Source organism: Cannabis sativa, chromosome 2 (genome assembly GCF_029168945.1).
Source record: "Cannabis sativa cultivar Pink pepper isolate KNU-18-1 chromosome 2, ASM2916894v1, whole genome shotgun sequence".
NCBI lineage: Eukaryota > Viridiplantae > Streptophyta > Magnoliopsida > Rosales > Cannabaceae > Cannabis > Cannabis sativa.
The window spans coordinates 6437253-6498200 of NC_083602.1; the positions used below are offsets into that span (position 1 = coordinate 6437253).

Here is a 60948-nt window from a genome sequence, read left to right on the forward strand (position 1 = left end):
ATTACACGCATTTTTAGTAGCAGAAGCATGAAAGGACTAGACCTGAGATCTGTATTCTTGTCTAACTCTTTGCTGTGCTTTCTTTTTTTATCTTTGTTTTAACCAGATTATTCAGTCTAAATACTATTATTTATCAAAAGCATTTCAAACACCAACTATACATACATATCAATATTAAATATATATGTTACCATACAAGTCAATAATAAGTTACAATTATTTAATTTTATACAGCGAAGAGAAATTATCTTAATGGAAGAGAATAAGAGAAGTCGCTGGATGCGTACCTTCACTGAACATCTGAGAATTCAGAGAATTTGACATTCTTGATCCATCTCTTTCCCAACGCCACTGCCCCTCTGTTTTTGGCGCTAAATAAGGGTTATCCCTTTCAGGAGTGAAGGCTTCTAGCCGTCCTTCAAACTGAGCAGAATTGTTATCTATCATCTGGCCAGATGCATGATGCATCTGAGGAGCAACATATGAATTGACACCAGAATCAGCATACTGACCCTGCCTTCTCATCATAAACTCAACAAGGCAGCTCGAAAGGTACACCTAACCATCAGAGATAAGTCAAGCACATAAATAAATCATTTATTGAGTAACTTTCCACAGTTCAAAGACACACAAATTATTTTGTCAAGACAATCATCATTAAGACAAACAATGGTTTTGACATTATAAGATTGCAGTTGCAGTGAATATCGTGCCTTTGATGGGGTTGGGTTTGAGTTCCAAATTCATGATAAGGTTTTGTCATTTTCACAATTTTGTGAATTTAATTTCAATTTGTTTTGAAATTGATAGATCTTGACAAGTATTCAGATTCAACATACAGAAAATCCAATTATACAAGCAATAAGCACTAAGCACAGCCTCCATACTTGTAGCACTGGGGTACAGAAAGCAACAACTAGCAAACAAATTTGTCAAATGTTTTTCGTAAGAATAAAGATTTTAATTGAAAGCAAGAAACCAAAATATAAGTTATGGTCTCACTACATAACTACATAAGCATTCTTAAAACTACATTACTGGTCAAAAAATACCCTAAACTGGCGAAAATGAATAATTTAATAGATATGCAACCCTGCAATGTTTCAATGTAAAAAATAACAAAAATAAATAATGACAATCAAAGGAAGCCGTATAGATAGCATTGCCTTAAAGTTCATCCTTCCATTGCTTAAGTTTAAAATATTTTTATCCATAAAAAATAAAAGAAAAAAAATATCGTGAAAAGTTGTCTTCAAATTGGCTTCATAAAAAAATATTCATAATATAGCTATTAAAAAATCTGAGTGAGTTATAAAATTATCACAAATGAAATTTGTTTAAAACTCACTATATCAATTTATTACTTTCACACCTTAATCTAATTGGTTGAGGAATCAATTGGAGACTAATGAAAGAAAAATCACTATTGAGTTAGTTTACTTTAATAGAAAAAGAGAACAAATTTGCTCACCATAATTATTTAAAGAGCATTAAATCAAAGGATATGATAGTGAAAAATCAGGTTGGTGTATTCATGAAGGCAACATGCTATAAAGGATGACCCTTAATAGTATGCATCGGAATATTTCACACGCAATCCATATGGTCAATAAACAGGTGCGCTTGACATCTATATAAAAGCATTAGTAAGATTTCCTTTGAGATATCTAGCTAACAATATGGTCCAGTCTATTGTCTCTTGATAGAAATTTGGAGTCAGTCAAGGTGGCGGATGAGATGTTGACATAAAAAATTTATAAAATCAGCAAAAGTGGTTCTATGGTTGTAGGATGTGATCAGCGTCTCTTAGTGCTGGCCAGAATTTTTAATTGGCTAAGATGGTATTCTACCAAGTTCAAATGATAAAACAGTTGGGTAGCACAAATCATAGAGTAAACTGCTAAAAAAAAACATATTTGAAATTTGTATAGGGTCCAGAAAAAAGATGTACCTAAATTGTGATTCAAACTTATTCCAAATAACAACTATATCATCGCATGAATAAACTTCAAATTACCTGAACTAGAAATGTATTGGTAGTATCTATACACACAACTAGGTGCCAAATCGATATCTCTCAGACATACCATACTTGCAAACAATAGTTGATTAAAAATGTGCCTCATTTACTTATTCTCTTCAACTCTTCAACAGAAGCCTTACATTGATGAATAGACTAAAAAATATTCAAGGTAGGAAAGCCACAAAGAGAGTATTATAAACAACAATAACTTAAAGATTATAGGTCACGATGATTTTCATTCCCTTCGTTCTGCAGCTGGCAGCTCGGCCCACATGCAGTGTGTGCTCCTGGTCTTTGTTGTGAGAAGAATCGCAGTATATTTCTCACTCTAAATCAGTAAGTGAATTCTAAGAGTGCTATCTATATTCTCAGTGAGAAAAACACAAAAGGGTGCATTTAGATTTTAAGCTACACAATTTCGTTAGCTACATTATCCAATTACTGAAAGATGACATCCTCCTATGTGGGTGTAGGAAAAAATTTCCTTAAAACATTTTCTCTTCTTCTATTTTCCGTGGTAATTTAAACCATTGTTTCATTTTGTTCACTATATCACACTTGTTCCTAGTATTGCTAAACAAATTTCCCTTATGCAAAACACACAACTTAAATTTCTAGGACAAATACCAAAAGATTGAAAATCCAAATGCAAATAACCGAAAACTTTCAGAATTGAGCTAATACATAATAAACATATATAATCTGCGCAGAGAAGCACGAACACATACATATCCCACCCATTCTATAAGAAAATCCATCAGTTTCTTGTAGACATTTTATCAAACGAGTAGTATGCATAAGCTAATTTCACAAACAAATATGCAATTCAATTAACAAAGAACACATCTAAGGGTCTCCATAAATGATAACAGAAGTCCATTAAAGTTAAATTCAAGGACCCTAGAGGTACCACGTTCCCAACACTGAACAATCCACATATGAAGAGGACAAAAGATAATAATCGAACATCAATAAAGAAGGGTTTTTCTTACCTAAAATTATCAACTTTTGAAGATATATTGTGTTCCAATTGAGAGAAAGAGCTGAAAATCGAAGTGGGTTGAGTTTTCGAGAATTTTGATGCAGGATTTTATCTACTTCAGCTGATGATTTGGAATTGGACCGACATTTGGTAGTAGGTTTTTCTGTTAATAAGGTAGAACTTGTTTACTCGATAAATAAATAAATTAAACGATTTAAATGGTTAAAAAAAAAAAAAAAAAGGCTAATTTAGATTTTTGCTCCTTAAATTTTGACATATACTAAATCATGTCCTTGAACTTTTCAGGTTGTAAAATATTCTCCTCGAACTATTAAGATTGTTGGATTTGAGTACTTTTGTCTAATTTTATTAAAGAAAGGCTGACGTAGATGAAAATTTAAGGGGCACAATTCTGTACATATTAAAGTTCAAGGGTCATATTATATAAATATTAAAATTTAGGGGCACGATTTAGTATATAAACAATCTACATATTAGCAAAATTGAATGAAATTATAAAAAAGTCTTTAAATCCAACAATCTTAATAGTTCAGGGGAAATTTTTAACGACCTCAAAAGTTCGGGAGTACGATTTAGTACATGTGAAAGTTCAAGGGGTAAAAATCCAAATTAGCCAAAAAAAATACATAAGACACTATTTTTTTTAAAAAAAAAAAAAAGAATTATATTTATACGTTTAAATAATTTTTTTATATTTTTATGATTTTTTATAGAAACAACACGAAAACAATAAGAAAACTATATAAAAGTTAACATGAAAATAACATCAAAACAACAACAAAAAATAACATATAAATAACAAAAAATTAACAAGAGTACAACATAAAATGACCGTGTTTTCTGTAAATAAAATAAAAAAAATTGTAAAAATATTCAAAATTCTGTGAAACCGTATTTTTGTAATTTTTTATTGTTTTTGTGTATTTGTGAAATAATCTAAAAAAAAAAAAATTACACAATTTTCTTTTATTCCATATTTATTACCCAAAAATACCTCAATTTTTAATAGGAACTTACAAAAATACTAAAAAAAAATAAGGAAAAGTTTACAAAAATATTAGGATACAGAGATTTTTATATTTTTATTGTACCAATTTATAAAAATACTATGTTAAAGTTTTAAAATTATAAAAAATACTATGTTTCAGTAAAATAAAAAAAATAACTCAAAAATAACCATAAAATAACTATAAAACAATAAAAAAAAATAACTACAAAACATTGACCTAATTGCAATAAAAATTATAATATCAACTATTCAATATGTTTTTGCATTACAAATTTTAGTTTAGTTAATTTTGACAACTTGATTTATCTTTTCGTATTATTATATTATTTCTTTTCATAAAATTTGTTGTTATAACTTTATTTTTTTATTTTTTTTTTCTTTTTCTTTTTGAGTTAGTAATGGTTAAAATGATAATTTATTTTTAAAAGTTAAATAAACGGTTATATTAATAATAGAAATAATAAAATCTTATGATTTCAAAATGAGAGTATAGTATAATGGGTTAATATGTTAATATCCACTAATGCCCATCGCGTCCATTAAAAAAAAAATCCTATCATTGTATTTTAAAAAAAATGTGTCAAAAAATAGACTAAATATATGTATCTATAAAGCAACACACATACAATAACAAAAAAAATGATTTGGTGTTGCCCCTGATTTCGCCCAATATACGTGGACCAACCGGACAGGGACACGTGGACCAAAAGATCTTAACATTTAAATTTATTGATAAGTCTTTATGAATAAAGGCAGCATCCGGGACCTGCCTCCCGGAGAAGGCATACGAAGTCCCCTATGCTCCCAGAGGCCTAAGTAACATCAAAGCATCTCCGCGAGGTGTCAGGCTTCCCCTGAGCTGTCATCTCGCATTTAATGCCGCATGGGAGGAAACGTGTTGGGACAGTCACACGCAATAAAGTCTGACGACACAACCCCCGATCTGCACCTACGAGGCTATGATCACTTAAGTCTATTGACGGCTACACTACGAAGAGTCACGTTAGTCAAAAGACAATAAGGACATTCCACATAAAAGCCCTACAGCACCTAGGGATTTGACCATGCATTACCCATGATATATTCATTGGGAATATCCAACTTTATTGATAGTTACAGAAATACATGTACTATAATTCTGGGAATCACTCCACCAAAAACACTATAAATACCCCCTCAAAGCTCATTAATGAGAGAGAGAATTTTGGGTTGCATAAGTGCAAGAAGAGTAAATACTCACCAAGAACATTCTCTATATTTAATACACTCATAAATACACAGACTCGTGGACTAAGGCTCATTAACGCCCCAACCACGTAAAAATCATTCTCTTAAGTTCTTACAGCTCTTAAATCTTCTATTATTTTATTGGTTGCCGAAAACCTCGGTCAATATTTTGGTGCTTTCATTGAGAGCTGAAGAAAGCTTCTGTAAACACACACACTACATTACAACAATGGTGGAAACTAGAAGCACTCGTCAACCTCGCCCTCTAGAAGATGCTCAAGACCCGAATGAGGAAGACGTAGCCTCAAGAGCAGCTAAGGGCTCTGAGGAAGAAGAAGGAATTCCTGATGATGATTACGAGGGAAACCTCGATGAGTACGCCTACAATGACGGTAGCTACTCAGAGTTGGTGCTTCTAAGACAAAAGTCTGTCGATCATGAAGCTGAGATCGCGGCCCAAAAAGCACAAAACCAAAAAATGCAAGAAGTAATGCTGGCCATGCAAAAAGCCATGGAGGCGGCTGGCATCCACGTGCATCCCAAGGCTATGTCTGCTGGACTTAGCAAGGAACCAGAGGAATCCTCGCCCAGTACCCAACAGCAAAAGTCTAGGGAACCTAGCCCTATAAGGTATCCCGCTGAAGGGAACCAAAAGAAAAACCCTACTTCTACCCCCGGGAGAAAGAAAAAGGCGCAGGATCCGCGAAAGGTCCGCTCAGATTTCCCGAAAGGGAAAGGTCCGCAAAGGGGCAAGCTCCAAAAAGGGAGTCTTGGCCCTCAGGATCGAGAGGACCGAAAAAGCGTTTCCGCGCACCAGGAGTCCGGAGATAGAGGGAGAAGAGGACAGAAATATCCTCCCATCGATTTGATTTGATTTCATGAGAAATCAAATCAATGGGAATCAAGGTGACCTCCGGGATCACATTGACCAAAAGAGATACAGACCCGCGGTCTCCACGGGAACGTTAAATGAAGGAACCATGGTAGAACTCGCCATACTCCGAAAAGATATCGCTCGAGTCTCCCGGAGATAGAAAGGCGACGACTCCGACTCAGACTGTGAGGACCGGGAGCCGTGTGCTAAGCACATCCTGGAAGCAGAGCTCCCCAAGAACTTTAAGATGCCCAAAATGGCAGCTTATACTGGGAACTCCGATCCGAGCGACCACCTGTCGCGGTTCAACCGTGTCATGACGGTCATGAGATTCAACTGTTGGGTTTTGTGCCCTAAATAAAACTCTATTTCAATGTAATCCAGATTATTCAATATCAATAAAGTAACAGAAGTATTTTTCATTCATTTGTGTATGTTTTGGTTCACTTAATCAGTTGTTTGTCTATTTGATTTATAAATTCATCCAAACCCCTTTCACATACTTGATCATGTTTATTGTGTTGTCAACACAGTGGAAAGTAAACATGACTATGTGAATAAAGGATTCCTAGATTTATCAGAACACTGGGTTTTACTGATATGACAATCTACAACAGAGTTTATTTGCATTTGGAGAAATGCTATGTTCTTTCCAGAACATTGGTTAAAGTAAAGCTCAGGTTGGATGCATGGAGTATGCATTGGAATGGACCGATATTGAACTTTGAAATAGATTTATAAAACTTACCGTAAATATCTATTCAATTCAATATCACTAAGTTGATCCTAGATCACATGATCGAAATCCTGATATGGATAGGCTCAATCTCAAGAGTGTTATTCGTGTTCTTTGATTTGTTAGTTAAGCCTACTTTTGGGTCAGGGTGATACGTACATTTTGGGAACATGGTAGTGCGATTGAGTGGGAACGCTAACATAAATATGGAATTTATAGCTTCTATCTGGCGAATAGTAAGCAAAGGGTGATTTCCTTCGAGCTTAACCAAACGAGATAAATGATGGAGTACTCATTTCACTTAATTGAAACGTCATTTATGCAGGGTTAAGTGTTTTAAGGATAAAATACATTGTAGGGTGTTATGGTAATTAAGTCCTTTTACAGTGTAAATCATCCATATAGAGGATCATTGATCACATTAGGATTATAACAATGGATAACTAATGATGTGTCTATATGGTGGAACATATAGAGCATTCTATATACTGAGAGTGCAATTCTAAGTTCTATGTGTGGATTCAACGAAGAATTAATAAGTCAGTGAATTTAAGTAGTAAATTCTAGATCTGCTTATTGGAAGCTCAGATATATAGACCCATGGTCCCCCCACTAGTTGAGATAATATTACTTGTAAGACTCATTTAATTGATTTTAATTAATCAATTATAATTCTCAAGATAGACTGTGTCTATTTGAGAATTTATCACTTATTAAGGGCAAAACAGTAAATAGAGATTTTGAAGGGCATATTTATTAATTAGGAAACTTTAATTAGTTTTATTATTAATAAATAAATTACAATATATTATTTGATAATTAATTTTAATTATTAAACAATAAGATTTGACATTTATGCGGTTGAACAATGGAATTGGCAGTTTTTGACAAAACAGGAAACTATCAATGTAGGAAAAGGAAAGTTGGAAAAGTGGCAAGCCTTGTTTCCACAATGCCTAGGCCGGCCACTTAAGCTTCCCTTTTCTCATTGATTTTTCAATTTTAAGTGTCAATTAATTCAACCATAGCCCTGGGTGGTCTTCTATAAATAGAAGACAAAGGCTTCAGTTTTGACAACACATTATTCTGACAGAATTTTCTCACTCAAAACTCTCTCTGAGCCGCCACCCTCTCTCTCTCTATTCCTTCACTGTTTCGAAATCTATAAGTGTTAGAGTAGTGCCCACACACATCAAGTAATAGCTCAATCATAGTGAGGAATGTTGTGTAGAATTCAGAAACAACAAAGAAGGACTATCGGGCTCAGATCTTCATTATACTCTGCGACAAAAAGGAATCAAGGGTTAGATATCTGAGTGGGGGGAGACATATATTCCGCTGCACCCAATGTAAGATTTCTGATACTTTTATGTGTTTAATTTTCCATCGTTTTAGAAGTTCATATTTAGGTTGTTAAATCAACATACTTGTGAGTAGATCTAAGTTCCTGGTAAAATAACTTCCAACATCAGCAATGACGCAAAATGTCTGTGCTTCCCGCTTACTCTAAGCGGGTCCGTGGAGGAATGGTTCAAGAAACTGGAGCCAGGATCCGTGGGCTGTTGGAATAAGTTACAGACCAACTTCCGGAGACAGTTCGTCGCCGCAAGAAAGGTCAACCTGGAGGTCAGTGCCTTGACTAATATCAAGCAGCTGCCTACGGAGACCTTAAAAAACTATATAAAGAGGTTCCGAGAGGAAGCCTCGAAGACCAAGAAAGTTGATGACGGACAACAGCTTGCCCTTCTCCAGGCAGGCATCCGTACAGGGACTCCATTCTAGAACGAACTACAACAGGAAGGAGCCGCAAACCTTCAGGACTTCCAGAAAAGAGTCCAAAAATACATCAACCTTGAAGAGGCCCAAATAGTGGCCTATGGAGGATACTATCCCACCGGGATAGCAGGGTATATGCCCGGAGCCCCGCCGTCGGGTACTGTCCCGACCGCAGCTCCATCAATGAGCGGTATACAATTCTCTGCTACTTCCGGATACAGTCAGGCGCAGGCCTTGGCCCCCGCATCGTCCCATTTTGGAAATCCCTTGGGGATAAATGGACAAGCTCCCTCGGACTCCGCTCCAACCGCTAGCCTGACAGGACCTTCCCAGGGCTCAAGGAGTAAACGATCCTCCAAGGGCAGCACCCGGACGGAGGAGAAATGACAAAAGAGGGGGTACACTCCACAGTACACCCAGTACACAGAGTTAACGGACTCCCAAGAGCGTGTGTACTTTGCTACTAGGCAAAATACGCACTACCGGAGACCACCTCCCCTGTACAAGGATAGCTCCCGGAGGGACCCCAACAAAAGATGCGAGTACCACAACGACATTGGGCACAGCACCAATGAATGCAAAAATCTCAAGGATGAGATTGAAAACCTAATCCGATTGGGGCACCTCTATGAATGGATCAAGAATCGGCTGCCTCACCTTAATCTGGGTCAGGCGACAGGGGCTTTGCCGCAGGAAGCACCAAGGGGTGCAGCAGGAGTATTGGCTCCAATTGCTCCCACCGGAGATGCCCAGCATATCCCCGGTCTGCCACCCAGACCCAATGGGAGAGTGCCCATGATCTCAGGAGGACCCCATATTGGAGGAACTACCCGCAAAGAATTGAAGCGGTATGCCGGGGCCGTGAAGCACAATGAGTTCTAGGAGGTTACCCAACTCCCAGCTCAAAGGCCCCAGCTGATGGATCAACCCATCACATTCACGGAAGAAGACGCCAAGACGGTGCGTTTTCCCCACCATGATCCGTTGGTCATCGAGACCCCCATCGCCAATAAAGTAGTGGCTAGGGTCTTGATCGACAACGGAAGCTCCGTGAATCTACTCTTCAAAGAGGCCTTCACTGCAATAGGCCTGACGGACCGAGACCTCTCACCCAGTGGTTCCCAACTCACAGGGTTTAACGGAACGAAACTTATCCTAATGGGGAAAGTGAGACTTCCCGTCACCTTATGCCAGGACACCCCCCCAAAGCACGTTCAAATACTGCACCTTCGTGGTGGTAGACTGCCCGACCGCTTACAACGCAATCCTCGGCCGACCGGCCCTGGTAGATTTCGGCGCAGTCACATCCATACGACACTTGTGCTTAAAGTTCCCTACCCAGGAAGCTGGAATAGGGACGGTGAGAGGAAATCAAGGGGAGGCAAGGCAATGTTACAACGTTGCAACCCACCTGCCCGTACTGATGGTCCGGGAAACCATTGAGCCAGAAATGGCTAAAGAAGATGAGTTGGATCCCCGAGTGGGGTCCAAAAAAATTGTAGAACCGATGGAGGATGTCGAGGAGATATCAGTGTGCGACCTCGACCCCACCAAGGTACTCCGACTAGGAAAAAGCCTAGACCCGGAGGAAAAAGAAAAAATAATAAAAACACTGAAGGGCGCCATCGACATTTTTGCATGGCGCTAAGAGGACATGACGGGCATAAGTCCCCATGTCATCACTCACGTCCTCAACGTCAACCCGGACATGCCGCCAGTCCAACAAAAGCGACGCCCCCTCGATTCAGTAAAGGCCGAGGCCTTAGAGAATGAGGTGGACAAGCTTTTAACAAACAACATGATCTGCAACGTGTACTACCCGGAATGGCTAGCCAATCCGGTCCTGGTGCCGAAGCCTAACGGGACTTGGCGAGTTTGCATAGACTTCACTAATCTAAACAAAGCTTGCCCGAAGGACTGTTTTCCTTTGCCCAGGATCGATCAGATGGTAGACGCCACTTCCAGATTCAAGCTATTGTCCTTCATGGACGCCTACGTCGGGTACAACCAAATAAAGATGCACATGGCGGATCAAGAGTGCACTAGCTTCAGGACCGATAAAGGGGTATACTGCTACCTGGTCATGCCTTTCGGACTGAAGAACGCCGGTGCGACCTACCAAAGAATGGTCAACCGGATGTTCAAAGGCCTCTTGGGGCGAAACATGGAGGTGTACGTGGACGATATGCTTGTCAAGTCTAAAGCATGCAATAGACATGTAGACGACTTAGAAGAGTGTTTTGAGGTAGTCCGGAGATACGGAATGAAGCTCAACCCAAAGAAATGCACCTTTGGGGTCAAATCAGGAAAGTTCCTGGGCTTCATCGTCAGCCAGAGGGGGATTGAGGCTAGCCCAGAAAAAATCCAAGCTCTCCTGAGCATGCCATCCCCCAAGAAGCATAAAGATGTGCAGATCCTAACCGGAAAGGTTGCTGCCCTGAGCCGTTTTATATCCCGGTCTACAGACAAGTGCATCCCCTTCTTCAACATATTGAAGAAGTGCCAAAAGTTTGAATGGTCGGACGAGTGCGAGGAGGCATTCAAAAAGTTGAAAGAACACATGGCCAAGCCTCCACTCCTGTCAAAACCCGTGCTCGGAGAGGACCTGTTCCTATATTTGGCCGTCTCCGAGCACGCGGTCAGCGCTGCCCTAGTCCAGGAAGAAGAGAAAACTCAGCATCCCGTGTACTATGTCAGCAAGCGCATGATAAGAGCGAAGACGCGGTACCCCATCATCGAAAAACTAGTTTTTTGCCTCCTAATGGCCTCAAGAAAATTAAGGCCATATTTTTAAGCGCACCCTATTAAGGTGCTGACCAATCACCCACTCCGGCAAGTCCTACAAAAGCCAGAAGCGTCCAGAAGGCTCCTCAAATGGGTAATGGAGTTGAGTCAATTCGACTTACACTACATCCCCCCCATCTCCATAAAAGGCCAAGCCTTGGCGGACTTCATCACTGAATGCAATGAAGCCGAGGCAACTGCAAATGCACCGATACCATCGATCCCCACATGGAGAGTGTTTGTTGATGGAGCTTCCAATGAAAATGGATCCAGAGCGGGGGTTGCGATGATATCCCCAACCGGACTTCGACTCCAGGCAGCCTTACGGTTCGACTTCTCAGCTTCAAATAACGAGGCCGAATATGAAGCCCTGATAGCAGGGCTGAGATTAGCAAAGGTCGTAGGGGCCGAAAGAGTAGAAGTCTACAGCGACTCCCAGCTGGTTGTAAATCAGATATCGGGAGAGTATCAAACACGCGACGAGCGAATGGCCGCATATGTAACAATAGTCCGGGAGCTACTCCACGAGTTCACGGACTACAAAGTAGAAAGAATCCCCGGGGAAAAGAATGCTCACGCGGACTGTCTGGCTAAGTTAGCTTAAGATAGTGAAATCGTAGGGCTGGGAGTGGTACCCGTGGAACGCTTGGCAGAGCCAAGCATCAAAGTAAAAGAGGCCATAATAACGGTTGGGCAAGAACCCAACTGTATGGTCCCCATCATAAAATACATAACAAAAGGTGAGTTGCCCCAAGAAAGGGCACTGTCTAGAAAGATTCAGTATCAGGCTCATCGTTATGTAATGATGGATCAAATTCTCTACCGAAGAGGACTCAGCATGCCTTATTTAAGGTGTGTAGCGGACCCTGAAGCTAGGCAAATTATGCTAGAGGTCCACGAAGGGTTTCGTGGAGATCATACAAGAGGACCCAGTCTCTCAAAGAAAATATTGAGACAGGGATACTTCTGGCCAACAATGAAAAAAGATTGCATAGACTACGTCCAAAAATGTGATTCGTGCCAAAGGTTTGCGAACATACCGAGAGCTCCTCCCAATGAAATTACCCTGATGACTAGTCCCTGGCCCTTCGCGGTCTGGGGAATAGATCTTATTGGGTCCCTGCCAACAGGAAAGGGAGGAGTAAAGTATGCAATAGTAGCAGTAGACTACTTCACCAAATGGACGGAGGCTGAGCCCATGAAGACTATAACTGCTAAAAAAGCAATAGACTTTGTTATCAAAAACATAGTGTGTCGATATGGCTTGCCTCACAAAATAGTCTCTGACAACGGAAAGCAATTTGATTGCGAAGAATTTACTGACTTCTGCAACCAACACAGAGTAGTAAAAAGCTTCTCCGCGGTGGCTAGACCACAAACGAACGGACAAGCAGAAGCAGTCAATAAAATCCTAAAGGTCACCCTAAAGAAAAAGTTGCTGGCCTGCAAAAACAACTGGCCCGAAGAGTTGCCAAGAGTGTTATGGGCCTACCGGAGAACCCCCAAAACCACGACCGGTCACTCGCCTTTCTCAATGGCGTACGGTTGTGAAGCGATGGTCCCGATAGAAATGTTATTCCCGTCCCACAGGAGAACGACTTACGATCCAGCTACAAATCAAGCTTTACTACAAGAAGCGCTGGATCAAGCTGAAGAGCTCCGGGACGAGTCACAAATATGGATGGCAGCTTATCAAAAGAAGGTGACCAAATATTTTAACTCCAAAGTTAAAAACAGAAAATTTGCTGTTGGGGATATGGTCTTAAGAAGAGTCTTCCCAGCCACCCAAGAATCCGGAGTGGGGGTACTTGGGCCAAATTGGGAAGGACCATATGAAATCGAGGACGAAATCGGTTCAGGCACTTATAAGCTAAAAAAGATGGATGGAACCATTGTGTCAAGGGCCTGGAACGCCGATCACCTCAGAAAATATTACCAATAGTCCAAAAGTGTAACTTAGGCTTTGTTTAAAGGGTTTGTACCGTCTAAGTGTATGCACCCTCTGTATTTTAAATAAAACTGAGTGCCTTAAAAACAAAGTTTCCATGCCACTCAGGGGGGTACTAGGGCATACCACACGGACAGACAAAAAACAGGCTAAAAGTAAAACATCCTGACCCAAAGGGCAGGTCCAAAAAGAAAAAAAGAGTATGCACGAAAAAAGAGCATATGTATAAACATCCTGACCCAAAGGGCAGGTCCAAAAAGAAAGATATGTGCATCAAGAAGGATCATATATATATAAAATCCTGGCCCTAAGGGCAGGTCAAAAAATATAAATATATACAAAGGGCCTGGGGAAAGGCCTTAACTATTGTTTCCCCTCAAAAAATAAAACACCTATGTAAATAGAGATTGTCTTAAATAAAAGAGAATTACCTGTAAAAAAAAAGAGATAAGAAAAATCTGGGTTGTATTCAGAACAGCCTAGTCAATTCGAGGAGGAAGGCGAGGACCAATGCGCGCCTCTAGCATGGCGTCAAGCTTCTTCTTCTTCTCCCAGAATTCGGCAATCATCTCCGTAGGGTTTGGATAGAAGTTGAGCTTGATACTCTGGCCATTTGTTGACCAGGCCATGTAGACGCCATCGTCGATCCGCTTGATGCACCGGCTACAGGAGACAGGAGAAAGGAGCTCATCTTACTTAGCCTTCTTCAAGGCTTGGTCTTTAAAGTCCTTAAGCTCCTTCAGCTCCACGGCCAGGTTAGCCCTGGACTCCAAGTCCGCCTGGTGCAATTCCTCTAAAGACTTCACCTTGGCAGCCATTTCGTCTAAGGCTTCCCTAGCCTCCCGAAGCTCGCGTTTGGCCTTGGCAACAGCCTCGCCCTCCGCCCTCAGTGCTTCTCAGTGCTTAGCTTCCAGCTTATCCCTCCGAAGGACCTCTTCTCGGATCATCGCCTCCGCTTGGGCTTCCCTTTGCTTAGCCTCTCCCTCAAACTTGGCTTTAGTAAGGGCCTCCCACCGCGCAGCCTCCTCTTGGAATGCCCGCCTTTCAGCAGACAGGTCCTGCAGGGTCTTCGCGACTTCGTCTATGCCCCCAAATTCGGACAAGACAAAGCCGTGATTGACTAGGTTCTTGGAAAGGCGGCCGGCCTCTGCAGCAAGCTGGAAAAGGAGGCAAGAGTGAGTAAAGGCCTTAAGAAAAATAATGAGAAAAGAAGTAGACCACGGAATACTTACCACAGTCAAGGAATGGCTGAGATCCTGAACTTGAAAGACGGAGTTCAAGGATGCACAAGCAGCGAACCGTTTAGGCGCGCACCGGGTTAGTTGGGAGACGAACTCGCCGGTCATCTCCGCGGCAAAAGGAGGCAAGGTAGGCCCGAGAAAACGATTGAACCAGTCCGTCAGGGGGTCTAGGTTTAGATCCTACGGGTTCTGGTAGTTCTGATCGTTAAGGGAATTTTGCATCTCCTCTCGCAAAATCCTCCTCAAGGCCTCCACCTCAGCATGCCCCCGGGAGTATTCGTCCATGGCATAATTGTACTTGGCTATCCGAAGCTCCTGCCTCGCCTCATCTCCGGGAACCGGAGTCAGCACAAAGTTAGGAGGCACTGTAAACTCCTCCACCTCGGGAGGGACCCCAGAATCACGGCTCGGGGCCGGAGTGTCCATTCTCCGCGGCCGTTTAGGTGTTTCCTCAGCCACCATCTTGCCTTTGTGCTTGCGGATCAGAGCAACCTCTTACTCTTCTTCACTTTCTTCAACTTCCTCAGGAAGAGCCCATTGCTTTTCTTGACCTTCTTTAGCTTCCTCAGGAAGTACCTCCTCCTCATCCACTAAGTCAATAGTGTTTGGAAGGGCACTGGAAGAAGCCTTCGTGGGGGTGACCATCTGGGAAGAAGTTGGAGGAAGAGAAGCATCAGGACTGTGGGCTCCGGCAAGGGTGGCCAAGATCGCCTCCATGGGATTAGGTGCTGCAACAAGAGAAAAGAGTTAGTGTTAAAATATCTGTGAAAGCAGTAAACACTTAAAAAGCAATCAAGCTAGTCCTACCCTGACTCTCTAGTTCGGCCCTAGCAAAGTTTCGAATCTTAATGCTGGCTGCATCGTCCCTGAGATAGCTGTCCGAGGGCCGGAATCAGCTAGAAGAAAGATAGGCCGAAGGATCCAAGGGGACGGGCTCCGGAGGTCCAGAACCCATCTGGGACCGACCTAAATAATCTCCTAAGTTGGAGAAATAATAATCTTTTGCATGATCCCCCCACCGGGTCGAGGGCATCCTAAACATAAGGAGACGTTCATCGAACCCTACAGGCCTAAGGCTAACATATTCGCTAACAGGAGGGACATAATGTATTGCTAAAGGGGACTTATCGGAGCCGGAAGTGCTGGCGTCAGGAGCCCCCGTATTCGGCACCTGGATGATAGGCCTTGGCTTGGGAGCCCTCTTCTCAACTAGACTCCTAATGCGAAGGGATCTCCCGGCAGCCGTCTGGCTCCTCCTCTCAACCGGGCTCCCAACGCGAAGGGGCCTCCCGGAAGCCGCATGGGCCTTGGTATAAGCCTTCTCCTGGGCCTTCCGCTAGAGGTAATCATGGTACTTCTTTTCTGCGGTGGCAATAATCTCATCCCGGAAGGTCTTCTCCGCGGCCGGAACCCTCACGTTCGGACAGATGACCTTGGAAAGGTTAGAGTCGTCCACCGACTGGTGTGCCAGGATCAACTTGGCCTTCCGGCAATTCTCTGTCGTGACCAATCCCCCGACGTCGAGATTCGCCCTATCATAAGTCGCGAAGGTCTTGGCCCGCTGAAGGAAGAGCTGAGTAGGCGTGGTTCACTCATACGGAGGGATCCTAACCCTCTCTGTAAGAAGCTCCGGGTGCTCCACAGCTCGGAACCCGGAGGAGAAGAAAAAGCGATGGCGATACTCCTTGACGTGTTTTTGCTGGTTATAAGGGACCACAACCTCATTCGAAGGGTGGGCCTGGAAGCCGTAAAAACTATCCTTAAGTTTGTCCCCCTTCTTGGGGACAAAAACAAGTTCGTAAAAATATAAAATCTCCGCCGGACTGGGAGAGCCCCATCCCCGGGCGGAGTAAAAAATGAATAAGCCTGAAAGCAGGCGGTAAGCTTGTGGAATAAGTTGGTATGGCGCAAGGCCGACAAATACAAGGAAATTAATGAAATAATCTTGAAGGGGAAGCATAGCCCCGGTCATCAAATGCGTCTGGCTCCAAGCTCCGAAGCCTCCGTAATTGTGGTTGGGTGTCTCCGCGTCACGGGGCGGCCGATGGTACCACCCGGACGTCGCGGGTTCGATACCGGCCACCTCCACGATGTTCTCCAGTTGGTGAGGGCAAGTCAAAGTAGAGTGAAGCTCGGCCGCTTCCCATCTCGTGGCACGAGGTCTATACCCCTCCTGGGCAACGAGACCCACCATAACTTCTTCCAAGGTGGCCAGACGCTTTCCTCCCTTCTTGGAAGATTTGGAACCGGATGTAGACATTTTGGTTCTGAAAAAGAGTTAAAATTCAAGCAATTAGGCCCCATACCAAACCCTAAATCAAAAAAGTGGAATGGGGGTCCCCTAACCGCTGGAAAGAGGCCCCCTCCGGACGGTTGTCAACATGAAAGCCTTAGAAGGATTTCCTGGACAAAAGTCGGGTGCAAGAATCTCACAGATAGTAACATTGCGCATAAAAGGAAAAGGAGGAGGAGGGGCAGAAAATCGAGAAAGACAAAGTCTTCCCTATACCCTTGAGGGTCATCACACAAAGAGTAAATGGGCCTTTACAAAAAAATAAATAAATAATAATGTGTAACAAGAGTGACCCTAACACCAGAGAAGAGAAATCTAAACGTGTTACGTGAAAATTGAAGGTGAAACATTCCCAGAAACTTCAAACACTAAACCCAGAAAAACAAATGAACAGTAAAGCATGCCATGAACACAAACAGTAAAGTGAGGGATGCGAAAAACTTACATGAAGTGTTGGAACTGGGGGTTGCTGTTGATCGATGAAGAAAAGTAGACTGACAGTAACGAACAAAGGTTAAACAAAGAAATCTGTAAGTGTTTGAAGGTTTTCCGGTCTGAGGATTTCTTTCTCTCTGGAAAACTCGAAGAAATTTGGCGAAGGGATGAAAGTAACCAAATGAAGGAAAGGTGATGACTTTTATAGGCTAAGGTGCATGTGGAACAGGCACAATCACCTACCAATCGAACGACTGGGGAGGCGCATGATTCGAATTCCCAAGAATCGACGGTTAGATTGATTCGTAATTAAGGCAGTGGAAACGTTTGAGTATCCGTCTGACACACATTAATGCGCCGTATCAATCAATGGGCATGAAACGAATCAACGCCTGCAAAAAGTGAATCACTGCAATAATGGTGATCATTAAATACACTTTCATGCGCCCAAAGCACGTGCCAGGAAACCGAGGAGTCAACCGGAGGCACCTGAACAAGCCTTGATTCATTTTTCAAATAAACAAGGCTTGGGGGGTAAATGTTGCCCCTCATTTTACCCAATAAACGTGGACCAACCAGACAGGGACACGTGGACCAAAAGATCTTAACATTTAAATTTATTGATAAGTCTTTATGAAGAAAGGCAGCATCCGGGACCTGCCTCCCGGAGAAGGCATACGAAGTCCCCTATGCTCTCGGAGGCCTACGTAACATCAAAGCGTCTCCGCGAGGTGTCAGGCTTCCCCTGAGCTGTCATCTCGCATTTAATGTCGCATGGGAGGAAACGTGTTGGGACTGCCACACGCAATAAAGTCTGACGACATAACCCCCGATCTGCACCTACGAGGCTATGATCACTTAAGTCTATTGACGGCTACACTGCGAAGAGTCACGTTAGTCAAAAGACAATAAGGACATTCCACATAAAAGCCCTACAGCACCTAGGGATTTGACCATGCATTACCTATGGTATATTCATTGGGAATACCCAACTTTATTGATAGTTACAGAAATACATGTACTATAATTCTGGGAATCACTCCACCAAAAATACTATAAATAACCCCTCAAAGCTCATTAATGAGAGAGAGAATTTTGGGTTGCATAAGTGCAAGAAGAGTAAATACTCACCAAGAACATTCTCTGTATTTAATACACTCATAAATACACAGACTCGTGGACTAAGGCTCATTAACGCCCCAACCACGTAAAAATCCTTCTCTTAAGTTCTTACAGCTCTTAAATCTTCTATTATTTTATTGGTTGACGAAAACCTCGGTCAACATCTGGAATAAGCTAAAAATATACATCATAAAAAATACACATAAATAATAATAAAAAAAAACAACTAAAATAATTGTTCAACAAAAGAAAAAGGAAGCCACTTAAAAATAGCTACCATGTTAGACATTGTGTTTTGCAAAAGTTACCAAATGGACTCTCTGTTTTGTTAAATGATAAAATGGACCCTGTATTTTCTAAAATGATGAAAATTGGACACTGAGCTTAATTTTTGACAATTTTTTTTTATAACCAACTTAAAGACAATTTTTAACACGAACAGATACAGAAAATGTAAACAGTTTTGTCATAACATTTTTAGATCGAATTATTATTAAATTTTATTTTGACAAAAAAATCAATTCAGGGTCCTATTTGTACCATTTTAGAAAATACAGGATTCATTTTGTCATTTAACAAAACAGATGGTCCAATTGGTAACTTTTGTAAAATACAGGGTCCAAAATGGTATTTACCCAAAAATAACATAAAAATAGCAAAACAAATACACATATATACAACAAAAATATTGTCTAGAATAAACTGAGAATATGCACAATAAAAAATACGCATAAACTAAACAACAACTGTATAAAAAAAATTACATAAAAATAACAGAAAAATAATTATAGAACATCTAAACAATAACATAAAAATAACAAAAAGACAGCTATAAATCAATAAAAAAGAACAAGACATCAATCTTGTTAAAATATGCAAGTCATTCATAAATCAACTCTGAATAAACTACAAAACATTCAATATATATACTACTTTTATTAATCATGTAAGATATAGAAAAATATAAGAAGAGTGCTCTTAATTTTTTTTGTAAGAAAAAGAAAGAGTGTTAAAAAAATATGAGAAAAAAGATAAAAGTAAAAGAATCGTATTTTAGTAAGGTTAAAAGAAATTAATTAAGATTTTTTTTTTAAATGTGGTTAATTAAAGAAAAATAGTATGAAATAGTTTGATTGTGAATAGTAAGAAAATAAAAAGGGAGAAAAGAAATAGAATAAGTGTTTGTATTTTATTTTTTAAAAAAATATATAATAAAATAAAATTTGTGAGACGGTGAAAAAGTGTTAAAAGAACGAGATATAAGAATATACACTTATTATATATATTTATATAAAAAATAATTTGAGAAAAAAAAAAGAGAATTGAAAAAAAAATGGAGGGAAAAGAGAAAGAGAAAAACAAAACAAAAATCAACTGACTTTAAAAAAAAAAAGAAAAAAACAAATCAACCAATATTGAATAAAAAAAAGATTTGAAGAAGAATAAAATTAAGAAGCTTTAATAAGTTAAAAACAGTAAAACAATAAAAAAAAGAAAAAAAAAATAGGTAAGAAAAATATAAATGTAAAAATTTATTTGTTAAAGTATAAATGGAGGGAGAAGAGAAAGAGAAAAACAAAACAAAAATCAACTGACTTAAAAAAAAAAGAAAAAAACAAATCAGCCAATATTGAATAAAAAAAAAGATTTGAAGAAGAATAAAATTAAGAAACTTTAATAAGTTAAAAACAGTAAAACAATAAAAAAAGAAAAAAATAGGTAAGAAAAATATAAATGTAAAAATTTATTTGTTAAAGTATAAATGTAAAGTAAAGTTTGAAAAGAAGTTAATATTTGGTGTAAATATTCATAAAAAATACATTAGTAAAACATATATTATTTTGTGAAATTTGACTAACTATGCATTTATTGGACAATTTTTTTTTTCTAAACCTAAACTATTCAATATTGGTAGAATATGTCATTTTTTCCTAAAACTCTGTTCTACCCCTCTCATTTGAACAACCCTCCCCCCTCTCTCTCTCTGTAAACATGCACACGGAGGAGCACACAATCAACCCACAACCCACCACCCACAACCTTGGTCCCTTCTCTCCACGACCACAGACCCAAGGACCCAATGACCATCGTGGACCCAACGACTTCTCTATCAACCACGGCTTCACCATCGACAATGTTGTCAAATGAATAAATTGTATGATTAATGTTTGTTATCTCTGAGTAGATATTAGATTTACGGTCGAAAATGGTCAGATCTGAGTTTCTGGCAAAAAACTAGTTTTTTTTTTTCAGACTCGATAGTGGTCCGATAGTGATCTGATGCCTTCTTGTTGTTAAAATGAGTAAAGGTTGAAGACGAAGGGTCCGATGATAGTCTGATGGTAGCCCAATGATATGGCCCGATAGTGGTCCGATGGTCACTTGATGCTACTTTTTTATGTATAAAAACATAAAAAAAAAAAAAAAGAGTAGCATCGGGCCACCATCGGACCACCATCAGTATAGAACAGAAAAGAGAAAGGTATAATGGATATAAATATAAAGTGTGCCTATTTTTTTTTTTTAATTTTAGTTAGCTTGTGTTCAAAAATATTTTAATATACACCAAATGTATGCATATAAATTCAAATTTTCTTTTATTATACTTATGTTACCTTTTAGTTATTTTCAAAACTATCATTCATATTTCTACTATTTATTTTTATCTACCTATTCATCAACAATATCCATCGTATGGAACACTTCTTAATGGGTAATACCCATTGATGAGCACTAAAAAAAATTAATAAGGTAACAATCTAATAACTTTTTTATGGTAAGTTTCCAACAATTATTTTTTTAAAAAAAATTATATTTATTTTTTATAAAATTGGAAATAACAATTACAACCAATAACTTGAAAAAATTATAAATTATTTTTAAAAATTAATTGAAATTACTACTTTATTATTTTATGAAATTGTGAGTTTATTAATAATTTATTATTGTAAAACTAAGAATCATTTACATGTATATTAATGTGTTTTTTTTTATTAGGAGAATAAGAGCTTGATTGTGAAATCCAATTGTCTTAATATTATTCATGCTCTTAAAAATAAAACGCTACAATACTTCTTAGTTCTTACTTAGGATATCATTGTTAGAGAAATATTATTATCATCTAATGATTTTTTTGATATTACCATGCATCATTCTCCTAGAATAACTAATGGGGTGTTGTTCATTATTTATATTCTTAGGATTGGAAGATGATAATCTTGTCTAGGGGTCAAGTATAATTTTTTGTACTGAAATTCTTGTGTCGGCAACTGCCATTATTCAATAATGTTTATGACATTTTTATTCTTCATTCATTTTTTTTGTTAAAATTTTCTTCATTGATTTTGTTCTTATAGGTTTTGGTAAGCTCAAGTATTTTAAAAAAATAAAAACATATAAATGATTGTTAATTATTATGAAATTAAAGATTTTAGGTTTAGAAAAAATCTTATACATTTTATATGTATTAAAGCTTAAAGCTTAAAATTATTTTTTTTGTTCTCAGTAATGCAATTTAGAATTCTAGTTTGAAGAAATTTTATAAAAAGATAAATATACACTTTTTTTTTTAATCTTTAAAATAATTTTTATTAAAAAAAAAAATTTTTGCTAGTTTTTTTAGTGTCTTATTTTTTAAATAACAATTCTATGTATAAATTTTTTATTTCTATTAATAGTTTTATGTATTTTAGGAATATAGAGAATAACAAAATAGGAAATATTAATTTTTTAATATTTAATTAATGACTATAAATATCAACCATTAGATATTTGATCCAATGGTCAAGAATAAAACACCCATACATGGGTAATACCCATTAAGAGCATACCCATAGTGCACTCTTAATGGGTATTACCCATGAATGGGTAAAATTAGAAAATTTTGAGTTTTTATACTTAATTTTTCTATCTAATTAAAAAAATCTCTCATTTTTATATCATATAGGCTAAGATTGTTCCATCGGTAAAAAAAAAATTAAAAAAAAAAGTTTTTTAGCAAGAAAAATAAGAAAAGAAAAAGTTGAGTTTGAGTTAAATATTTTTGTATGAACATATTTTTGATATAGTGTAAAAAGATATATTTTTTGATATATATTTTTTAAATTAAGTAGTTAACTTAAGCATAAAAATTCAAATTTGTGATTTAATTATTCGTTATTAGATCAAAATTCGATAGTTTGATATTTTTAAAATTAATATTTATAGTTAAATTTGTTTAGTAACCATTCATGGGTAATACCCATTAAGAAGTGTTCCACATATATATATATATATCAACTATTAAGAACAAATAAAATTTATCATCGCTTAGTCAACATACATATCATGAAGGACTGACTATTTATTTTTTTTAAGAAATAATAATAACATATCATTCTAAATCAATATTACGTATCTTGTAAATATAAAGAGAAACCACATAGAATAAATGAATTTAATAAAAGCAAACACCTTAATAGTAGGCAATTGTCTATACATATAAATACAAACATTATACTAATCTATAGTCTATATATAAATATTATTTCTTATCAACTATTCTATCCATCTCTTGTCAAATTTCTTTCTACTATTGATAGCACCGATTGTAATGTAGCTTGGGTCTTTTGTGAACTCAATAGGGGTGTCCATGCTCTTGCTAAATGAGATCTTTCTAACCCTTGCTCTTGTTTTGTTAATCTTTGGGAGCTGATTTCACATGTGATCACCACTATCTTTTCTAATTAATAAAGATTTTTTTTATTTTTTCAACCAAAAAAAAAATAATCAATCTATCTTATTCACAAATTTTTGGTATCGGAGCCACCTTATAATTTTTTTATTTTTTTTTAAAAACAAGTTTATGGATAATTAAATAGGGTTTATTGTTAGCATAGCAATTAGGCACTGCGTGATACCTTACAAATAGTTAGTAATATTCTATAATATTTATTAAATTAAAATATGTGAGGCCTTACTAATAATGAGTGATGTTCCACAATATTTGTTAAATTAATTATAGCGGTAGTAATTTTAAGAGTCATATATTGTTAAAAAATTTCAATATATCATTTATAATAAATGTCCAACTTATCAAAAAAGTAATGGGAAATTTGATTTTTTATGCTTACATATTCTTGAAATTTTTCCCTTAAACTCATAATATTTGATATTTGTGGGATATGACACATTTTATAATATTCCTAAAATACCCCCCATTTACATTACCCCCTCTCTTTTCTTCTCTCCTTATTTCACTACACTGTAGACCATCGGGCCCACTATCGGGCCCACCATCGGGGCCACTATCGGGCCCATCAGACCCATCGGCCCATATTAAATTCTATTCTTTTACACATGCAATCGGGCTCCATCGGGCTCATCGGACCCATCGGGCCATATCAAATTTTATTTTTTTACACATGCATCGAGCCCACCATCGGGCCCACTATCGGACCTTTGTCTTCCTCAATTTTTTGTGTTACCATCGGACCGGCATCGGGCCTGCATCGGGCCTGACGAAATCAAACCCCAAACCCAGATTAAAAAAAAAAAAAAAAAAGAGGGTTGGTGAGAGTTAGATGTTGAGAGAACAATCGAGAGAGATGGAGGAAGAGAGAGAATTGAGATTTGAAAATGAAAGGAATACTTTTGAGTTTATTGTAAAGTGTTCATATTTTTTAAATTTTAAAATGAATTAGATTAAGGAAAAAAATTTAAGGTATTTTATGCATATTTTTTTTCAAATTTCTCAAAGTAATTTGGCATATAAGTGTATTAAATTTGCGTGCACATGTCATTACTCCCCATACAAATGGTATAAACCCCATTAACATGTATAACCCTTCCATACAAAAAAAAAATGAACAAAATTATAATTTACAATTAATTACAAACTAAATAAATTAAAGAACTCAATTGAGAAAAGAAAAAGAAAATAGTAAATAAACCATTTTGCCAATTGGCAGAAAAATCAGGATACCCATGCAAATAATCTTTAATTCACTTAGCTCCAATGTCAAAATTCTGTATACACATTACAACGATTTGTATTGTATGAAGATGAATTATTCTTCTTCCTTTCATAATCAATTATGACTAATTGAATTGATAAACATCATATTTTAAATTCAAACAATTTCTATTTTCATTCAACCTTTTTTTCTTGTTCTTCTCATAATTTAGCTATTGTCAGTTTCCTTCTTAACTGGATCAGAACTCACAATGGGAAGATTTCTTCTGTACTGAGGAGATGTCAACCTCCTCTCCAGTGGTGTTTTTCTCTTGCTCACAACGAACCTGTTAACCCCTTTACGCATTGGCATTATTGACGGGAAATCTTCATCGGGAATCTGACTCAGTTCTGAGATGTCCTTGATATGTGCAACTCTCCGGAACCACCTCTCAGCCTTGGCTTCCTCTGACATGTCTAAAGGATCTGGTTCCTTCACCGCAGACCCCTCCAAACTCTTCCCTGTCCAACCATCTCCATTATTCTGGTTGTTGGCTTGGGGTGAACTTCCGGTTATATTCGATAGCTGATTTGAAGTTTCCTTTCTAACATTTTCCCTGCTCAAGTTGTTGTTGCTACTGTTGTACGTCTTAGCAGAACTCTGGGAAAAGTTTGCATTGGAGGGTGTCCCATAGGTAGTACCAGTGTTATTCTCACTTATGTTAACTCGGGAAGCCTCTGATTTCCAGCTTGGCATGCCAGCATGATTTTCTGCTTGCTGAAAACGGTCCTTACTGTGTTCCCCTGCTTTAGCATTATTAGCCAACTTTTCTGGTACCTGTTCTGCCATTCTAGAATCTGGAGTTTTTGGCTCAGCATCCTTATCAGATAAGTCAGTACCATCTGCCTGGGGTTTGCCCTTTTTCGCAAAGTAATCAGGTGGGAAGGGAACAAAGGGTACAAATTTAGTATTGCTAGCTTGATCCATGGCCATTTGTCTTTTGTAGGCTGGAGAGGTCAATGAACGATCTTTTTTCTTGCTTACAACAAATCGATTCTCTCCTTTCCGCATTGGCATAATTTCAGGGAAATCTTCATCTGAAATTTCACTAGCCAGATCTGTGACATTATGCAACTCAGCAATCTTTTTATACCATCTGTCAGATTTTTCAGCTTCTTTGTTCTCTTTAGTTTCAGCCTGGTTCTGGCTACTATCTTCTGATTTAAATTTAGTAGACTCGTAACTCCCACTAACATTATCTGACAACTCAATTGTATTCGATGCAGCAGATTCATTATGTCCAGTGGCTACCTTACCCAAATCCTCTGGTTGTGTATTCTCTGGTTTCTTCACAAACATATCTGCTGGTAATGGCACAAATGGAACATAACCGGAATTTCTCCCTTGCGGCTGTCCACCTGGAACAAAAGTTTGTACAACAGTTACGCTCATTATTTATTTGCACTCAATTGATTTTTGTTTTTCATCTTCAGATTCTTTTTTAAAAAAATGTAAAGAAGATAAAAATACAAGAGAACAGTTTTTACCTTCAGTGGTGCCATTATTACCCAAGTTGGTTTGGTATCGAGAGTTGGCCAGCCTCCTCTCTAGTGGTGTCTTCCTTGTGCTCACAACAAATCTGTTAACTCCTTTCCTCAATGGCATTATTTCAGGAAAATCATCATCTGCTATGGCACTACTCATGTCAGAAGTACTGTCCAGCTGAGAAATCTTACTAAACCACCGTTGTGCCTTCTCTTCATTGGCAGCAAGCCTACTATCAATCTCAGCCTTATTTGAATTGTTTGCACTTTCATATGCCACAGGTGGTCTGGTATTGGTTGGACCAACTGAGACCCCTCCAGGACGCTTGCAGTCACACCTCAAGCATACCAAGTTACTCCCATAATTGAAGAAGTCACATCTGAAAATGAGAAAGCACTTTAATGATTATTATCATTATTTTCAAGCAATTGGATCTATTATCAAACAGAGAAAAGAATTATGAGGCAGTACTCACTGAGGACACTCCCACTCCCCGCCAGTTAGTTGTCTCTTTGGTCTTGCCTCCTCGCATTCAAGACATTTTATGTTTTTAGCAAAGTTCATGAAACTACACCTGCTCAGCATTTCATTGAAAATATACAAAATATTAAAGATCTGTAAAATGATAAGTGAACAGATGAGCTAATTAAGGATTCTTTTGGCTAAAAGATCTAATATGCAAGATAGAAAGGAGAAGGACTACCTTGAACAAATCCAGTCACCTCTTTTCATTTCAATATTTTGCCCAAACGGCCTCCGTGATTGTCCATTATTACCAGCAAACTGACTTTGCACTGAGCCAAAAGAAGTTGAATCGGGAATAGTAGTACATAGCTTCGTCAATTCTCTCAACAAATTCCGGATAGATGGTTCAACTAGCTCTCTATTGTAGAAATTATTACTTTCCGAAGAAGACACAAAGTTGCTAGCATAACTTAATATGAATTTCATCAAATCAACTGTGCTCACTTTATCCATATCCAGTACCTGGTTTTAACAAAATAAAGAAAAAGAATTGTGGTTGGACTTTATACATGTAAAGTTCTGTACACTTGACTTACAGTTCCTATCTAAGGAAACACTACATATTAAGATCGTATGTATAGTAGCCTTAAAAGTTTCAAAGTCAAATTAATCAACTTTCTTTTTTCTAAATAAACACTATCCACTGGGATAATGCAGTTATCAGCAACTAGTCGAACACTAAGTCAAATGAAAAGAACAAAATGACTACAAAACATTCTGCCACACATTCTAAATTACAAGGACAAGTCTACAGCTCTGTTTCATCCTAAGGATACATGTTATTTTCGATAAATAAATCACATGGGAATTTCCACATTATAAATTTGATCAACAGGGATACATTATTCTTTCTTAGATGCATAACTTCAAGAAACATCACTGCCCAATATAGAATTTGTAAAGAACTTTTATGTGGTAAGATGTTCAAAGGCACAGAGAGATGACAGCAAGTAATGTATGTAGGTCGAAATATCTATTATCTCTTGGTGTAAAGGACAAACAAGCTAAGCTATATCATGTGTTAAGCTAATGTAGATTTTAGTGAATGATGCTGTCATTATGCGACTAAAACAATTCGTTAATAGAAAATAGGAAAGTCTTTTGTACTCAGAATGGCTTATCGTTGTACTAATTTGTTGTTTGTTTTATTTGTTCTGTTGTTCTCTGCGATCAAATTTGATCATTTTTTCCTTTCTATTTATAATCTTATTGAAAAACAAAGTTTTCAAATTAAAGTATAAATCCAGAAAGGAAAAACGATAACTCCATTCCAAGCCACAAAGAAATTAAGTCTTATCTATCAACTATGACTATCATGGCACTCACATTGGATTTGGATTCACCATTAGATGCGAAAGACTTAAGCTTTTGCACAAGATTATCAGCATCTTTGAAAAGAAATGGTGTCCCATTTCCAATCACCACCTCCACATCTCTCCTCGGCAGCAATCTGCACCCAAAGAAAAAGCACAAACCCAAATCATGAAAAGCTGCCCCAAACGAATTCAACCTTAAAATCTATTCGGAATGAAATCAAAACCTTATGAGTTTAGGTCGTTCCCGCGCGAACTCTAAGCAAGCCCTCGCCGCGCGAGTGAACTCTTCAGATAACTCTTCGACTTTAAGAAGCTCATCCTCACCGGCGGAGAAACCCTGACTCCGGTTGAAGTAACCGGCGGAGGATAGCGCGTTGACGAGGCTGGACCACTCAGGCCAGGAGATGCTGGCCCCAGCGATGGAGGAGTCGGGGAAATTATCGTGAAGGGATGAGGAAGCAGTGACGTGGGAATGAAAAAGGCGAGAAGTTTTGGGAGCGGAGGAATGAGAGAGAGTGAGGAAGTGGGTGCGAGTAGAGGAGTGTAAGAGGAGAGAGAGTTTTGGACGACGATGGAGGCGGATGAGAAGAGAAGAGTAACGGTGGAAGAGGATAGGGAGGGGAGCTGCGGCGGTAGAGGTGGTGGTGGTGGTGGTGGTGGATGAAGATAGGAGAGCGAAGAATCTGTTGGTGGCGCCGCCCATTTCAATGGCGGAAGAAGCTCATGGAAATGTGGAATAAAGAGATAAACCCTATCGCAGGGGCAGGGGTTATGGTTAGAGAGGTCTCTACTTTATTTGTACAACTAACTCCTAACTAGGGGTGTTCACAAAGTATCCGATCCAATCCAATCCGCACGATCCAATCTGCAAAATGCGGATATCCGCACTTGTGCGGATTGGATTGAAAATAGATTATTATTGGAGATTAAGAAACAATAGTCTTTATTTAATTTTTTTTATGAAATATTAAATAATTTATTATTAAAAAAATAACCGATCTAAAATAACCGATCCAATCCGCACTATTGCGGATTGGATTGGATTTAAACTCTTATGCGGATCGGATTGAATCCAAAATATGAAATCCGCACTTAGTGCGAATTGGATGTTGTTTGACCAAAAAAGTGCGGATTGGATCGGATGAACACCCCTACTCCTAACTACACCTTGTTTAAGGAAAAGTTGAGTATCTCTTTCTCTTCACTCTTTCTTTCTTTTTTAAATGAGCATTTTTCCGTCATTTTTTACAGGTAGATTCATACAATTAGTTAGTGATATTTTTTAAACAACTATTTTCTTAAATTATATGAAATTCAATACTTAATTACACTAATACCAGTGTGACACCAAAAAAAATGTTATGCACCAATAATATTTTTTAACAATTCTCTTTTCAAATAAATCACTTTACATTAAACTATTTATCAACTTTTTTTTTTTTTAACATTGAACAATATCATTGAGAATAGTTAGAGTTGAATACATTAAATGGTAGAAAAATATTGACCAAACTATTTTACTATTCACACCCTAGCACATGCACAGCTAATTCATGAGATATATGAAATAAGAACGCATCGAGAAAAATTGGAGAGTAAACTATTAAAATCATCTAACAAGGAAACTAGGTCATTACAACATTAAGGAGAAGTATTAGTTAGTTAGTTAGTTAATTATCAATTTTGTTGTGACAGCTATTGGTCTAGCCCATGAGCTGTTTTTTGTTAATTGTTATTCAGCTCGAGTTGTATATATACTGTGTATTCAGTTAGATTTAATGAGATTATTCTTTCTTCTCCATCTCTTTTACTTTGTTCCTTTCTATTTCTTTCTTCGTTTGTTTATTGTATTGCTCTCTGTCAATGGCTCGTAACTTTAACATAGTATCAAAGCATTTTCCTCCGCACTTTAACATGGTTTCAGAGTACTTTCCTCCACTCAATGCTAACATGGCTACTGTTGGCACTGTTGGAAACTCCAACAATAATTCAACCTTCAATGGCACTTAAGCTACTCAGACCAGAGCTCAACTTCATCGAGAACTAGTCTACTTCAATCACAACATCTCTATTCGTCTTGATGATCATAACTTCCTACTGTGGAAGCAGTAAGTTCTTGCTGTCATTAAAGGGAATCGACTCTTGAAGTTCATCAAAGAATCACCACTAGCTGAATTTCTGACTGATGAAGATCGAGCTCAGAACAGAGTTAACCAAGCCTTCATTGACTGGGAGGTTCAAGACTAATTTCTGTCTTGTGGTTACTGTCATCCATGACAGAGATGTTGGGATTTATGCCCTAAAAACAAGTAGTTAATGGATAATATATTAGAAGAATATATAAACTACAATTATAAGATAAATGATATATTAAATATAAGAATATAATTATTAAATATCAAAAAATTCCTTATTCATATGAAAAATATATAATCTTGTAAGTAATCTATAAATGAATGAGAGAGACTATTTAATATTTTTTTAGTTACACCTAATTACTTTTCATATTATTCAAATAAAATTATATGAAAAATTAGTAACGTTAAAAATTTGATACAATTTTATTACTTAGTTATCATTAAATAAAAGAGATAATTTATTTCATATATAATTTAAATTTTTATAAATATCCATCAAAAAGCGCATATTGTTTATTAGTATACATAGGGAAATTTCATTTGAATTTTAAAATTTACAAATACACCCTATTTCAATAATTTTTATTTTACATAAAAGATATATCTTTAATTATATTAATTTTTTAAATATTTTTTCCTTTCAATTTATATACTTAAAAAAATATACATATCAAACAAAAATAAATTATATTTTAAATATAATAATAAAAAAGTACAATAAAAATAAACCAAATTTTATTAAAAAATATAAAAAAAATTATGCATGACTTAAAGAAAATTATAAAATAAAATTAAAACAAATATTAAAAATAACACAAAATAATATGAAATTTTTTGGTGGTGTTTGGTAACACTTTTATTTTTAAATTTTTTTAATCATAAAAATAAAAGTAAAATTTTATTTTTGAAAAACAAAAATGTATTCTATAACCACTTTTTTGATATTTTATTTTTATTTGTTGATTTTATTTAAGTCAGGTTCGGGGCCAGGAGCTAGTCTAGGGCCAGGTCCTGGTTCGGTTTCCAAAAAGTTGGGGTCAAAATTCAAAATATCAATTAAAATAAAGTTGTTTAAAAAAAATTTAAAAGTGATTTTTTTTTTTTAAAAAAATTTATATTCTTAATTAAAAAATTGAAAAGAAAAAATAGTTTGATAGAACATGATTTAGAAAATATTTTTACTTTTCTAATTTTAAAAACAAAAACTGATTAAAAAAAGTAGGTTTTTTTTTTTTTTCATTTTTTATACTTCAAAACATTTTTTTTTTTGCATTTTTACGGAATTTTACATAGAAACTTTTACTGCAACTAGCGTTGCAACCTAAATTGCAACAAAAAATCGTATAGAAACCTCTATTGCAACTAGCACTGCAACCACTTTAGAAACTCAAACCGTAAATTTGAAAAAAAAATTAAAAAAATAATATATGAAGTAATTCCCCAAAAAAGTATTACCAAATGCATTATTTGTTTGAAAAAAATTACTTTAAACTTATTAATTTTTTTTTTTAAAATATTAGGGTTTGTTGGATGCATATAAAACTTCCTGAGAAGATTATGGTAGGACCTAGCAAAAGTTCCCTACCGTTAGAGAACTTTTTTTTGACCATTAATTTTAGATCATGTAGTTATTATGATGTAAGGTGTATACTCTTACGATAAAATACGATTATAACTTTATACATATTATAATAATATTTATTTTTTAAAAAATAAAATAATTTAAATTATTATTATTATTTTCTAAAATTAATTTAAATGACTTTTATATAGATATTTATTGCTAGTTCCTACCCTAGTATTACCTTATATATATTCCCTATTTATAGTATATATATACATTGTCGTAGCACTATATAATAGCATAATTAGAATTATAAAAGCAGCGTGGTACAAACTACAAATTCAATTGGTGATTTGGTAGTGTAGTAGAAACACCTCTGCTATGGCTATGGCCGAAAATTGGAGCGAATCCGTCGAGGACCTCCTCACTGCCGGAGACACCGACGCCGCCATCTCTCTCTTGGAATCTGTCATCTCAAACCTCCAAATCCAAACATCATCCGAATCCTATTCCCATCCCCAACTCCCTTCTGCTCTAAACGACCTTGCTCGACTCTACTCCTCCAAGGGTTTCTCTCTCAAAGCCGATCAACTTCACTCTCGAGCTTCCACTATTCAACATCGTCTCCTTCACTCTACATCTTCTGCGTACTATTTCTTTCTCTTTATCTTCTTTGGTTGACCTGAAATTTGATTAGATTCTCAACTATTTTTTTTTTTATATTCAATTTCAGTGTTTCTAATGGGACTCTGAAGCAGCAGCCATGCTTGTCGCCTAATTCTGCTCCAATTCGCAATGAATCTTCAACTGATGGTACTTTTTTTCTCTGTTTCTTTATGTCATTCATACTTAGGAAATTTCGTTGTTGATTTAGTTATTTTCTTTTATTAAAGGTAACATCGAAAAATCAACAAACTTTCTAGATGATACTTCGCAATTGAAGGAGCCCTCGGATGATGGTAGGTATCTATTGTCTCTGCACATTATTATTTTTTTATTTATTGGACTGGGATTGGGAGTACCAATGTTATGGGCACTAGTACTCGTATAACTACGATTAATCAGATTGAATTATGAACTAGCATATAGGAATTTCCCGCCATAATTGTTAATCATGGGATTGTTTAAGCTTTACAGGAGTAATATTACGTTGTCAAAGTGGGCTTTCTATTTTTATTACTATTTGCAGAATTTGAAAAGATTTAAGATAAAAATGCTGACTTTACAAAAATTACAACTTGTATAATTAATGACTTTATACGTGTTTAGTGTAAAGACCTAAATTTGGGTTTAGTGTAAAACTGTATATTCCTATGTGTTAACTTTTTGTGTTAACTTTCCATGACCTTTACCACTTCCTCACTTAGCATATCAACTCTATTGGATAAGATTGCTGGTTTTAGGAGGCATTTGTGGAGACAACTTTTATGGTAGATTTATGGAATATGCTTGGTAGAGTTGTAAAACAGCTACTTTGAAAAAGCAGAAACTCTTGCAAAGAATATTGCTCTGGAAGGTTCATAAAAGCTATTATTATTAACTTTATTTATTTGGTAGCCTTGGAAGCCCTCTCCCCGAGAGAGAAAATAGCCCCAAATAACTTATTGTATATTACACCAATAAAGTACATGATGATTTGTAATACTTATAAGAAAAGTCGAGGAAACCTATCTGTAAGCAAACATGCGTCAAATTTATTGTTCTTTTATGTTTAAACCTCTTGCTTTTCTATCATTCTCATTCATCAACAGATTGAGAAAAGCTCTTTAATAGTTGTAAAGCATAAAAGTAACAGTATACTAAATATGATCTGCTTAGCTGGTTATTGAACACTCCAGTTAGTGGCCTTTTAAAAAGCAAATGCAGAGGTTTTCTAGTATAAAGCTTTACCACATAATTGTGCATATCAACTTCTTTTTTATTTTTTTCCTCTTTCACAATTTCAGTCTCAATTGGTTTTTTGTGGGAGATTTTGTGCTATTTTGTTGGCGCAGGACAGCAACCATGTTTTAATGTATCTATTTGCCTATGCTCTAGTTTCAAATATACTTAATCAACATGAATTGTCATCAAACATTTTATCCATAAGCACCATATCATATCACATGATTTGACCTACATGTATCTCAATAGGAAAGTCCTATGTAACTTTTTAGCTTCAGTCTCTGCTTTATGATGTCATTAGTTGTACTCCTGAATCAGTAAGCTTATTCCAATATTATTATGACAAGTTGCTGTCTTATGTAACTACAGATTGGGAAGCTATTGCCGAGCGCTCACCTGATGAGTTACTTTCCTCACAATGTCTGCCTGGAGTATCAAAAATTTCTTTGGAAGCTACCAAACCTAAAACCCCTACCCCTAAGCGGCGTGGAAGGGGAACATTTTCTTATAAGAAAGATGAATTATACAGTGATAATTTATCTGATAAGTCAGTTATTGATGATTTAGAGGATGGAGATGTTTCTCATAGTTCAGAAAGGAATACAGAGAAAACAACATGTAAGTTGCTAACTGCAAGTGCTCAATAATTTTCATTTTTATGGTCAGTGTGTGTATTATGCTTAATCAGTTGATCGTTCATACTACCATTTCCCTTTACTTGAGTTTTAGACATTTACGAACTAGAAGATAGCGGCGTAAGAATATCTGCAGAAATATATGTTTGGATTTTCAAATACAACATTAAGATTGGTTATGCCATTAACTGGAGAATAATATGTGTTACAGTTTATCAAATTTTCTTTTTAGTGGTGGATTTATATACATGCCTTCTGTTTCCTTACATTCCACAACACTGGTTATTAAGTAAATCAATTTCTTAGTTTTGATAGTCTATGTGGTGATACTTATCTTTTATTGTATAAATTCAAACAATTTTTTGTTTCCATGTCCACCATAATGTTTTGTGTAAGTGGGCAAGGTTTTTCATATAGAACACTGGATAGTGTCTTGTCTTCATGGATTGCAAAAAATTAGGTGCTTTCCTTACAGTACAGTAATTATTTGCTCTCAATCAAACCCTCAAGGTCTATTTTGAGGACTATGAAGTAGTTTCGACTAGTGCCTAATCCTACTATCTTTCTGAAAGTAAGAAAATGAGAATCCTGGATAATAGTTATTGTTGGTTATTGTATAAATTTATTTTATGAGGGGAGCTGGGTAACAGGGCAGGTGATATTTCTAGAGTTAAATCAATTTTATTTGAAAGGGTAGTCAGCCTCTATTATTTGTAATTAAATAAATTTTAGATTGTTTTTCTGGTGTATGATTCTTGTCATAAAACAGAATTAAGGATTTGTTTTGTTGTTGTGTTCAGCAACGTATGGTACTCGTCATGTCCTTGTTTTGGCTGATTTCCCACCAAGCACTAAAACAATAGAACTGGAGAAGCTTTATGAGAATTTCAGAGATCGTGGAGTTGTTATTCGCTGGGTGAATGATACCACTGCGCTTGCAGTGTTCCGGACACCATCAATTGGTAATTCTTGCTGAACTTTATCATTCATGAAAATTATGAATACTCTTTTTGGTATCCCACTATCAAATTGGATGTAAATTCTGGTTTTAGATTTGTAGGTAATGTGAATCCTTGAATTGCTTATTATTCCAGGAGATTAAATGTTCCTAAAATTGTGACAGTCTTTGCTCATTTTAATTCTTTTTTGTTTGATCTAAAAGGATTTATTTATTTATTTATTATAAAAGAAACACAGATTCTATATTAATAGAAAGATGATAAGGTTTCATCCAAATTACAATGTAAGATGTCATTCATTGTGTAATAGAGAAAAGAATATCCTATCATCGAATTACAACCAGAAAAGCGACTCATTATAAAAAAAAAAAGGCATAAATGCATGCAGCTTGTTAAAGCGAGGATCATTCTTTGAAACAGTTTTTTTCATTACAGTTTTTTCTTTTGGTATCCATCTTATCATTTTAATATTATTTGTGATTTTTTATTGGAAGATTTTCTAAAATTTAAAGTGTTTCATCAATTTTTCAGTTGGCTAGTGAATTTGATTTATATTTTCATGTAGTTAATTTTTAAATCTCAAGTTGTCAGAGAATTTGTATATTCTATTAATTGGTGAAGATAATCTTGATTGATAAGTACACTTTTATTTTTGCCAATTTATTAATTCACATTTATTTTTTTATTATTACAGCACTTGAGGCCAGGAACTGCATAAGTTGTCCATTCAGAGTATATATACTTGATGATAATAATGACGAGCTTATTAACACAATCTCACCTAAAGGTAAAATACTGTTTTTTTTCTTTTTCCTGTGATGGGTTATCTTTTGCAGTTAATCATTTTACCTGGTTTTACTCTGAATAAGAAACTGAATAATTGTAACCTGCTTTTATTGTAGGCTAATTAAGATTTTTGCCCCCTAAATTTTGACACGTACCAAATCATGTCACCTGAACTTTTTAAGCTGTTAAAAAATCTCCTGAACTATTGAAATTGTTAGATTTAAAAACGTTTGTCTAATTTTATTTAATTTTACTATTATGAAGATTGTCCATATACTAAATCCTGCCCCTCGAACTTTGATATCTACTAAATCATGCCTTCGATCTTCAAAAGTATAAAATTGTGTCTTCTAAATTTTCATCCACATCAGACTTTGTTTAGTAAAATTGGACAAAAATCCTTAAATTTAACAATCTCAATAGTTCGGGAGAAATTTTTAATGACTTGAAAAGTTTAGGGAGCATGATTTGATACATGTCAAAGTTTAGGGGTAAAATTTCAAATTAGCTTTTATTGTATTGTCAATGAATGTAGTACTAAAAGCATTTTAAATATCCATTTTTCAGATCTGGAACCTCCTCGGCCGAGGCCAAAGACATCTGCAAGAACTGCACAGAGGCTGATTGCGCAGGGTATGGGATTAAAACTACCTTCAGCTTCATTTGGTTCAAGAGAATTGAGAAAACAGGAAGGTGATAGGAGGAACCGCATTGTGACCAGGCAAAGACTAAAAGATGATGCTTGGGGAGATGATGAAGATTGACCTTTTTAATAATGTATGGCCATGTTTTAATCTTTACTAATTAAAATTTCTTTTGTAAATCATTCCTTTCACAATTGCAGATTTGTGGTGCACAATCATTTTTATTTGTTGTCTATTATTTATTTTGTGGTGAGGTTTTGAATTATTATTGGGGTTTTTTTTTGGGAGGGGGAACCGCTTAAAGATGTGTTGATGAGACTTTTATCTATCTTTGCTATTTATAATTGACATGAAAATTTATATTAATCTCTTGACATATCATAGTCCAAAATTTGTTTAAAAGGTTAAACACTTGTTGGCACCGGTGAATGGTTAGCCTTTATTTGTGAGATTTTGATATTTAATTCCAATGATAACAATAATATGACACTTTGTAGTTTGTGAAAGTAAGGGGGGTATTTTGGATAATGTAATTTGCAAAAATTAATAATTAGATTTTTTGTTTTGTTAAATAATAAATTGAATTTTGTATTTTTTAAAATAGTACTAAATAATACTTTGAATTGATTTTTTCGTAAAATAAAAATAATAACTCAATAAAGAAGTGTTATGAAAAAGCTGATTTTGTTTTTTTACATTAATTTGTGCTAGAAATTATCTTCAAGTTAATTATATTAAAAAATTAATTGATAAAAATTGAGCTCAGAGTTTTATTTATACTATTTTAGAAAATACATGGTTCAGTTTATCATTTAACAAAATAAAAGATCTCATCAGTAATTTTGTAGAACATAAAGTCTAAAATAGTATTAATTCATTTTTTAAGGTTTTTATATTTTTTTTTTATCAATTATACAATAAAGTTTTTATTTACAAAAATACGAATTTAAATTTTCAAAATTACAAAAATATGATTTTCTTAAAAAAAAAAAGAAAAAAATGAGAAAACAACTTCACAACAACTACAAATCAACAATAAATAAATAATAAAACAACAAAAAAAACGAAAAAAAAAAATAACCTCATTACAATTATAAATCATCTGTAAATAAGCGCTATAAAACAACCAAAAAAGAATATTGAACAGTTTACTAAAATTCGTATTTTTGTGTAAATGAAAAATTTGAAATCGTAAAAATAAAAATTTATCCGTTTTAAGATATTTTTGTATTTTTTTTTTAATTTTTAGTCTATTATCTATTTTTTTTATTATTATTAGCACGAGGACATCACTTATGCTCTTGTGCGCCTTTAAAAAATAAAAGTAAAATTAAATACTAAGTTAATTATAAAGATAAGTAATTTGCGGCATAAATATTAAAGTTTAACTTCTCATTGCAGAAGAATACTTAAGTTTAATTTTTGACGGTAATAATACCTAAGTTATATTTACAGAACTTTCGTAGGTACTTGGCAGTTAAGTATCAAGTCAATGGCCACGTGACAGCCCTTGATTGGTTAAGGTCATTAAATTTTTATTTATCATTTAAAAATTAATTTAAATATAGCAATAAAAAAATGACATGTGGATAATGACTTGATACTTAATGGACAAGTATCTACGGAAATTTCAAAAATATAACTTAATTATTATTACTATCAAAAATTAAATTTAGATATTTATTTATAACCGAGAGTTAAACTTAAATATTTACGCCGCAAATTATTTTATGAAAAAATAGTTTAATTTAATTTTTTGTTTGTATTATTTTTTTTAAATAAATTAATGTACTTTAATAAAAACAAAATTGACACAAATATACTTTAATAATTAAACATATATTAATTTGAAATCAATTTTTTACTAAATGAATAAACAAAAAAAAAATCATATTTGATAATTCTTTTTGAAGGAACCCGAAGAATTTTCTAAAATACGTGTATTTAATTTATACCATAAATAATTATATAAATAAATTATATTATCTTTAATTAAATAATTGAGATTAATTACACATTAATATTAACTAGAGGCAACTTATGTGTATTTTTATTTAGGCCAATTATGTGTAAAACCATGATTTTAAGAAAAACCACTTACAATCAAATATAAAATATAATCATAAATAATTAAATTAAGCATAAAAACACATTTCATGACAAAAAAAAAAACAAAAGAAAAATGAAAACAAATACTCATAAGGAAGACAAATTTGGTTTAATCTTCCATTTATTTCAATTTAGTTTCAGAAACAATACATGAATACATGATTCCTCTCAATCTCAAATTATAAATCATGAGATTCAAATATGATTCCAAAACTCTATTTGCTTTATGAAAATATCTAAATAAATTCGAGTTACTTTCGTAATTAAGTAAGCTTAATTGAGCCTAAGTGCTTAACCATATCGAAAAAAAAGATTGACAAAATTTATGTGTATTAAAATATTTATTTATACTATTATCAAAATTATATAATTTTTATATATAGTTACACATAGATCTTTTAATTGAAATGTTCAAATTATTTAATTTTTATATATTAATTATTGAAACTTAGAATTATTGTGTTAATTGTTTAATATTTATTTTAACAAATTTAATAGTATTAGTACTAGCATAACACATTTGTTTTCCTATATGTATTTAACAAATTAATTCTTATATTATTTATTAGTTAATCATAAGTGTTGCCCCTAAATTCGCCCAAAATACGTGGACCAGTCAAGTAGGGACACGTGGATCAGATAACTTGTAAATATGTGATAAGTCTTTGTATGCCACAAGGAAGCACCCTGGGCTTAGGTCCCGGAGGAGGCACCCGGAGTACAAGGTACTCCCAGAAGCTCGCATAGCATGAAGCCTCTCCGGGATGTGTCAGGCCTCTCCTGAGCAATCAAGTCGCATTTAATGCCGCATGGGAGGAAGCGTGTTGGGACTGTAACACGCAATAAAGTCTGACGGCACAACCCCCAAACAGCAGCGCCACAGTAATGATCATTTAAGTCTAGCGACGGCTACTCTGCGAAGAGTCACGTCAATCACAAGGCAAAAAGGACATTCCTCATAAAAACCCTACAGCACCTAGGGATTTGACCATGCATCACCCATGGTATATTCATTGGGAATACCCAACTTTATGGATACTTACAGATACATTTGTAAGAACAATTCTAGGGATTACCCCACCAAAACACTATAAATACCCCCTCAAAACTCATTTAATGGGGTCGAGAATCTTGGGTTGCATATGAGCAAGAAGAGCAAATACTCACCAAGAACATTCTCTGTATTTATGAGGACAACATTCCCTCAAGTGTGGAATCTGTATTAAATACGTCCATTAATAACAAAGACTCGTGGACTAAGGCTCATTAACGCCCCAACCACGTAAAAATCCTCATCTCGCTTTCTTACAGCTCAATACTATAATCATATTTTAATAGTTGCCGAAAATCTCGGTCAACATTTTGGTGCTTTCATTGAGAGCTGAGGAAAGCTGCTACATAACAAGCATTTGACTTCACAAGAATGGTGGAGACAAGAAGTACACGTCAGCCTCGCCCTCTGGAAGATGCTCAAGATCCAAATGAGGAAGATGTGGCCTCAAGAGCGGCAGAGGAGTCCGAGGAAGAAGAAGAAATAGTCCCCGACGAGGACTACGAGGGGAACCTCGACGAGTATGCCTATGACGAAGGAAGTTACTCAGAGCTGGTGCTTCTCAGACAAAAAGCTATCGATCATGAAGCCGAGATCGAAGCTCAGAAAGCGCAAAACCAAAAAATGCAGGAAGTGATGCTAGCCATGCAGAAAGCCATGGAGGCAGCTTGTATTCACTTGCACCCCAAGGCAATGACCGCTGGGCTCAACAGAGAGCCAGCGACGTCTTCGCCTAATTCCCAGCAGCAAAAATCTAGGGAACCTAGCCCTATAAGGTACCCTGCTAAGGAAAATCAGACAAAAAACCCTACTTCTACCCCTGGGCGAAAGAAAAAGGTGCAGGATCCACGAAGGGTCCGCTCGGATTTCCCTAAAGGGAAAGGTCCGCAGAGGGGCAAGCCCCAAAAAGGGAGTCTTGGCCCTCAGGATCGAGGGGACCGAAAAAGCGTTTCTGTGCACCAGGAACCAGGGGGTAGAGGGAGAAGAGGACAGAGAGGTCCTCCCATTGATCTGAGAAATCAAATCAATGGGAATCAAGGTGACCTCCGGGATCACCTTGACCAAAAAAGATACGGGCCCGTGGTTTCCTCGGGTACGTTAAACGAAGGGATTATGGCGGAACTCGCCATACTTCGAAAAGACATTGCTCGAGTCTCCCGGAGGCAGAAGGGAGACGACTCCGACTCAGACAGCGAGGATCGAGAGCCATGTGCCAAGCACATCCTGGAGGCGGAGCTCCCTAAAAACTTCAAGATGCCCGAAATGGCGGCATATACCGGGAACTCCGATCCCAATGACCACCTGTCACGGTTCAACCGTGTCATGACAGTCATGCGGGTCAGCAATGATGCCAAATGCCTGTGCTTCCCCCTCACTCTGAGCGGGTCAGCGGAGGAATGGTTCAAAAAGATGGAACCAGGATCCGTGGGCTGTTGGAACAAACTCCAGACCAACTTCCGGAGACAGTTTGTCGCCGCCAGAAAGGTTAACTTGGAGGTTAGTGCCTTGACCAATATCAAGCAACTGCCCACCGAGACCTTGAAGAATTACATCAAGAGGTTCCGGGAGGAAGCCTCGAAGACCAAGAAGGTTGATGACGGACAACAGCTTGCACTTCTCCAAGCAGGAATCCGCACTGGGACTCCCTTCGGAATGAATTGCGGCAAGAAGGGGCCGCTAGCCTCCAGACTTCCGTAAAAGAGTCCAAAAGTATATCAACCTCGAAGAAGCCCAGATCGTGGCTTATGGAGGCTATTATCCCACCGGGATAGCAGGGTACATGCCCGGAGTATCGCCCTCGGGTACTACCCCGGCCGCAACTCCACAAGTGAGTGGCATACAGTTCTCTGCTACCCCCGGGTACAGCCAGGGCCAAGCTTTGGCGCCAACATCTTCCCATTATGGCAACCCGTCCGGGGTGAATGGACAAGCTCCTTCACAGGCTGCCCCGACTGCTAGCTTAACAGGCCCTACCCAGGGGTCGAGGAGCAAAAGGTCCTCCAAAGGCAGCACCCGAACGGGAGAAAAGCGCCAGAAGAAGGGGTACACACCCCAATATACTCAGTACACGGAGCTATCGGACTCCCAGGAACGTGTGTACTTCGCCACTAGGCAAAATACGCACTACCGGAGACCACAGCCGTTGTACAAAGACAGCTCCCGGAGAGATCCGAGCAAAAGATGCGAGTACCACAACGACATTGGTCATAGCACCAATGAGTGTAAGAATCTCAAAGACGAGATTGAAAATCTAATCCGTTTGGGCCACCTCTATGAGTGGATCAAAAATAGGTTGCCCCACCTTAATCCGGGATAGGTGGCTGGGGGTATGCCTCCGGGAACACCAGGGGGTACAGCAGGAGTATTGGCTCCAGCTGCCCCCGCAGGTGACGCCCAGCATATTCCCGGGCTACCGCCTCGGCCTAATGGGCGGGTAGCCATGATCTCCGGAGGTCCTCATATCGGAGGGAACACTCGTAAGGAGCGAAAACGGTACGCCGAGGCCGCGAAGCACAATGAGATATGGGAAGTTACTCAACTCCCAGCTCAAAGGCCTCGCCTGATGGACCAACCCATCACATTCACGGAAGAAGACGCCAAGACGGTGCGTTTTCCTCATCACGACCCGCTGGTCATAGAGACCCCCATCGCAAATAAAGTGGTGGCCAGGGTCTTAATTGACAATGGGAGTTCCGTGAACCTGCTCTTCAAAGAAGCCTTCACTGCGATACGGTTGACCGACCGGGATCTCTCGCCTAGTCGATCGCAACTCACGGGGTTTAACGGGACGACACTTATCCCGATGGGAAAAGTAAGGCTCCCGGTTACTCTGTGCCCGGATACTCCCCAGAGCACATTTAAATATTGCACCTTCGTGGTGGTAGACTGTCCGACAGCCTACAACGCGATCCTCGGCCGACCGGCCCTAGTGGACTTTGGTGCAATCACTTCAATCCGACACTTGTGCCTAAAATTCCCTACCCAGAAGCCGAGTCGGAGCGTGAGGGGAAATCAAGGAGAAGCCAGGCAATGTTACAATGTTGCCACCCACCTACCCGTACTTATGGTCCGGGAGTCCCCTGAGATAGAGAAGGCTGAAGAGGATGAGTTGGATCCTCGCATAGGATCCAAAAGGGTCGTGGAACCAATGGAGGACGTTGAAGAAATACCAGTGTGCGACGACGACTCCACCAAAGTACTCCGGATAGGGAAGAACTTGGATCCGGAGGAAAAGGACAAAATAATAAAAACACTGAAGGGCGCCATCGACATCTTTGCATGGCGCCAAGAAGACATGACCGGCATAAGCCCTCATGTCATCACACATGTACTCAATGTCAACCCGGACATGCCTCCTGTACAGCAAAAGAGACGCCCGCTCGACTCGGTGAAAGCCGAGGCCTTAGAGAAAGAGGTGGACAAACTGTTGTCCAGCGGCATGATCCGCGACGTATACTATCCGGAATGGCTGGCCAATCCGGTCCTGGTGCCCAAGCCAAACGGGACTTGGCGATTTTGTATAGACTTCACTGATCTAAACAAAGCTTGTCCAAAGGACTGCTTCCCGCTACCCCGGATCGACCAGATGGTAGACGCCACGTCCGGATTTAAACTGTTGTCTTTCATGGATGCCTATGCTGGGTACAACCAAATAAAAATGCATACGGCAGACCAGGAGTGCACTAGCTTCAGGACCGATAAGGGGGTATACTGCTACCTAGTCATGCCTTTCGGACTGAAAAACGCCGGAGCAACCTATCAAAGAATGGTTAACCGGATGTTTAAAAGCCTCCTGGGACGAAACATGGAGGTATACGTGGACGACATGCTCGTCAAATCCAAAGCATGCAACAGCCATGCAAGCGACTTAGAAGAATGTTTCGAAGTCGTCCGGAGATACGGTATGAAGCTCAACCCAAAAAAGTGCACCTTTGGAGTCAAGTCAGGAAAATTCCTGGGTTTCATAGTCAGCCAAAGGGGGATTGAAGCAAACCCGGAAAAAATCCAGGCTCTCCTGGACATGCCATCCCCCAAAAAGCATAAAGACGTGCAGAGCTTGACCGGAAAGGTAGCCGCACTATGTCGCTTTATCTCACGATCCACGGACAAGTGCATACCCTTCTTCAACGTGCTAAAGAAATGCCAAAAGTTCGAATGGTCGGATGAATGCGAGGAGGCATTCAAGAGGTTAAAAGACCACATGGCCAAACCCCCTATCCTATCGAAACCCGTCCTTGGAGAAGACTTGTTTCTTTACTTGGCCGTCTCCGAGCACGCGGTCAGCGCTGCCCTGGTCCGGGAGGAAGAGAAAACTCAGCATCCCGTATACTATGTCAGCAAGCGCATGATAGGGGCCGAGACAAGGTACCCGGTCATTGAAAAATTAGTATTCTGCCTCCTGATGGCGTCAAGGAAGCTGAGGCCATACTTCCAAGCCCATCCAATCAAAATCCTAACCAATCATCCGCTCCGGCAAGTTCTCCAGAAGCCTGAAGCATCCGGAAGACTCCTCAAGTGGGCGATGGAGCTAAGTCAATTCAACTTACACTACGTCCCCCGGATTTCCATAAAAGGCCAAGCCTTGGCAGACTTCATTACCGAATGCAATGAAGCCGAGGCAACAGAAAATACGCCGGTACCACCAATCCCCACCTGGAGGGTATTTGTAGACGGAGCTTCTAATGAGAACGGTTCAGGAGCCGGAGTGGCTATGATATCACCAACTGGACTGCGGCTCCAGGCAGCACTCCGATTTGACTTTACAGCTTCAAACAATGAGGCCGAATATGAAGCCTTGATAGCGTGGCCGAAATTGGCAAAAGCTGTAGGAGCCAAAAGAGTAGAAGTCTACAAAGGACTCTCAACCGGTCGTAAACCGTGTTTCCGGAGAATACCAAACTCGCGGCGAGCGGATGGCCGCGTACGTAACAATAGTCCGAGAACTGCTCCACGAGTTCGCGGACTATAAAATAGAAAGAATCCCCCGAGAAAAGAACGCTCACGCGGACTGTCTGGCTAAGTTAGCCTCGGATAGCGAAATCGAAGAGCTGGGGGTAGTACCAGTGGAGCGCTTGGCAGAGCCAAGCATCAAAATAAAAGAGACCACACTAACGGTTGGGCAAGAACCCAGCTGGATGGTCCCCATCATAAAATACATAACCACAGGTGAGTTGCCCCAAGAGAGGGCACTGTCTCGAAAGATTCGATATCGGGCTCATCGTTATGTAATGATGGACCAAATTCTCTACGGAGAGGACTCGGCATGCCTTATTTAAGGTGTGTATCGGACCCTGAAGCTAGACAAATCATGCTAGAGGTCCATGAAGGGTTCTGTGGAGATCATACGGAGGACCCAGCCTCTCAAAGAAAATATTGAGGCAAGGGTACTTCTGGCCAACAATGAAAAAAGATTGTATAGACTATGTCCAAAAGTGTGACTCGTGCCAAAGGTACGCGAACATACCGAGAGCTCCTCCAAACGAGATCACCCTGATGACCAGTCCCTGGCCCTTCGCGGTCTGGGGAATAGATCTCATCGGGTCTCTACCTACAGGGAAAGGAGGGGTAAAGTATGCAATAGTATCAGTAGACTACTTCACCAAATGGACAGAGGCTGAGCCTATGAAGACAATAACTGCCAAAAAGGCATTGGACTTTGTTATCAAAAACATAGTGTGTCGATACGGCTTGCCTCACAAAATAGTCTCAGACAATGGAAAGCAATTTGATTGCGAGGAATTTACTGACTTCTGCAACCAACACGGAGTAGTGAAAAGCTTCTCCGCGGTAGCCAGGCCTCAAACAAACGGCCAGGCGGAAGCGGTCAATAAAATCCTAAAGGTCACCTTGAAAAAGAAGCTGCTAGCCGCAAAAATAACCGGCCCGAAGAATTGCCAAGGGTATTATGGGCCTACCGACGACCCCCGTAACCACAACCGGCCACTCGCCTTTCTCAATGACGTACGGTTGTGAAGCAATGGTCCCGGTAGAAACATTATTCCCATCCCACAGGAGGACGACTTACGATCCTGCCACTAATCAGGCACTGCTCGAAGAAGCTTTGGATCAAGTCGAAGAACTCCGGGATGAGTCTCAAATACGGATGACTGCTTATCAAAAGAAGGTGACCAAGTATTTTAACTCTAAGGTTAAAAACAGAAAATTCGCTATTGGGGATATGGTCCTAAGAAGGGTTTTCCCAGCCACCCAAGAACCCGGAGTGGGGGTACTTGGACCAAATTGGGAAGGACCATATGAGATCGAGGACGAGATCGGTTCCGGCACTTACAAACTAAAAAGAATGGACGGAACCACCGTCCCAAGAGCCTGGAATGCCGATCACCTCAGAAAATATTACCAGTAGCGAAATAAAACTTAGACTTTGTTCAAAGGGTTTGTACCGTCCAAATGTATACCTCCTCTATATATTAAATAAAACTGAGTGCCTTAAAAATAAAGTTTCTATGCCACTCAGGGGGGTACTAGGGTATACCGCACGGACAAACAGAAAAACAAACTAAGTAAAATATCCTGACCCAAAGGGCAGGTCAAAAAGTATGCACAAAAATAAAAGGCATAAGCTCAAAAATCCTGATCCAAAGGACAGGTTAAAAAACATAAGTATGTGGCAAAAGAAAGATCACATAAAAAAAAAAAATATCCTGGCCCAAAGGGCAGGTCATTTACATATAAATGGCCCGGGGACAGGCCTTAGAATATAATTGTCTCCCCTTTGAATAAAAACTGCTACCTATATATATTGTTCTAAGGCAGCAGCAAATATGTACAAAAAAAAAAAAAGAAAAGAGAATAATAAAAGAACCGGGTGGAATCTTGGTTATACTGGGTCGGGTGTACAGCAGCTCAGTCAGGGCGCGGAGGAAGGCGAGGTCCGATACGTGCCTCTAACACGGCATCAAGCTTCTTCTTCTTTTCCCGAAATTTGGCAATCATTTCCTCGGGTTTGGGATAAAAAGTAAGCTTGATATTTTGGTCGTTGGTGGACCAAGCCATGTAGACTCCATCGTCAAAGCGCTTCGGACACCGGGCATAGGAAACAGGAGAGAGGAGCTCGGCTCTTTTGGCCTTCTTGATGGATTGTTCTTTGAAGTCCCTGAGCTCCTTCAGCTCCGCAGCTAGAGCGGCCTTGGACTCTATGTTCGCCTGGTGAGTTTCCTCTAAAGATCTCACCTTGGCGACCATTTCATCCAAAGCCTCCCTGGCCTCCCGGAGGTCTCGCCTGGCCTTATCAGCAGCCTCGCTTTGAGCCCTCAGTTCCTCCTGGTGTTGGGCCTCCATCCCCGTCCCTCCGCCGGGCCTCGTCCGGATCATGGCTTCCGCCCGAGCCTCCCTCCGTTTGGCCTCCTCTTCCTTGGCCTTGGCGCCCGCCTCCGGCGCCTCGGCAGCCTCCTGGTAGATCTGCCTCTCCGCTGTGAGGTCCTGAAGGACCTTCCTGACATCGTTCATGTCCCCAAAGTCGGACAGAACGAAGCCATGATTTATGATGTTCTTGGAGAGGCGGCCAGCCTCAGCAGCAAGCTGAACCATAATACAAGTGTAAGAAAGAGAAGTTTCTCAAGAAGAAAAATAAAAGGAAAAGCAAAATTGCGAAGTACTTACCACAGTAAGAGAATGGCTGAGGTCCTGGACCTGGAAGATGGAGTTCAGGGAAGCACAAGTGGCGAACCGCTTGGGCGCGCATCGAGTGAGCTGAGAAGCGAACTCGCCGGTCATCTCCGCGGCGAAAGGAGCCAAGGTGGGCCCTAGGAAGCGACGGAACCAGTCCGATAAGGGGTCCAGATTAAGGTCCCACGGATCCTGGTACTCCGGGTGGTTGATGCTCGCCTCAACCTCAGCCCGCAGAATCCTCCTAAGGGCTTCCACCTCGGCGTACCCCCGGGAGTACTCGTCCATAGCATAGTTATGCTTGGCTATCCGAAGCTCTTGCCTCACCTCATCCCCCGGAACCGGAGTAAGCACGATGTTGGGAGGAGCAGGATTTTCTTCCATGGGGGAGACCCCGCCGTCAAGACCATGAGCAGGAGTATCGGCTCTCCGAGGCTTCTTGGGCTCGTCCTGGGCAATCATTTTGCCCTTGCGCTTACGAATCAGAGCCACCTCAGGCTCCTCTTCGCCTTCCTCAGCTTCCTCCGGAAGGGCTCGGGGCTCTCCCGTACCCTCAGCAACTTCCTCCGAGAAGTCCCACTGCTTCCCTTGGCCTTCTCCCGGAAGCACCTCCTCGTCATCCACTAAGTCAATAGTGTCGGGGGGAGCGCTGGAAGAAACCTTCAGGGAAGGGGCCGGGGGGGAAGAGGTAAAGGCCGGAGGAGCCACGGGAGTATGAACTCCGGCAAGCTGTTCCAAAATGGCATCCATGGAGACACCTGTTTCACAAAATAAGCAAGTGTTAGATGTCCGTGAGGAACCACTTATACAAGATACAACAAATAAGCTACTCCTACCCGAACTTCCTAATTCGGCCCTAGCAAAGTCCTGAACTTTAATGCTGGCAGCATCATCTCCGAGATAACTGTCCGAGGGCCGGAACCAGCTGGACGTTATGTAAGCTGAAGGACCTAAGGGAATAGGTTCCGGAGGGCCGGAGCCCATCCGGGACCGACCTAGGAAATCTCCTAAGTTTGAAAAATAAAATTCCTTCAAACGATCCCCCCACCGGGTCGATGGCATCCTAAACCTATTAAGACGCTCGTCGAACCCTACGAACTATGGCGGCGTATTCACCAACGGAAGGAACATAACGAATTATCAAAGGAGACTTACCGCCGGCACCGGAGGTGCTAGCACCGGGACCCCCCGAGTTTGGCTCTGGGACCGAAGGCTGTGGCCGGGGGGTCTGCCTCTCCGAAGAATCCTCAATACGAAGGGGCCTCCTGACAGGACGATCCCCAATCTCTTCTTGAAGAATCTTGTCAAAAAATTTAGCTTCGGACTTCCCGGCAATCGCCTGGCTCCTCCGCACCACCGGGCTCCCCACGCGAAGTCCCCTCCCAGAGGCAGCCTGGGCCTGAGAGTATGCCTTCTCCTGGGCCTTCCGGTAGAGATAATCCTGGTACTTTTTCTCTGGCGTGGCAATAAGCTCATCCCGGAAGGCCTTCTCCGCGACCGGCGCCCTTACGTTGGGACATATGACCCGTGAGAGGTTAGAGTCCTCCACGGATTGGTGCGGAAGGATAAGTTTGGCCTTCCTGCAGTTCTCTGTGGTGACCAAACCCCCGACATCGAGATCGGCGCGGTCGTAGGAGGCAAAAGCTTGGGCCCTCCGGAGGAAGGTCTGAGTAGGGGCCGTTCGCTGATAGGGTGGGATCCTCACCCACTCAGTAAGGAGCTCCGGGTGATCCACTGCCCTGAACCCGGAGGAAAAGAAAAAGCGATGGCGATACTCCTTAACGTGAGTCTACCTATTATACGGAACCACCCCCTCGTTAGCGGGATGGATCCGGAACCCATAGAAACCGTCCTTAAGTTTGTCCCCTTTCTTGGGGACGGATACAAGTTCATAAAAATATAAAATTTTCGCCGGGCTGGGAGATCCCCATCCGCGGGCGGTATAAAAAATAAATAAGCCTGAAAGCAGGCGATAAGCTTGAGGAATGAGTTGATATGGCGCAAGGCCGACAAATACAAGGAAATTAACAAAATAATCTTGAAGCGGGAGCATGGCACCGGCCATCAGGTGTGTCTGGCTCCAGGCCCCAAAGCCGTCGTAATTATGATTAGGCGTCTCCGAGTTGCGAGGTGGCCGGTGATAGGTCCCCGAAGTGGAAGGTTTGATCCCAGCAACGTCTATAATATTCTCCAGCTGGTGAGGACAGGATAAGGTGGAATGAAGCTCAGCCGCTTCCCAACCGGTCGCTCGGGATTTGTACCCCTCCTGGGCAACAGGTCCCAGGGAAACCTCCTCCAGAGTGGCCGTGCCTTTCCCGCTCTTCTTCGAAGATTTCGAACCAGAGGCAGACATTTTGTACTCTGTGAAAAACAAAAAAACAAAAAGAAAGAGAAAATTCCAGCAGTTAGGTCCCATACCAAACCCTAAGTCAAGAAAAAGGGAGTGGGGGTCCCCTAACCGCTGGAAAGAGGCCCCCTCCAGACACGCGTCACATGGGAAACCCTAGAAAGATTCCCTGAACAAGTGTCGGGTGCAGTAAAATCGCAGAAAGTGGTTTTACACAGTAAGAGACACAGAAGGAAAAAGACCCCATTCTATGCCCTAAGCAACCGTTGAACGAAGAACCTATGGTTTTCCTCAACAAAAATGCACGATTATAACAGAGGCATGATAATGGCGATCTTACAACTAAAGCAATAAACACAAAACAGAACACCCGAAGAACCTAAACACTTGCATGCCCAGAAATCTCAAAGTATGAACCCAGAAAAACAAACAAAGCAAGTAAAAGCATGTCATTACCAAAGGATGCTAGAAACTTACAGTAAAGTGTTGAACTGGGGGTCCTGAGTGTGGCCGAGTAAAGTTGAGAAGAAATGATGATAGCAAACAAGGAAAAAATGGAAAAAATGGCAAAGTGTTCGGAAGGTTCGTGCTGTTTTGGGAGAATTTCCTCTCTGAGAAATTCGAGCAAAAATGGCAAGGAATGGAAAGTAACCGAAATGAAGGAAAGATGGTGGCTTTTATAGGCAAAAGTGCATGAGGAACAGGCGTCACCACCTACCAATCGTACGGTGGGGGAGATGCACGATTCAAATACCCAAAGATCAACGGATCAGATCGAGCTGCCATAAAGGCGGTGGAAACGTTTGAGTATCCGTCTGACACCATTAATGCGCCGCATCAATCAAAGGGCGTGAAACGAATCGACCTCTGCAGAAAAGCGAATCGCTGCATTTAATGCCATCATTAGACGCACCCTCACGCGCCCCAAGCTCGCGCCAAGAAACCGAGGAGGCGGCCGGAGACACCTCTGCAAAAAGCGAATCGCTGCATTAAATGTCATCATTAAATGTGCCCCCACGCGCTCTGGGTTTGAGCCAGGGAACCGAGGAGTCAACCGGAGGCACCTAAACAAGCCTTGGTTTATTTTCCAAGTAAACAAGGCTTGGGGGGTAAATGTTGCCCCTAAATTCGCCCAAAATACGTGGACCAGTCAAGTAGGGACACGTGGATCAGATAACTTGTAAATATGTGATAAGTCTTTGTATGCCACAAGGAAGCACCCTGGGCATAGGTCCCGGAGGAGGCACCCGGAGTACAAGGTACTCCCGGAAGCTCGCATAGCATGAAGCCTCTCCGGGATGTGTCAGGCCTCTCCTGAGCAATCAAGTCGCATTTAATGCCGCATGGGAGGAAGCGTGTTGGGACTGTAACACGCAATAAAGTCTGACGGCACAACCCCCAAACAGCAGCGCCACAGTAATGATCATTTAAGTCTAGTGACGGCTACTCTGCGAAGAGTCACGTCGATCACAAGACAAAAAGGACATTCCTCATAAAAACCCTACAGCACCTAGGGATTTGACCATGCATCACCCATGGTATATTCATTGGAAATACCCAACTTTATGGATACTTACAGATACATTTGTAAGAACAATTCTAGGGATTACCCCACCAAAACACTATAAATACCCCCTCAAAACTCATTTAATGGGGTCGAGAATCTTGGGTTGCATATGAGCAAGAAGAGCAAATACTCACCAAGAACATTCTCTGTATTTATGAGGACAACATTCCCTCAAGTGTGGAATCTGTATTAAATACGTCCATTAATAACAAAGACTCGTGGACTAAGGCTCATTAACGCCCCAACCACGTAAAAATCCTCATCTCGCTTTCTTACAGCTCAATACTATAATCATATTTTAATAGTTGCCGAAAATCTCGGTCAACAATAAGTATTATTACTTGCAATGTTATTGATATATAACTAACAGATTTCACACAATAAATTCTATTAGCCACAACATAAATATACATTTATATAACATGTAAGATGTATATGATAGTGTGCATGAGTATCACAATTATTTTTCTCTTTCCAAATATGAAAAGGGCAGGTACAAGTAACAATCGTTTATTATGTCATCTAAGGGGCAAGTTCACTTGGGAAGCTATTGAAAAGGCAGGGGCTAGTGTGAACAGGTTTAAATCGACATTATTGTATAATAGTTGCCTTCCCCAAACTCAGTTTGAGTTCAGCAAAAGTATCTGGAATTCCCTAAACATGCCGAAGCACAGATTCATTTTTTGGCAAACTATCAATACTCAGCTTTTAGCTCATGACAAGTTTGTGCAATTTCAAATCACTCTTGACAATATTAAGTGCCCGGTTTGTGACACAGCAGCTGAGAGCAATGCTCATTTGTTTTTTGACTGCTATTTTTCACAGCAAGTGGTGGAGCAGGTCTGTTTGTGGCTGGGAGTTAGGAGTTGGCCGACTAGTTTCAATTCCTGGCAGCAATGGCTGCGGCAAACCAGCAAAGACAAGATGCAAAAGGTGCATATTTCGATAATGGCTGTCATGATTTACAGCATTTTGAGCAATAAAAACAACTGCCTCTTCAACAATTACTCGAGTACAACAACAAAAGTTACACAGGAAATAAAGAAAATAGTATACTATAGATTACAAATAGCTAAAAATAGAAGCTTGAAAGCCCATGAGAAGAGATACATAGAGAGCATTTTGGTGTAAAAAGCAGGTTGTTTTTCCTGGCTTTGCATTGTAAAGATTGCATTTGTTTGTGATTAATGAAGTTAGTTCCTTCTTGATTAAAAAAATAATAACCGTTTGTCATTTCTATTAAATGACTGAATATACAAGGAAATAAAAAATCATTATTAACATTTTTTTTTATAAAAAAAGAAAGAAATCATTGTATTAACCTTGAGAACAGCTTGATTTAACCAAGATCAACTACATTCCGATGTTTGCTTTCTTACCTAAGGAAAATTCAACAGAAGAGATAAAAAGCTTTTAAGAACTACACACTAACATAAATTTGGGTAATAAAAAACAATTAATCTCACTATTGCTTAGTATGCTACAAAATTGTATCCCAAATAACTTGTTTGGAATAGTAGTTATGTCCACAAAACTTGAAGCATCATCACATTTTCACATATTGAAGAAAACATGCCAAAAACTCATCTACATAATCCAATTATAACAACAATTTAGCATATGAACTATGAAGCATGTCACACCACTTCACTTCATAAACACTTAACACAAGTCACATTAAAACTTCTCATTCTATTGAAAGAACAAAGCGAGAGAGATGAGTGATGAGTAATTCTTGCATTGTATTGTATATAAGAAAGTGACTTAATCCACAATGACAATAGCGATAAACTGCTGCACTTGTTTTATGATTACATGTTAACAATCAAATGTTTGGAAAGTGTTAACTAAATAAGTAGGCGAAAACAAAAACAACCAAACATATCCATCTACTGAAAGGCTGCAGATCTATTCAAAGGAAAATCAAAACACTCAGTGAGCCTAATAACAACACTGTAGAATACAAGACAGACCTGATGTGCTGAATCTACCACTCCACTCCAACTGGATGTCAGCTCTTTCTTCTTTTCAAATTCATGTCTCGTCCACGGCCCGTCCATAAAAAATAGTTGTATCCGCAGATATGCAGCAACCAGATGTGATTTCCACAACCAGTGAAATTCCATAACCTGGTGAGCTGTTATAGATAAAATGTCTGTATAAGAACATAGTGCAAACAGTGAATACCAACTTAAACAATACTTCTATATGAGATATATCTCCATTTCTTCTTTCAATACTCATACACCTAAGACTGCATACATTCATAACATAGATATACTTACCTTTATCTTTATATAACTATTGCTAATGTCCACAGAAGAAAACTCAGCAAAGCAGTAAAATAAGAAGTTGAATTAAAATTTACAATATCTTTATTGCTTCTTTAGGGACAAATATGTTGTCCATGCATGTGTGGGTTTATACAAACACAAAACAAAGGTAATAGGACAAATTTATCTATGTATGTTTAAACAATAGACCTCCATAACAAAATACATAAGAACTATATCATTATATGGTAAGTAATGCCTGAAAGCTTACTTTCCAGCTTGTGAACCAGATTTAAGATCAGTAGCTATATAAACATCTGCAAGCAAACAATTAAAGATTCTGCGAGCTGAATAACATCATAGAATGTTGAAATTGAGAAGACAATCTATCCCCTTAATTCTTTTAACCATGCCTTCATCAGCCCATGTAATTGCCTGAACATCAAAACATACAAGATGCATATGAAACAGAGAATGTAGACTACCTGTGCTGTTGTTGCAAGACCTGTTAAACTATGATGAAAAGGCAGAGAGAGGGAAAAAACACAAAATAACAGTCAAATTTCCATGAGGGTTTCAAGCTATGTTGATATATTGATAGCTTCAACCTATGGCTTGTGATTTTCTACATTTCGTGGGGGAAAAAAACAAAAGAAGTGAGAGATGAATTAAATTTTTTGTGTTAATAAACTTAAAAATGGTCCAGTAAACATTAAACTGGTGAAAGAAAATGGCTTGAGCCTTTTCATCCCAGAATATCCAATGCTCCATCTCTGGAGCAGTGAGCTTTGTTTCAATGAACAATGAAACACCAAATAAATTAAAGATAAAACCTTTACATTATTAGCTACTTAAAACCCAAAATAACCTATTAATCTCATTGACTGTTCCAACGAAATGAGCCAATTGAAATACCGAAATTCCAATTTTGATAACAATCACAAAAATTTGAAACTCACTAAACAAACTTCTCATTTTTCTACACTTTACAGGCAACCAAAACTTCAATCAACATAATCTGAGAACCATTTGAAAAAAAAAATTTGGACCATTTCTCGATTTGTGCGTGTCATCCTTGCGCAGGGGCCATGCTAATCTTCTCTGTAACAAGCTAAGCAGCTGAAGTAACCATATATAAATACATGTAACAATTGTAATCTAACCAATGTGGGACTTATGACATATATTTTCATACTGGGCCTAACTTTTGCATATTTAAAAGAGGCCCTATTTAAAACAGAATGAGGAAATTATATCCTACAGTATACCCACTTTAGCTTAGCCATTTTAATTTTTACCTTCTTTTTCTTATTCTTTCATTTATACCCACATTTACCTGTTATGTTCTCATTGTACCCTTTATTTTTTATTCAGGTTAATGAAATTGCAACATTGCCAGAGCCACTATAGCTCCCAAACAAACCTAGAATCCCTACCCCTATTTTCTTACAAGAAAGATGAATTACACACTGATAATTTATCTGATAAGTTAGTTATTGATGATTTAGAGGATGGAGATGTTTCTCATAGTTCAGAAAGGAATACAGAGATAACAAGATGTATGTTGCTAATTACAAGTTCTCAACAATTTCAATTTTATGGTCAACATGTGTATTATGCTTGGTCGTTCATACTACCATTTCCCTTTACTTAGTTTTAGACATTTATGAACTATACGATAAATGTTTAGATATTCATATACAATATTAAGATTGGTTATGCCATTAAGATTGGATATCAAATTTTCCTTTTAGTGGTGGATCTATACGTGACACTAACATACATTTGGGTAATAAAAAACAATCTCAAAATTGCTTAGCATTGTACTAAATTGTATCCCAAACAACTTGTTTGGAACAAAAGTTAAGTCCACAAAACTTGAAGCATCATCACATCTTCACAGATTGAAGAAAACATGCCAAAAACTCATCTACATAATCCAACTATAACATCAATTTAGCATATCAAGTTGTCTGGATATTTACTCTCTCATTAGGAGACCTTTCTGGATAGATTTCTCAACCCGCAACCCAAACACTTCAGAATAACAGTCCCTGTAGAAGGATCTGGCTTTATGACAAATTTGACTCCCAGAAAATCTCTGATATTTCTGAGTGTTTCCATCCCATATGGAGAGAGCTTCCCAACCCGAACTTTCGAAATATCTTGTGGACATAGTGCACAAAGGAGAAATAACAGACCCTACAAAACAACAGCAAAAAACAATGCATTCTATGAGATTCATAGCAAGTTGAACGAGCATACAGCCAATACAGAAACCCTACTCATCACTGTTTTTAACTTTCTAAATCTTGCACTAAGAATAATCGAAACTCAAAACCCAAAATATTCCAAGAGGGGTTTTATGAAACAATAACCACCTGCAATATGAGAAAACATAAACACATAACCACGTGTCACATCAAAACTTCCCATTCTCTTGAGAGAGAGAGATGAATTATGAGTGAATCTCAAAATTGATGTTATAGTATTAACCTATTCTTGCATTGTATTGTATATAAGGTGACTTATTCCACAAGGACAATAGTCATGAATAACAATCACAGTTACACTTGTCACCATAAACTGGTGCACTTGTTTTATGATTACATGTTAACAATCAAATGTTTGGAAAGTGTCAACTAAATAAGTAGGGGAAAACAAAAACAACCAAGCATATCCATCTACAGCAAAGGCTGCAGATCTATTCAAAGAAAAACTAAAACACTCAGTGAGCATAATAATAACACTGTAGAATACAAGACAGACCTGATGTGTTGAATCTACCACTCCACCTTGCTCAATCTCCCCTAGCAGAACAGAAGCAATCTCCGCACCTACATCTTCTGCGGGTGTCAGCTCTTTCTTCTCTTCAAATTCATCTGTCTCGTCCACCCGTCCATATGAAATAGTTGTATCCGCAGATATGCAGCAACCAGATGTAGTTTCCGCAACCAGTGAAATTCCATAACCTGGTGAGCTGTTATAGATAAAATGCCTATATAAGAACATAGTGCAAATAGTGGATACCAACTTAAACAATAATTCTATATGAGATATATCACCATTTCTTTTTTCAATACTCATACACCTAAGACTGCATACATAACATAGATATACTTACCTTTATCTTTATATAACTATTGCTAATGTATATAAACAATGTCCACAGAAGAAAACTCAGCAAAGTAGTAAATAAGAACTTGAATTAAAATTTACGATATCTTTATTGCTTCTTTGGGGACAAATATGTTGTCCATGCATGTGTGGGTTTACACAAACACATAACAAAGGTAATAGGATAAATTTATATACATAAATATATATTTATATATGTGTGTGTTTAGAAAATAGACCTCCATAACAAAATACATAAGGATTATATCATTATATGGATATGGTAAGTAATGCCTTAAAACTTACTTTCCAGCTTGTGAACCAGATTTATGATCAGTAGCTATATAAACATCTGGAAGCAAACGATTAAAGATTCCACGAGCTGAATATATCATAGAATGTTCAAATTGAGAAGACACTCTAGATGAAAAAGTAATCCCCCTAATTCTTTTAACCATGCCTTCATCGGTCCATGTAACTGCCTGCACATCAAAACATATAAGATGCACATAACATGAAGTAGATAAGACATACAAGATAATGAACAGATTTATGAAACTTACATTTAGAGTCAAAACTGTTGGAATTGACAAAACAACTTCACCACCACCTTGTGGAGGAGCTCCACGACTCTCTATTTTCAGCTTCAAACCTTCTGAAGGAACTCCAAAACGTTTCAAAATAGGCAAGGCTGTAGATTGGAAAGTATCAACAGATGGGTCCTTTGAATCATTTGTAATTCCTGAAAAAAAGTAGAACACAATAAAATTATATTGGAGAAAAATACTGCAGAATATATTACATTTACATGTGCCAACACATTAAAACAGAAAATCTAGAGTTCTACACCATTATTTGACTACCTATGCTATAAAAAGGCAGAGAAGAAAAAAAAACAGTCAAACTTCCATGAGGATTGCTGCACTATGATCTAGCACAATGTTGATATCTTGATAGCTTCAAGCTATGACTCGTGATATTCTACAATGACCCTACCTTTTTATAAAATAAATAAATCCCCCTAGTTACAATTCATGGAAAGAAAAAAAAAAGAAGCCACAGATGAATAAAATTGTGTTTTTTTTTTTTGAAATTGTGTTAATAAACTTAAGAATGGTCTTTTTTCTTCTCCTTTTACAGAGTATAAATCCAATCTTCCCAGCCCCAACCCTCTCCTTAAACTGCAGTTGTTAGAAGAATTGGTAAACAAAATAGTGTTTATCCTAACTTAAATTTTCAAGCGTATTGCCAAACAAAATATCAAAACTCAACATTCGATCCATGAAATGACAAGTAAATTAAAATTCAAGAATAATAAATTATGATTTTAAGCAAAATAGTATTATACCAATATAATCCCTATCATCCAGGTTATGACCAAAATATCTCGCTAAGTCTTGTTTGGCTAAACTTCTAGATTTATTTATAGTTACAAGTATAAGATAAGTAGACGTTTTGACTTATTTTAACTTTTTTATACAGTCCTAGAAGAACCTTTCTAATACTAAAGTTTATAGAAGCTATAGAAGCTAAGCCAATGGAACATAACTATCTATAATACAGAATTACTAATACAAGAAAATAAAAAAGGAAACCACTAATAAAATCATTCAAACTGAGCTTAAAAGAGTACCTTTAAGTCTAATAGTAAGAGGCTTTTTCGAAAACAAGCCAAGCAAAAGTATAGGCTCCATAAAATAACCAATGGAACGACTAACTCCACAATCATGTACAATGCTCTTGCCACCCATAACTATACCAGGTTTGTACTTCAGTTTGGTACCTACAATAGAAAAACATTCACAAAGACATTTAATCAAACACCATACGGGCACAAAGAAAAAACCCCACATAAAATCCCACAACCAAAACGGAAAGCAAAAAGAAAAAGAAACCTGTCTCGTTGATTTCAACATGGCAGTCGTCGCAGAGTTTCTCTATCAAGCGGAGGAAGGAGACCTCGTGAGGGAGGAGACCAGGCCATGTCTCGTCAGTTCGAATGTCCTCAATAAGAATGGGTGTGGAGGACACCGTTGCCAGAAGAAGACGCTGCCTGAGATTCTGGCCTCCTTTCAACCTCTTGTATTCAGTCTTCCCCATCTCTCTCTCTCTCTCTCTCTCTCTCTCTCTCTCTCTCTCTGTGTGGAAGTAATCAGCGGCGGCGCTTTTTCCCCAACGATTAGGAAGAGAGTTTAGTTTCGGTTGTCGTCTCTTCTCTTCAAGCGCACCACTGAATCTGTTTTATTAGTTTTCAGTTCAATCAATTGGGCTTTGGCCCATCTATAATTGGATTAGCCTAGTCACATTCACATACCATTTTTTATTGGGATTTTTACAAAAATACTAGATTTTGAATAAAAGCTTACAATTTTTACTACCCACACATAAATTTTTACAAAAATATTTTTTTTAATAAAATAATCGTAAAACAACATAACAGAACAATTACAAATAATAGTGGAATAACTAAAAAATAACTGTGAACAGTGAAAATTTAATACACAGTATAAAACTTGCACAGTATTTTTGAAAAAAAATTTGCTAAAAAGAAAAAGTGAAAAATTTTAGTATGTGGTGTAAAAATCCTTTTTTATTGGAAAAATTATATAATCTGCTATTTTTTTTTTTGTAAAATATTTATTACTTTACGTTTAAAGTTTTTTTTTTATTTATATATATATATTTTTATGGTATTCTATAAAAATACACACACAAAAAAAGAATAAGTTGAAAATTACTCTTTTTTTATTACACATTAATCAAATATAACTCTAAGATTATTTTAATTGATAAATACCCTCTTTTATAATTAAAGTATTAAATATAACCTCACATAACTTATTAAAATTAAAGTTTTTAATGCACATAATATGGATATGACTTATAAAATTTGGTATAAATTAAAAAGTAACAAAATAAAGGTAAAAATTAAAATAGAAAATAAAAAATAAGTATATAATGTAATTTACTCAAAAAACAACAAGAAAACTATAAAAAATTAACAGAAAAACAACATCAAAACAACAACAATAACAACATAAAAAAATATAAACAAATAACAAAATATCAGCAACAAAATAACAAGAATACAATATAAAAATATATCAAAAGACCGTATTTTATGCAAATAAAATCTTAAAAATCATAAAAAAATTTAAAATTCTATACTACTGTATTTTTATAATTTTTTTGTTGTTTAGTATTTCTTTTGAAATTATTCCTTTTCTATTAGGATATTTTGCAAAATCTCAAAAAAAAAAAAAAATAAATAAATAAATATAATTGTATGAAATTTTAAATATTTTTACGGTTTATAAGTTTCTATTTACAAAAATTACACGATGTTCTCATTTTTTTTTTATGTTATAATGTTATTATTTGTTTGGTATTTATATGTTTTTTTCTAATTATTTTTATGTTTTATTAATATACCGTAAAATTGTAATCAAGAAAGATTAAAAAACTAAAATTTAAAAAAAAAATTGTAAAATGTAAAAAATAATTATTTAACTGTAAAAATATTACATTTTTGTCAAAAATAATACCTTTGTAAAATTTCCAATAATTATCGCATTAATTTTTCTTCGGTGTTTTGGATGAAGTTTATCAATTCAATTTAAATTCAAATGCCCCAAATTAAGATTTTGATTGAGTAGTAAGGACTAAGGATTACTCTAAGGCTATGTTTGGTGGGAGGGAGGGAGAGTAGGATGGATGGAGAGGTTAGAGAGGATGGGGAGTAAGAAGGATAGAGATGATTGTTAATTTTGGTATTAGGTGTGAGGTGGGAATGATGGAGAAAAAATTGATTAGTAAAATTATAAAATTATCCTTTTAAAAATAAATTTTATTATTTTTTAAGGGTAGTTATTGTATTTTGTAAAATGTATTTTGTCTTTTTTTTTACAATCTTTCTAAATTTGGAGGGATTAAATTTTGAAGGTTTGGAGGGAGAATGTCTCCCTCTTGCCAAACAAGTGATTTAGGCTCTCCTTCCATCACTCTCCCTCCACCTCTCTCCATCCACCCATCTCTCCCTCCTACCAAACATAGTGTAAGGTACAATAAAATAAAGGATTGCTATAAGTTAAGAGAATAAAGAGACAAAACTTACCGATTTTCAAAATGACAGAACCTCTTGTTGATTACTGATTATGGTCCATCTTTAGATCACACTGCATCAACTATGTTTTTTACCGGTATTGCCTCATCGATTAGGGCTAGAAGAAGGGAATCGACATTCTCTATTTGCATTTAAATTCAGAAACTACCCAATTATAAATGGTGAAATATGTTTTATACAAGTGAAATGGGAGAAGTCGATAGGGAATCGAAATTAAATGTGTTGTCATTTGTTGGAATATGTTTTACCAGGATCTAGATTTACTAACAAGTATGTTTCATTGACATCCTAATATGAATTTCTAAAACAATGAAATTAAACACATATAAAGTTTA

At 37.9% G+C, this 60948-nt stretch overlaps 5 protein-coding genes and 1 non-coding gene across 6 annotated transcripts in view; 2 read left to right on the forward strand and 4 right to left on the reverse strand.

Annotated features, from left to right (window-relative positions):
* Positions 1-2976, reverse strand: part of LOC133034691 (uncharacterized) — an 11354-nt gene extending 8378 nt beyond the window's left edge. The window contains exons 1-2 of the mRNA XM_061110006.1: positions 2923-2976; positions 288-558 (exon numbers count right to left, since the gene is read on the reverse strand). Coding sequence (XP_060965989.1) covers positions 288-558; positions 2923-2961 — 310 coding nt within the window. The 5' untranslated portion in view covers positions 2962-2976. The remainder of the gene's footprint in view (positions 1-287; positions 559-2922) is intronic.
* A 21454-nt stretch (positions 2977-24430) lies between these two features.
* Positions 24431-28622, reverse strand: LOC133034692 (zinc finger protein VAR3, chloroplastic). The gene is made up of 6 exons (XM_061110007.1): positions 28015-28622; positions 27801-27924; positions 26653-26936; positions 26425-26523; positions 25952-26328; positions 24431-25822 (listed from the first exon to the last, which is right to left on the reverse strand). Exons 1-6 carry the CDS (start codon positions 28491-28493, stop codon positions 24633-24635), a joined length of 2553 nt encoding a protein of 850 aa, XP_060965990.1. The 5' UTR covers positions 28494-28622; the 3' UTR covers positions 24431-24632.
* A 3145-nt stretch (positions 28623-31767) lies between these two features.
* On the forward strand, positions 31768-36766 carry LOC133034693 (uncharacterized). Its single transcript, XM_061110009.1, has 7 exons — positions 31768-32139; positions 32226-32305; positions 32386-32451; positions 33746-33994; positions 34812-34973; positions 35665-35757; positions 36324-36766. The coding sequence occupies exons 1-7, from the start codon at positions 31874-31876 to the stop codon at positions 36518-36520; spliced, it is 1113 nt and encodes a 370-aa protein (XP_060965992.1). The 5' UTR covers positions 31768-31873; the 3' UTR covers positions 36521-36766.
* A 14994-nt stretch (positions 36767-51760) lies between these two features.
* LOC133034090 (uncharacterized) lies at positions 51761-52231 on the forward strand. Its single transcript, XM_061109110.1, has one exon. The coding sequence runs from the start codon at positions 51761-51763 to the stop codon at positions 52229-52231; it is 471 nt and encodes a 156-aa protein (XP_060965093.1).
* Positions 52232-54410: 2179 nt separating this feature from the next.
* On the reverse strand, positions 54411-54515 carry LOC133035316 (U6 spliceosomal RNA). Its single transcript, XR_009686587.1, has one exon. It is a non-coding gene; the product is annotated as a U6 spliceosomal RNA (small nuclear RNA).
* A 642-nt stretch (positions 54516-55157) lies between these two features.
* LOC133034694 (probable RNA 3'-terminal phosphate cyclase-like protein) lies at positions 55158-58717 on the reverse strand. The gene is made up of 6 exons (XM_061110010.1): positions 58386-58717; positions 58124-58273; positions 57054-57232; positions 56797-56972; positions 56143-56353; positions 55158-55575 (listed from the first exon to the last, which is right to left on the reverse strand). The coding sequence occupies exons 1-6, from the start codon at positions 58588-58590 to the stop codon at positions 55366-55368; spliced, it is 1131 nt and encodes a 376-aa protein (XP_060965993.1). The 5' UTR covers positions 58591-58717; the 3' UTR covers positions 55158-55365.
* Between the last annotated feature and the right edge of the window lie 2231 nt (positions 58718-60948).

What these genes read in the sequence shown, in the direction of transcription:
- LOC133034692 (XM_061110007.1), bottom strand. Translation starts at nt 28,493, where the DNA reads ATGGGCGGCGCCACCAACAGATTCTTCGCTCTCCTATCTTCATCCACC. An exon ending in GGGGAGTGGGAGTGTCCTCA is followed by an intron (nt 26,329 to 26,424) that starts GTGAGTACTGCC and finishes TCTCATTTTCAG; the next exon opens with ATGTGACTTCTTCAATTATG. An exon ending in TAATAATGGCACCACTGAAG is followed by an intron (nt 25,823 to 25,951) that starts GTAAAAACTGTT and finishes CTTTTGTTCCAG; the next exon opens with GTGGACAGCCGCAAGGGAGA.
- LOC133034694 (XM_061110010.1), bottom strand. Translation starts at nt 58,590, where the DNA reads ATGGGGAAGACTGAATACAAGAGGTTGAAAGGAGGCCAGAATCTCAGG. An exon ending in TGTTGAAATCAACGAGACAG is followed by an intron (nt 58,274 to 58,385) that starts GTTTCTTTTTCT and finishes TTTCTATTGTAG; the next exon opens with GTACCAAACTGAAGTACAAA. An exon ending in TCTTACTATTAGACTTAAAG is followed by an intron (nt 57,233 to 58,123) that starts GTACTCTTTTAA and finishes ACTTTTTTTCAG; the next exon opens with GAATTACAAATGATTCAAAG.
- LOC133034693 (XM_061110009.1), top strand. Translation starts at nt 31,874, where the DNA reads ATGGCTATGGCCGAAAATTGGAGCGAATCCGTCGAGGACCTCCTCACT. An exon ending in GAAGGAGCCCTCGGATGATG is followed by an intron (nt 32,452 to 33,745) that starts GTAGGTATCTAT and finishes ATGTAACTACAG; the next exon opens with ATTGGGAAGCTATTGCCGAG. An exon ending in GTTCCGGACACCATCAATTG is followed by an intron (nt 34,974 to 35,664) that starts GTAATTCTTGCT and finishes TTATTATTACAG; the next exon opens with CACTTGAGGCCAGGAACTGC.
- LOC133034090 (XM_061109110.1), top strand. Translation starts at nt 51,761, where the DNA reads ATGCCGAAGCACAGATTCATTTTTTGGCAAACTATCAATACTCAGCTT.